Here is a 72,089-nt window from a genome sequence, read left to right on the forward strand (position 1 = left end):
TTGACCAAAAAGCCGCGACAGATCACAAATCATTTTCTTAATTGTGATGTATCAATCACCAGACATATGATCCGAAATTTGGGACCCATAGTGGATAGAGTTTAGCATGAAAAGTATTCATGCCATGGCAACGGACTGGACAATCAAAGATAAAATGTTCACTTGTCCAAATTCCACTGGTGAAATGAAATGGTTAAAACAGTTCAATGTGTGTGAATTTCACGATATGCTCCATCCGCAACGGTCCGGAATTTGGAGTTTGAACCATTTGGATTTCCTTATGTGCATGCCACGTGTATTATTTACGTGAATTTTGAAATTTATCGCTATTACCTTAGTTTTGTCCTACCCTATTTCTCACTCTTCTTGGAAATCTAATTGAAAAGAACACGTCCTTTGACTAAGTGACAGACATAGCATGATGAAGATTTTTAAGATACTTTGAGTACTTTTTAATAAATCATAAGTGGCATGATAGTGATGATAAGCTAAGAAGTAATTAAAAAATATTCTATAGGAAATTAAGTGGTCGAGAGCATTCAAAAGTCCAATTGTGCTGTTCAAAAGTAAACCGGACAGTTTTTAGGCATCCATAAATAAAAAGAGCAACGAAGAAATGTATAAAAGAGTAAAACTTGATTAAAAAAAGAGGAATAATTAGAGAGAAAAAACATAATAAAAAGACGAAGAAAATGTATAAAAGAGTAAAGTTGATTAAGAAAAGAAGAATGAGAGAAAAAACATAATAAAAAGAAACATTTAGAAAAAAGGCTTTTCAACAACTGTAACAGCTGGGGCAATAGAATAAGCATATGAAAGAACAAATTGAAAGAGAAATATATAAATAGGAGAGGAAATCTAGAGTGCAAATACTCAACAATTATCTACAACTCACACCAATCAAACCAAACAAATTTATCAATTTACTTTATCCTAACTTATCCTATAAGTAGCGGTAATCAAGTAACAGTAATTCTTAACTTAGTCTTCAGTTGTAATCCAAATCTATGATCATATGTTTAGATTTGTTCTCTATCCAATATCAAGCGGTTCTTTCAAGAGATGTATTCTTATCGTCAGTATTATTGACTGATTATATGTTTTTTCCTTTTGTTTGATTGCATTAGTATTTTTAAAAGTCATTTCTTATGGAAGGCAAAAAGCAATCCATCTTCAAAAAAGAACTCCATCCTTATTACCTGATTATTATAAAATTATGCAAGTGGTTGAGTTAGCGACCGATCTTATCAGAATATGGTAATATACATTCACATTGGACGTATTTACTTATTTAAATGCTTGGGGTCGAAGTTGATCCGTTTGGATCGAGCCTCTTTATCAATTTTATCAAGCCCACGCACATTACATGTGAAAGAAAACAAATTGGATAGCCTATATTTTTTGCACACCTAGTAGGACTCTAATTACAAGCATACTTACCGGTGCATTCAATCATGAGCAAAAATAAGGTTCATCAAGTACCTAAGCAGTTAGGTTTGCTACCAAATCTAGTACCATTTCCATAAAACTCGGATAGGGCATCCTCATCTCAGGTTGAGCCTCTTGAGGTTTTGTTGGTTGAAGTGTTTGGTATGAAAAGAGAAATTCAGCATTTCGTTGAACAGTCACGAGTTTAGGCTGAAACTTTAAGCAAATGAATCACCAATATTGTTGAAGACATTAATTGAATGATGACCCTCTTTATTGAAAGAACATATGCGGTGCCTCAACAACAGGTTGGTACTAGTTCTGTTGGAAATTTGGCACCAACACCACAACCAGCACTATAGGTACCTCTTCTGCAATGGAATGAGCCTCTTCCGATATAGGAAGTGTGGAATCTTCCACCACATGCTAAGTTTAAGCAATTGGAACAGGAGGTCAAGAATGGTGTTCCTGAAGAAAGAAAGCATAGTATACTTAGGGGAACCCTTTTTGGAATTGCACCATATCATATAAGACAAAACCATGTATGCCTTGAATCACCTCCAGTGGTCGAATTTCATCATTTGAATCGTGACCAAATTATTCAAATGGTTTAGGAGGTAGTAAGCTAAGTTCCTAATCATATTAATACCTCAGTTAATTATAAACCCTATTCGGAATGGATTGACGAACAGTCTTTGTTGTCATGGCCGAATTTATTATATCTCAATCAAGACGGCCAGATTTGGTGTTTCTCAATTAAGATGACCGAGTTCGACCAAGACGACTGAATTTGTTATCTCTCGATCAAGACGACTGAATTTATTATTTCTCGATCAAGATGGTCGAGTTCAACTAAGATGACCAAATTTGTCATTTTTCGATCAAGATTGCCGAATTCAACCTAGATGATCAAATTTTTTATTTTTCGACTAAGATGATCGAGTTTAATTAAGGTAGCCGAATTTGAACAATATGGTTGAATTTATCTTTTTTCGATCAAAATGTCCGAGTTTGATCAATATGACCGAATTTGATGTTTTTCAACCAAGATGGCCGAATTCAACTAATGTAGTTGAATTTATTGTTTTCTGATCAAAATAACCGAGTTTGACCTATATGATCGAATTTTATATTTTTCAACAAAGATTGTTGAATTCAGCTAAAATGGTTGAGTTTACTATCTTTCAACTAAGATGGTCGAGTTTGACCAAGACAGTTGACATTGATATTTTTACACGACCAAGCAGTCACATTTATTATATTAAACAACGAATCAACATCGCATTAACTTTTACCAAAGGTGAAACGACCTGGGGGTAATGTTGTACCATATTTTTGACCGTTCATGACAAACCAAATTGAAAAAGATACGTGCTATAACAAAAGAAAAATATAACATGCTAAAGATTTTCAAGAATACTTTGGTGCTTTTTACGGAATCACAATTGATATGATGATAAAACAGTGAGCAACCGGGAGGTACTCAAAATCTAATTGAGTGGTCAAGAGGAATTCAGATGGCTTTCGAGAGGTGTCCAAAAGCATACTATATCCAAAAGTAGATTGAGCAGTCGAGAGGCGTATAGAAATGGAACGAGTGGCAGAGAGGCGTTTAGAAATGGAATGACCAGCTAAGAGGCGTATGGAAGCGGAACGAGAGACCAAGAAATGGAACAAATCTTGATTAAGAGAAGAGAGGAATAGTAAGGAAGAAGAAACATAATAGAAAAAAGGATATAAATAAAGGCCCTTCAACTACTGTAACCGTTAGAATGATGAAAGAAGTATATTGAAGAATAAGCTACAACAAAACTTTACAAATAGCGGAGGTTTCCAACAACTAATAATCTCATACCAATCAAACTAAACAAATCTATCAATTTTCTTTATCACAGCTTATCATAGGAGTAATGGTAATCAATTAGTCGTGATTCTTAGTATAATCTTTAGTTGTAATTCAAATTTATGCTCATACATTGGATTTATTTTCTTTACAACATCACACATGTAGTTATTTCAAGAGACTTTTTTGCATTTCCTCTTAACGACTGATTGTAAGTTTTTTCTTTTTATTTGATTGCACTAATATTATGAAAAGACTTTTCTTGTGGAATGCACAAAACAATCTATCTTCAGAAGAAGAACATGACCTTTTGATGATTATCATCTAATCATTATAAATTTTTCTAAGTGGTTGAGTAAGTAATTAATATTCTTAGAAGTTAATTTTATATATTTATATTGGACATATTTGACTATTGTTTACCTTTGAAGTTGAAGTTGATCAATTTGAATTGCTTTATCAATTTTGGCATGCCCACGCACATCAGGTCTGGGTTAGTATCCGGTTCCTCTCGGGTATCCATGGGGTTTCACAACCATGATACTTGATTTTGAGATGGGCCATCCATATGATGCCCCCATTAGTTGAACTGTTAGGATTGTCTGCCTCAGATTTTTCAACCTCTGCAATAATTTGGGGAACTACCGGAAGAGTATGACACTTGATATGCAGGCACTAAGAGAATGTGCACATGACATATACTAACTGGAATCTAAACCAACTAAATTTTAGAACCCACCATTGCTCAGTAATAGTTCCAAAATCAGACTAGTTGAGCAATTCGAATATCTGATTCATGGGCCCCACACAAAACTAATGGTGAACTTTGCAATTTCAACTATTCCCCATCGTGTACAACACTTGAAGAGTATTTTGAATGAAATGGTGTGGCATCTGAAGGGACAGGTGGTTCCATCCGTGTTAGCAAAAGTCATGCCCTGAGTCGCTATGCAAGTCACTCAGCCATTTTCCAATCTCCCTTGTCAATAGCCTCACTGCCAACCTAATGAATTTTGTAAAGTCGTTTGGACCAATAAATATGTGATGATTGTCCAACACGTAAATCTCATAGATAACTTTCCAACTGTATGTTATACGTACGCACACGTTAGATATTAATCGGCCACAAATTTATGTTCATTGGAAGTCATAATAGTTGTAGATATTGCAAAGAGATGACAGAGCATGCATGAATGGAGAAGAGAGGCAAATAATATAGAGAAGGATCGATGCAAGAACTCTCCTTGATAGAAGAGTAGTATTCAGAATCTAACTTTGGCTCTAAACCTCTGAATTTTCAAGGGGAGGCATTTAATTATTTAGCCAGCGGAATAGGTTTTATAAATGTTAATTTCAGTTGATAATTCTAAAGTTTGAAATGAATAAAAGAAAATCATAAGAGTCGCAATCGTAATTGGAGTGCTTGCTTGGAACTTTTGGTGCCACTTTAAAAAATGAGTTCATCTAGTTTTAGTTAATCGTAATTAGGTATCAGAGATCATAGTTAACATATAATTAGAATTGACTAAAATGAAATACATAATTTGGATTAACTAAAATGAGATGGCCTCATTTCTAACTGGCACCCAAACATGCCCTAACCTGCATGAAGCAAGCATAAAATTGTAGACATCATATATAAGAGCTAAAATTGATATGGTTAAATTTTATTTTATTTTTAAATAACTAAATTAACATTGTATTGGAACTAAGGTTGATAAAGACCATTTAAATTACTCAAGTAATAAATCTAAGTAGATATTTAATTAAGGGCTAATATTTAAAAATGAGACATGATATGTGAAGGGCATTAGAGATCCCTTTTTATAAGCAAGCATGAACGATAAGAACTTGGTAGACGTTTTCAAAGGTGTGGATGTGGACTGACCCAATCAAAGATTAAGAGAAACCCTAAACAAATCCTAAAATGTGAAACCTAAATAGTCAGTCAACAAAATAATCTCAAAATTTTCCTCCCCAAGTAAAGTTAATTTCCATCAAATAATTTTGTTTTTCCCTTCGCTTCCACAGTCGCCTTCCCGGTGACTACACCGACTTTGAAATGTTTAAAAAAAAAAAAAAAGACAGTTCTCTAACATATTTTGCCGATTACATCACCCACAGGGAAGTGAACCAAGATACCGCCAAGTGGAGGATGACTAAGGGCTTGTTTGTTAGATGCCTAAAAATAAGTTGTTCTTATTTTAGTTTATTATAAATATGTATTATTAATTATGATCGTTGGTTATCAAGATTATTTTTAGTCCTTGTACAAAAAAATAAAAAATAAAAAATAAAAAAAGAAAAAGAAAAGAGAGAGAGAGAGAGAGAGAGAGAGAGAGAGAGAGAGAGAGAGAGAGAGAGAGAGAGAGAAGATCTTTAATACATAATTATGATTAACTTAAATGAAATGAACTTATTTTCAGCATCAAGTAAACATGCCCTAATATTTTCTCCCTCTTTTCTTCTACTATCTACTAGGGGCGCCTGCATGGCAATGTGCAATGCATGTGGAAAGAGGAACGAAGAGAGTAATTCTCTAGAGAAAATTGGTACTACAAATTGGGGAGAGAGGAAGTTGGTAGCACGCTAGGCTTTATCTGGGTACACTATAAGCCGTTTGTGGACTTCTGCAGGTGAAAGCTAAGCCGTCCAAGCCGTCCAATGAATACCAACAAAAATTTCAAGTTCTTAAAATATCCTTTACATATACTTCAAATGTCTTAACAATATGTCCTTAAAATAGTCAAGGTTTTCTATCTAGGAAAAACTAATTGTGGGGGCAGAAAATGTCCAAGACCAGTTGGTGCTACATACAGTAGAGATTTTGTCCTTTCTAAGATTAATGTGACCATATCAACCATTGTTATAAGTTCATCCTAATTATCTAGTTCACCAATTGAAGTGTCCCATAAAGCACTTTGGGAAGATTTTTGTTTCAATGGCTTTCCATAGCGGGCACATAGGTGCGACAGTTTGGATCAGTGAACCATGGGACCCACTGGTTCAAAATGAAAATATGAGGGTACAGTACAAACTCTTGGCAAATCATTGACTAATACCTCCCAATTCAATTGTCACCCCTGGAAGTGGGCTGGAACCCGACTTTGGGCTCGTGGGCTTGTGTGGAATTCAGGTTCAACTTTTGACCAGGTATAGGCACAGTGCTAATAAAATATTACTCATGGTATGAAATGAAATGGATTCCATCGGACCTCTTCACCTGGTGGGCTCCGCTTGAATGGTCTATGGTTTGAAAATTTCACTAATAGGACAATTCTAGCCATCTCGATCTTTCCCTCACCTCTTTCTCCCCTAATTGTCAACTAGACACTATTTATGCGTTTTACTGTCTATTTGAAGGCCTAGTGATTGAATGACTATAATCGAACCATCCATTTGATTTTTTAGCATGGTCCATTCCAACCCAACATTTATACTAGGATGGTGGAAGGAAGGTACGTACTCTATCGTCTCATGTCCAGCTAACAAATTGGCTAAATGTTTTCGAGGCATAGTTCCTTGGTTGGACTTCCTTGTTGGTACCAAATCTGTACATGTGGGGCCCATGACATTATCTAATCTCCACCATCATTAACCATGGCCAAAAAATGTCTTCAACCTTTCCACTGTCCAGTTTCAATGGAATAAGGACAAAAGATTCAAAGGTTAGGATCTTCTGTGCTTGGGTATTTTTTATGATTGTGGTCCATCCATGATGGTGTCCATCGGATTAATGGCTTGAATAAACCAACTATGGTCCTCTATGTACAAATTCGGTGCACAGCAGAGAACGGGAAACTCGGCCTCAATGTTCTATCATCATTGTCTGATCTCATCCTTGTCATCATTAGAGGGTAAGTAAGCCAGTTTCCAACACAGCTAAAATTTTGTTTTACTAGGCAGAAAGATTAATTTCTATGATTTCTTCGGTCAACTAGGCATTTTTACCCCCCTATTTCCATGGTCTACTTGTTCATATTTAGTCTTCTTCCATGGATGGGCCCTACCTGGTAGGTTCAGGGGACAGGGACAAGACCTTTTCAACCCAACTAGGGCAAGGGCCAATGCTTTTGGGGACCGGGGCCTGGGCCCGTTGCCGCCCTTAATGAGCAAAGAGTGAATTCATGCCCAATGACATCCTTTTCATTGTTTTCGTGTAGGCTACAGTATTATATTCAGATAATTTTATTATTATTATCATGCCTGGAATCATTCGCATTTGATGTAGAGCAGGTAGCAGATGATTTCATAGCCAAGATAAATCGGAAAAGGCCCGATCAGAGATGGAGATGATCTGGACCATCAAAATTTAAAATAGATGTATCTTGCAAATTGGAATGAGTTATCGAACGTAAAATATATAATTTTCGAGTAGGACTAGCTACCTTAGCCACCCAACCCCAATATGCCGGGTTGTGCAAGCTGGATTTGCGAAATACGTTCATTTTAAGTTCTGACGGTCCGGATCATCTCCGTCTCCGATCGGGCCTTTTCTGGTCCATCTTGGCCATGAAATTATCCACGACCCGCTCAACATCAGCTTTCCCACGCATTCATCCATTGTTGTCCTTATTATTATTATTATTATTATTTTCCTTTCATAGTCGTCATTGATGGCTCAGGCTCAATTTTTATACAAGTGTGCAAAATCTGACTTTAGAAATCAAATACTTTTGATGGTAGTATTACACACGAGGTACATCTTAATCTAGATGGTAAATGGATCCGATTATCCCCATTAGGTCCTGCTGAGTTCAGTTTCCAGCATGAGTTAGGATTTAGAATGAGGTTTGGATCAGGATTCAGTTTCTGGATGAAAATTACCACTGTAAATCCTACCTTTTATCCAGCGTCTTTTATAAAAGGATCCAAAACTTACCTTTCCAACTTAGACCTTACATGTACGGACAGAGCATTTGAGGACGAACATACCCCTGCTTACGATACCTTAATCCGTAGCCACTAGGTCTATGGAATCGAAAAATCACTTTGAAAAGCAGGAGTATTTTCATCCTTAAATGCTGTCCGTACATGCAAGGTCTAAGTTGGGAAAGTAAGTTTTGGATTCTTCGTAAAAGACACTGGATAAAAGGTGGGGTTTACAGTGATAATTTTCTCTAATCAAAAGGATTTGGATCCGTACTCAAAACCTTCCTTACACTGTCTTCAATAGTAACTAAAATTAGATGAAAGATAAAACTAGAAAATCAGATGTTTGACTACTCCATCGAAATCATTTGGTTGCCATCCCAATCGGCTCTGTTCAGAATACAGAGGAATCAAATGAAAGTGGACAGAGGTAAGAAAAGTTCGCCTTTCGGTCACTGGTTTGTTGGGCCAACTAGTGATGAACGAACGACGCCCCAAAATTTTTTACCAATGGGAGATTTTCGGGGCATGGTCCATCTACAGAAGGTCTCAACAGATTAATGGTCTGGATGATCGAACTATGTGCCCCACTTGCACAAACTGAAACCCTGACCATACTACGCTACCCTCGGGTTAGCGAGGGTAGCAGTGCATCTTTATTATTCATTAAAAGTCGACTTCTGCAGTTTTCAATTGCTTTCAACAAATTAAATAAACCTGAAGGGATGGAAAGTCTTGGTTTGGGTTGCTTAGGATATTTTGTAAGAGTAAACATGCAAAAAGTGGGGCCAACGCGGCCAATTTTCTTCCAGTTTTTAAATTACGGATTGGGTGGATAGGTGGTCCAAACATATTATAAAAAAAAAGAACAAAAAGCTATGAGTAAAAAGGTTTAGAGAAATTTGCGAAAGGTCTCCAATGCATACATGCAGGGACAACCTAGTGACCACATTGGCATGATTTTTCACATGACATCTGCACTGTGGAGATAGCCTGATGAACAGCTATGATCATGTACACTTGTTCATTAATTTTACTTGTGAGGCGAGTGAACTTTTAAAGTGCATTCAGTTAACTGTACTTAGCATTTACAAAAACCAGAGGATTCTGGGTCGTCGAGCAACCAACCGTCTTGATTTGTTTCCACACCAATTTAATCATAGATAGGTGGTCCTCCATCTTGTTCTCATACATTGGATCACCAATAGCAAGTACTGCTAATTGAGGAATTGTAGACACCCAATTAAAGAAACCACTCATGAAATGTGAACCACTGACTCCTTGCAGTAATCTCCATCAATTTGACAGCAAGGGTTGCATTTTTAGTCGTCCAACAATAATATAGGTCACACAAGATGGACCTGTCTGCCGCACAGTCATCAAGTAGGAAAAGATCCGGATTGGTTTGTGGCTCAACCCTAATGGATGAATTATTTATTTATTTATTTTACACACACCCTCACCCACACACACAGCACGATGGGTACTCGAAATGATTTATTCAATGTTGAAACTCTTGCGATTCTACCACTAAGACATGAGTAGGGACACCCCAATGGATGGATTAGGATCATTTTGCTGCAATATATTGGTGCCTTTTTTCTTCTCTTTCAAGTAAAAGACCTAATGTGTATTTAAAAGATAAAATGAAGAAAGGGATTTTTTTTTTCAAAAAAAAAAGAGCTAATTAATATGAAATATGCATTCTAATTCCCTTTTTATTTTATTTTATTTTTTTCAAATAACTACCTCATTAATTGATATATTTAGGCTACTCCGTGGAAGGCTGCTTGCCCTACTAGTAAATGGATAGGTGGTTCAGGTGAGCCCCATTGTATTTTTAAAGGACAATGTTTGCCCTCCAAATTATTTCCATTAGTGTGGCCCACATGAATAATGAATGAGTATAGTTTTTGGTACAGGCCTAAACTTTAGTGTGGAATCTAATGGTTGGTGTGCATTTTGTATAATTATTATGGTAGGTCCCATAAAGTCAAAGGTGGACATCTTCCTTCCAACAATTTCCTTTGGTTTGTCCCGGGTTAGCCTCACTTTCATCCTTGGGCTTAATATGTCACTAAATAACTAATGGTCAGAGTATATCTTATATAAACAACACGTTGGGCCCGGCTTATGAAAATCAATTGGGGTCACATAATGTTGTTATTATTATTATTATTATTTTAAAATAATCTCTCTAGACAGCTGGAGTGTGCAATGACTTGATATATGGTGGACAATTGTGATGTGGATGCCAAATCCACTCTGATCGTTAGATGTTTAATTTCGTTTTAGGCCTAAAAGAAAAAAATAATCAGGTTGAAATGTGATCTAGGTAGGTCACACCACAGAAAACAGTTACGTTCACCCTTGAATTTTATAGGACCCATCATGATAGTTATATAAAATCCACTCCAACCATTAGATGTCGCACTAAAATTTACGCTTAAGACCTAAAAATCAGGACCACCCATCATTTAGCTGGGCCATACCAAGGAAAACATTTTGAAGGATAATTGTTGCCTTTTACACTATTTCCAATCACATGGTCCACCTAAATCAAGGATAGAGGTGTGTTTTGGGCCCTTAATTTAACATGTGGTAATGCATATGGTGATAAGGTCAATTTTATATAAACATCACGGTGAGGCCCACCCGAGTAGCTGACCCATATGCTCCCACGATAACCCAACCCACAGTGAAGTGGTAATTATATCGAGAGGTAGTTTTTTGAAATCTATTTTTAAAAAGCACTGAAATGTAAATTGTATAATGTTTATTAGGTGGATTTTCTATTTTCCTTTTAAAATTCCTACGAGGAAAATACCTCCAGATGCTTGCCTCATCTTGATATCATTAATATGTCATAAAGTTTAAATAAAATTAAATTTTAGGACCCTCATTTACAGTTAATGTTGCTTATTCCGAAGCCAATTATAGAGGTGCACTGGGCTACATTAGATGAGTGTGTGCGCACGCCCTGAGGTTGACCTCAAGAGAAGCTTCCCATGAGGTCGAGCTATGTGGGTCCCAACGACAATGTGTGAAGGACATCTGCCCTATCAGTCAGATGCACCCATCACCCTTCTGAGGCAGGCCATGGGCATAAAAATCAAGCTAATTCATGACTTAGGGAGGCCACATCACAGACACTAGTGGAGAGTAGATATCTACACATTTAAATTTTCATGATTGTTTATAGCCCCCGCTAATATGTGGTTTTAACATTTAGACCCATACAAAGTTTCAGTTGTACTCAACTTGGTGTTGGGGACCTTGCACAAAACCTTAGGATCTAGCCTTCCAAAACAAACCAGAATTATGGGATAATAAAGTTGTAAGACCTGTATCTTACTTCATACTACTCTGTCGACTCTCGCAATCCTTCCCGACAAAGTTCCACAATCCTATACCTATAATTGATATTTGCGCACGACCCTAAGTCGTATCATGTAGATTTGAGTCAGCTTAATCCGAGACTTGTACCATTGCGACCGCACCGTGCCGCGGTTCCAACGCCGCGACTTACATACCAATCCGATACCCTGGCAGGGAGATGTGGGCCGGCGTTCAGTTCGAAGAAAACGTCGCGTGTTTGCAATCCCAAGAGAATCTCTTCAACATGTTCCATCAATCAATCACTCAAATCAATCAATCAATCACCTCATGTCAAGTACAAGAGCAACCCATGCTTCCTTTCTCCACAAGTCAAGCAAACCACAAAGTCAACCAATCTCTCACATCACCCATCACTCACCTCACATCCATCACTCCATCACCCATCACTCTCTCTCCTTACATCTCATTCTCTCTCTTTCTCTACACCATTTTCCAAGCTACAAATGAGAGAGTATGGACGTCCATGGTTTTTCAAGTGAGAGAAAAGTGAGTTTGTGTGGCCCACTTCCTCTCTCAAAATCTTTCACCCTAGTCATTCATTTCTCATCTCCCACCATCAAAGTGAGACACAAGGAGACCGGCGTTCTAACGGACCAAGAAGATCGAACGGTGGGTGCTTATTAGGCTAGATCTTTCTATGTTTTGATGATGGGATAAGTGAGGCCTACCGATTGATGGTATGGATCTCACTTGGGACCCTAGATGTGGCCGAAGGCCCACCTTGATTTTATTATCATTCCATGATGGAGTCATTCTCCATGGACCCCATTATGATGTTTACTTTCTAGTCTAAAAAGGGGTCATCTAGACCTTACATCTTGGTGGAGAAGGGATTTCCACCGTTGATCTTTGATTTGGTGGGCCCACATGCAATAGGACCTACTTGATGTATGATTGGATGCTTGAAACGGAGGACCCATAGTGCCGGGGTCCCTCCATCACGCGTGTCCATCTATCTTTCTCTCTCTCTCTCCCTCTCTTTTTATTTTATTTTTTTTGTCTGTGTGATGAGGTGGCCTTGTGGCCCACTTGGATGGACCCCACCATGAAGCATGTATTTGATCCAAGCCATTAGTAGGTAGGGCACACTTTATATATGTGTTGTTCCTACACTATCCACCATTTGATGGCCCACCTGAGAAGGCCCAAACAGTCCAACGTCCAGGGACGCTGGACGTCAACTGAGAACACAAATATTAGCTTGGTGTGAGGATTTTGGGTGGGTTGCTCATGAAGCCCCACCATGATGTATTGATTAAATCCACACCGTCCATTCCATTTTCCGAATCATTTTAGGCATTGAGCCAAAAAAAGAAGAAGTCAATCCGGTTTTCTGGCGGGCCATAGCATAGGAAATAGTGGTTTTCACCGTTGAAATACACCTTGATGTTTTTGTACCTCAAAATAGAATATTGGGCTTGTTTGGCTTGTCTTGAGCTATAGAGACCAATGGCTGGAGTGGATTCCATTAATGCGGGCCCCACCTGTGAACAACCATTAAAAAACACATTTTTACAAAAAAAATAAAAAATAAAATAGGTAGCAGCCACCTACTGCCGCTGACGTCTAGAGCAGCAGCAGGCGTTGTTACGCTGTGGACGGACTGGCCAGGGACGTGGTCCTAGCCGTGGGCCCCACGTGATGTGTGTTGAACATCAACACCATGCATTTGATAGCCCCTTAGGACAGTGGGCCTCACCCCAAAAATCAGCCGTTTTAGGAACCCAGGTGGCCCACGTCATAGGAAATAGTGGGATTGAATGGCTACCATTGAAACCTTTTTTCTGTGGTTACAGAAGTCTTGGATCATATGAAATTTATTTTTCCTATTCAATTAGGGTCCGTGCGACCTTACCAATAGATTGGATGACATATAAATGTTATGGTGAGCCCCACATGGGACCCACGATGATGTATGTGTTTTATTCGCACTGTCCACGGTAGTGGACGGTGGACACCACATGTATGTGTTTGATCAATACCATCCAGGGAGTCACTGGACGGCCAGTAGGCCCCACCATGTCTGTGTTATATCCAACTGTCCTTCTATCTGGTGGGCCACACATGTGGACCCTACCATGAGGTATGTGACCCACCATGATGCATGTGTTGCATCCCAACCCTCCACCATTTGGCAAGCTGTCTTATAGGCTTGAGACTAAAAATAAGACAGACCTATAGTTCAAGTGGACCCCACCTTAGTATATGTATGAGGCCCATTTTGATTTATTTATGGCCGTCCATTGAGGCCCACCTTGGTATATGTATGAGGCCCATTTTGATTTATTTGTGGCCGTCCATTGAGGCCCACCTTGGTATATGTATGAGGCACATTTTGATTTATTTGTGGCCGTCCATTGAGGCCCACCTTAATATATGTATGAGGCCCATTTTGATTTATTTGTGGCCGTCCATTGAGGCCCACCTTGGTATATGTATGAAGCCCATTTTGGATTTATTTGTGGTCATCCATTGAGGCTCACCGTGGTATATATAAGGCCCAAGTGATTAGGCCCACCTTGTCATATTTATGACCCATTGTTGAGGCTCACCTTGATGTGTATGAGGCCGTTGTTGAGGCCCACTTTGATGTGAATGTAAGGCCCATGTTATGAGGCCCATTCGATGTATTTATGGCCCATTTTTGAGGCCCACTTTGATATATATATATATATATATATATATATATATATATATATATATATATGAGGCCCATGTTACGAGGCCCATTGTGATGTTTTCAAAGGCCCATGGGATATGACCCATTACAATGTACATAAGGCCCATTGATGCGACCCACTTGATTTATATAAGGCCCATATAAGGTGGCCCGTTTAATGTATCTGAGGCTTATGGGTTGAGGCCCAATGAGATATATATAGGTCCATTGCAATGTGTGATTTCCCATGGTTTGTGTAATGATGTTTTATGGTGGGCCATACCTTGAGAGCAATGTTGGTTTAACGTCCACATTGTAATAATAATGTTGGTTAAATGTCCGCATTATAACTCTCCCTAGGGCCCATTGATAGGCCCATACTTATTGTGTGTAGGCCATCAAAGCCCATCTTTGTTGTGAGGATAGTTCATCACCATATAAAATGCTTAGTATAATTCTATGATTCATGCTCATACGCATCATATGTATGCCTGATATGAGGAATGTTTGATCATAGCATACGCCGTTGGGCAGACTATTTACGGGACTCCTTATGAGACGGAGTGCCTACCTTATCGCGCCGTACACGTAGAATTGTTACATGACTGGATAGTGTGACTCATGCATCTCGCATATATGTGACTTGATCATTGTACGCCCTAACGACATCAGGTCCGTGGTCTCCACAGACACATTATGGATGGTCAAATGGGACACCGAAAATGCTTGGTTCTAGCACTGTGGGCACGTAAGCTGTCCTTGGGTGAAAATTCCAGAACCTCCTTGGTACCAGGAGATGCTCCAACGTCTAGATTGAGTGGAATATGAGCGTCGGTGCCTATACCATGAGGTCGTGTCTCCCACTGTGTCGTGGTCGGTTGGAAGGGGGTGTGGCCTTATCCGCCCGAGTGAGGGGGCTATAAGCTAGGCTGAGTATGACCAACTCATAAATGGATCCGCTATCAATGAGCCGAGCCTGATATTGGCAGGCGGATAGTGAGGTCTTTTTCACTTGCTTGGCTGTGTAGCTAGGGAGGAGGCAATTAGTGTGGAGTGTAATAGACCCCGGTGATTTTCTCAGAGAGCAACCGTACTGATATGTGGACTTATTGAGTAGGAATTGCATATCCATTCATTCATTCATTCACTATCCACTCGGGCTGGTGGTGCGTAACTATTTGTTACGTATACCTTCACATGGCCAAGATTTCGGTTGGGCGCGCGACTAACCTGAGATCAGGAGTTCACCACATTGAGTCGGACTATCCAAATTTAGGTATGGGACTGGTTTGGATAGAAGTCCCTTATGGTGGACCCCGTAGCCGGCGATACTACGTACTATCATCCCGACTTCACATTCCAGCATGGTCATTTCATTCGCACTGCATATTACATTGCATCTATAGTACTTAGCATTTTTGGTTACTATGTTTTTGCACTTATATAGCCTAGATAAGGTTGATGGTATTGATGGCTCGTCAGGATTTGCATATTGCATTACATCCTCAGCATCTGTTATTGTCTTTTTATGTTTCGCATCGCATGGCCTTGGTATCATGCCTTGCATCACATAGCTTTGGTACAGTTGATAACATTAATGGACTTACCGCATATTTCTGCATTACTCTGATATTGTATGATTCATGATTTTATCAGTATTTCCGCTTATTTTGATGGTGTATGATTTATGGGCTTTTTTATATACTTGGTAATTACCTTACACACACTTTCACCACCCTCTAAGCTTTCTATAAGCTTATGCACGATAAATGCGTGTAGGTGGCGTTAGGTTGTAGTAGCGTTGAGCTTGGAGTATGCAGCGATCTTCTGGAGTTTTGATTTTCGACATATGTATTTCTCTTTCAGCATTGTATTCAAATATTTATATTAGTGGATATGTGATGATAATGTTGCCTTTGTGATTTGGGTAAACTTGTGGTTATGTTTCGTACAAAAAAAAATCATACTGAAAATTCTCCTTGTAGGATCCAAGGATCGGAATCTGGCGCATGAGCACTAGGAGCCGAGAATGGGGTACTACGGAGGCTGTCAGCACCGGATTCGACGATCAAAAATTTTGTGAGCCCGGTTTTCGAGTTTGGAGCGTGATAAAAGCAATGAAATAAATCAAAGCACAAACCACATGACACAAGAGATTTTTACATGAAAAACCCTCAAAGATATAAAAACCACGGGACCTCGTCCAGATCAACAATCCACTATGAAGTAGAACGTTACAACCTTCTTCACTCACACATGAGTAAATAAACAGTAAGAGAATAAAAGAAAAACAGAGAGATCTTACCAATCATGAGGACATAGAAGCGCTGAGATGTCTAGTGCACAGTAAATCACCTCTACGAGTATAACCTCCCTTGCACAGGCTTCCTCTCTCTCTCTCTCAACTTTGATAGCCCTAAACCATTTAGCAAACCTTTGCAAAGTTTTACGAAACCCTCTTGCATTACCTAGAAAGGCCCTAGGCACCCCTATTTATAGTTCAGGAAACTCCCTTTCGCACCCCTTGCGAAATCGCCTCAGATTTCCACAGTCTGCATATGATCCGGACTCAAATTTACATAAGCTCGACTGGTCGTGCAGAGTCTTCGCCCAGTCGAGCGGCACCTTCGACCAGTCCAGCACATCCCATGACTGGTCGAGCACTTCGAAAATAAAAAAACTATAACTCGCTGGAAAACGAGTCGAGTTAGTCCATGACTGTTCGTGCACCAGCCCTCGACCGGTGGAGCCTAGGGAAAAAACCCCATCAAATCTCTCCCTTTTTAACACAGGAGAAATTCACTGTCTTCAAGCCAGCCCGATTTCTACAAACCTCAAACTTGCTCTTGAGCAATGCTTTGGTCATCATGTCTGACCCATTATCGTTCGTGTGGACCTTCTTAAGTTGTAGCACCTTCTGTTCCAAAGTATTCCTAATCCAGTGATACTGAATCTCTATGTGCTTCAACTTGGAATGCTGACTTGGATTGTTGCTCAAGTGTATAACACTCTAACTATCGCAATAGACCAAGTGTTGCTCCTGCTTCAGGCCAAGTTCCTGTAGGAACCTCTTCATCTAAAGTATCTCTTTACATACCTCTGTGACTGCAATGTACTTGGCCTCTGTCGTCTACAATGCTACGACCTTCTGTAGCTTTCTCAGCCAAGAAATCGCTCCCCCTACAAACGTGAATATGAACCCCAATGTAGACTTCTTGGAGTCTATGTTGCCTGCCATATCTGCATCTGTGTCGCCCTCTAACACAGGTTTATCGTCACCATAGTATAGACTCAACTTGGATGAACCTCTTAGATACTGCAGTATCCATTTCACCGTTGTCCAATGCTCTTTGCTAGAATTGGCAAGATATCTGCTGACAACACTAACCGCATATGTTATGTTTGGGCGTGTACACACCATAATATATATCAAACTTTATACAGCTGACGCGTAGAGTATCTTCTGCATTTCTTCCACCTTTGCCTTCGTCTTGGGACACTGTCTGTCGCTCAATATGAAGTGACCATCCAGTGGAATATTGACCGGTTTCGCTGCATTCATATTGAACCGCTTTAAGACTTTCTCAATATACCGTCCTTATGACAGTCAAAGCTTCCTGCTGCTTTTGTCACGAGTTATCTCTATTCCTATAATCTGTTTAGCCGGGCCCAAGTCTTTCATCACAAACGACTTGCCCAATTCCTTTTTCAGCCTGTCGATCTTCTTGATGTCTTTTCCCATGATGAGCATCTCAGCAACGTATAATAGCAGAACTAAGAAATTACCATCTGAGAACTTGCGCGTGAACACAGTGGTTCGAATCCGTTCTGTCATACCCATGCTTGAACATAAACGAGTCGAACTTTACTATTGCCGTGGGGGTTGTTTCAGCCCATACAAACTCTTCCTCAGCCTACACACCATATGCTCTTTGCCTTTGATTTCGAACCCCTCTAGTTGGTGCATGTCAATCTCTTCTTCCAGGTCACAATGGAGGAAGACAGTTTTGACATCTAACTGCTCTATCTCCAGATCCATGCTACCCAAGCAACACCCGTATGGATGTCATCTTCACCATTGGTGAGAATATTTCCTCGAAGCCTATGCCTTTCCTCTAACCAAACCCTTTCACCACAAGTTTGGCCTTGAACCTCGTCTGTGAATTCTTCTGCTCAACCTTATTTCTAAACACCCACTTGTTGCTCAAAGTTTTCTTGCCTTTAGGCAATTTCACCATATCATAAGTGTGATTCTTATGCAAGGATTTCATCTCCTCTTGCATAGCTTTCAACCACTCCCCCTTATGCTTGTCGGCTAGGGCCTCAGAATAATCTTCTGGCTCTCCTCTATCAGTCAGCATAATGTACTCATACCGCGAGTACCTCTTGGATGGCTGTCTATCCCTAGATGACCTTCTTACCTGTGGCTCAATAGGTGGATCAAGTGAGGGCTGCTCCCTCGATCCATCTTCTGAAGGAACTCACTCGTCCTCTGCACCTTGCTATACTCCCCCATATTCAGGCACCACAGGAGGAATAACAAGATCCATGTCCTCTAGCTCACCTGAACTAGGCTGATTCTTCTCTGGCTTACCAATGTCTTCTATATACTGATCTTTAAAGAAAACCACATCTCTGCTCCTAACGAGCTTCTTCTCGGTCTAATCCCACAATCTGTAACCAAACTTTTCATCACCCTATCCTAAGAACACACACACTTCCTGATCTTCATATCAAGCTTGGACTTTTCGTCCTTTGGTACGTGAACGGATGCCCTGCATCCAAACACACCCAGAGATGACTGTACGATGAATCTTGTCCAGTCCACGCCTTCTCAGGTACTTCTCTATTCAAAGGGACTGATGGAGACCTGTTTATCAGATATACTGTCGTATGCATTGCTTCTCCCCAAAACGTCTTGGGCAACTTTGCATGGGATAACATGCATTTGATTCTCTCTACAGTGGTGCGATTCATTTGTTTAGCCACACCATTATGCTAGGGGGGTCTTGGGAACCATCTGTTCATGCCGTATACCTAGGGACTTATAATACTCATGACAGTCGTCAATATATTCACCACCATTATCAGTACGAATGCACTTCAATGATTTACCTGTCTCTCTCTCGACTATAACATGAAACAATTTAAACATACCAAAGACCTCGTTCTTCGATTTCAAAGCATAAACTCAAACCCTCCTAGATGCATCATCTATAAAAGTGACAAAATACAATGCCCCACCCAAGGTTTTAGTCCTTATAAAACCATAAACATCAGAATAAACTAAATCTAATGCATACACTTTATTAACATGAGAAACAGATTTAATGAATGAAACTCTATGTTGTTTCCCTGATAAACAATCAATACATGTTTTGAGAGGTATATCTGTCACATCTGGAAGGAGTCGCTTTCACGCTAGTACCTGAAGCCCCTTTTCACTCATATGGCCTAGACGCCTGTGCCACATGTCAATAGTTGAATCTTCCGCTGTATTCAACTCACCCTTGCACATACTGACACTTGCCTTGTAAAGGGTGCAACACTTCTTTCCTCTAGTTGTGATCAATGAACCTTTGATGAGCTTGCAGCGCCCACCAACAAACTGGCTTTCATAGCCATCATCATCCAACCTTCCCATCGACATCAAGTTGAGGCGAAGGTTTAGGATATGTCTCACATCCCTGAGAACCAATGTGCAGCTCACATCAATCTTCACACAAATATGATCGACCCCTACGATCTTCGATATGCCAGAATTTTTCATCTTTATGGTCCCATAGTCACCTGACTTATAGCTTAAAAAGAAGTCCCTGCGTGGAGTCACATAAAAAGAAGCTCCTAAGTTAATCACCTAGTCAGTGTTCTGACTTGTAGCCGTGAGATAATTATCATGATCTGCTGAAAGAATAACTACAATGTTGCCATCTGAAGCGACCGCAGTAAAATCTGATTCATCTTTCTTCTCATTTTCTTTTCCTTTCTTGTCGTTCTTATTTTCATAACATTCATATTTATAGTGGCCTTTCTTGCCAAAATTCCAGCATTTAAAATCCTTCCTGGTACTCGACTTGCCTCTTGGTTTATCTCGGGCCTTCCCACCCTTCCTGTTCTTTCCTCTCCTCCATTCCTGTGTCACAAGGGCCTCTTGTTAAGTAAACCCCTAAGACTTCCTCCTTGTCTCCTCATTGAAGAGATAACTGGTTACCTGTTCCATGAATACATTTCCATCTGGCGCGGAGTTACTTAAAGATACCATCAATGTCTCTCAACTGTCAGGAAATGAACTAAGCAATAAAAAAGCCTACAATTCATCATCCAGGACCATCTTCATAGCGGAGAGCTGGTTCACTATATTGCTGACCTCATTCATGTGCTCAGCTAAAGAACCAGCATCTTTGAACTTGAGATTCATAAGTCGTCTTATTAGAAAAATTTTATTACCGGCTATCTTCCTCTCATACAGCCCTTCTAATTTCAACCATATGCTAGCGGCTGAGGTCTCCGTAAACACATGGTGGAACAAAAAATCATCCAGTCATTGTCTAATAAACTTCACCGCCTTCTGTTCCAACTTCTTCCAATCATCATCAGACATATCCATGGATTTTATTGATATGCATAAAATTGGAGAATATAGGTCTTTGCAATAAAGAAAGTCTTCCATCTTAACCTTACATATGGTCCAGTTAGAACTATTAAGATTGATCATCCTTGATGAGCCACCTTCCATAATTCAGAACCGATCCCAATCCGTTTAATGAACTTAGCTCTGATATCACTTTGTTGAGGGCCTTGCACAAAACTTTAGGATCTAGCCTCCCAAAACAAACTGGAATTATGGGATAATAAAACAATGAAATAAATTAAAGCACAAACCACACGACACAAGAGATTTTTATGTGAAAAACCCTCAAACAAGTAAAAACCACGGGACCTCGTCCATATCAACAATCCACTATGAAGTAGAATGTTACAACCTTCTTCACTTACGCAGGAGTGAATAAACAGTCAGAGAATAAAAGAAAAATGGAGAGATCTCACTGATTACGAGGACGTAGCAGTACTGACATGTCAAGTGCACAGTAGATCACCGCTACGAGAATAACCTCCTTTCCACAAACTTCCTCTCTCTCTTTCTCTCGCTCTCTCTCACATACACACACACACACACTCACACACCTTTGATAGCCCTAAACCCTTTAGCAAACCCTTGTAAAGCTTTAGGAAACTCTCTTGCATTATCTCTTACATTACCTAGAAAGGCATTAGGCACCCCTATTTATAGTTTAGGAAACTTCCTTTCGCACTCTTTGCGAAACCGCCTCAGATTTCCACAATCCGCATAAGATCTGGACTCAAATTTGTGTAAGCTCGACTGGTCGTGTAGATTCCTCGACTAGTCGAGCGGCACTTTCGACCGGTCAAGCACATCCCACGACTGGTCGAGAACCTCAGAAATCAAAAAACCACAATTCACTGGAAAAAGAGTCAAGCCAGTTCACGACTAGTCGTGCACCAGCCCTCGACTAGTCGAGTGAAGCTCACGACCAGTCGAGCCTGGGGAAAAATTCCCATCACTTGGATCCCACCGAGTGCTTTTAGATACTGTAGACCATCTTTCCAATGACCTGGCTGACTTGTGTTCCGGTTACGGCTGATTTTTGGATATCCCATGACCTACGCACACACACTCTAGACAGGGCCGGCCCCACCTTTGCCAATTCATGATCCATCAGAATCCTAGTTGCCTATAATCTCCCCTTGAAGCTCCTACAATAGTCTGGAAGAGCCGAGATATGAGACTCTCCGGGAAATTAGCTGCTGGATTTGGTTCTGTTTCAATGATCCAAGATGTTATGTGATGGCCTTGCGGGGCAGGGAAATACAGCATAGAAAATAAAATAAAATAAAAATCTACCGTTACAATATTTCAGCCCTTGGATCATTTAACTCCTTTGCTGTGAACATAAACACGTGTTAACCTTTGTTTCGTGGGACAAAGATGGGATCATCGAATTCTTTAGATTTTTAAGGTAGCCCACCATTTTCTGTATTAGGTCAGATGAACAACTTCGATCTTTGAAACATAACCCGTAATCCACGACTATTGTCCCTGCTTATCGTGTGGCAATACATCTTCACCCTGTAAACTCAGTCAACCAACCCAATATATAGTATTAAAAAAAAAAAATAAAGCGCTGGTGATCGAGGAGCACGTCAACGATAGGAAGTATTAAAGAAAAGAACATTTAATTTGGTACTCCAAACAAAGGCAGAAGAAGGAAAGAAAGCAAGAAAGAAAGGAGAGATGGCATTGCATCTGTTGCTTCATCTCATATGGCTAACAGCATCAGCTTCAGCAGCATCACAGGCGCTGCCCGGTTGCCCAGACAAATGTGGGAACATCAGTATTCCATATCCATTCGGCATCGGCGATGGCTGTTACAGAGAAGAAAATGAATGGTTTCGAATCAATTGTAGTCACTCTTTCTCACCTCCCCAACCCTTGATAGCAGGTAACCTTGAAGTCATCGAAGCATCGCTACAAGTGGTGCGCATAAAGAACTGGATAGCTTACAAATGCTACAATGAGTCGGGCGGGCTAGTCTCTCATTCTATTCCCTGGATCGGCCTGCGTGGGACCCCATACACGTTCTCTGACACTCTTAACAAATTCACGGTCCTTGGGTGTGACACCTTAGCGGTGATCCAAGCGCCTGACGTGAACTTCACAGGCGGTTGCATATCGCTCTGTGCTAGCCAAGAGGGAATGATCAATGGATCTTGCGCTGGCATCGGTTGTTGCCAGACCGCCATTCCAAAGGGTCTCAAGTTTTTCCAGGTAGAGCCCGCGAGCTTAAAGAACCACACTGATATCTGGGCATTCAACCCATGCAGCTACGCTTTCCTGGCCGAACAAGACCAGTTCCAGTTCTCTGTGACGGATCTCAATTATGATCCGAATTTTGTTAATAGGACCAGCAATCTTGTTCCAGTGGCGCTTGACTGGGCGGTGGGGAATGAGACGTGTGAAGTAGCTCGTAATAGAAACTCAACCAGTTTTGCATGTCGTAACAATAGCAACTGCACTGATTCAGCCAACGGTCCTGGTTACCACTGTAATTGCCTTGATGGGTATGAAGGGAATCCTTATCTCCCTGGAGGATGCCAAGGTAAGCGAGATTACTCCTCCAAACATTCATCTTTATACTATATCATCACCCGTTCATCAAGTTAGCCGAGGTGTTTTTGGAATTATCATAATTCGCTGGTAGAGGTGATGCTTTCAGGGGCAACCATCCAACAAGGCTGGGTCCTCTGTTCTAACAGTAATTCACTTGCCTATTCACCTATTCCTACACTTGATTATACGCTATTACGCGTGTTCGGTCCACATAATTGTATATTTCATCCCCTCCCTACGTTGAGCGAGCCCAACAATGATTCTAAGATGCCCCAAAAGTCATAGAAAACAACAGAAAGCCACCCAAAAACCTTCAAATTCACATGGTGGTGATTAGGATGGTTGATTAATCAGCCTGATTTTTGGTGATTTTAAATTTCTTGGTGAGGCAATCCTGCTGGTTGGATGTCATGTGTAGACAAAACATGGTGTGCCCCACTTCCATGACTTGTAGAATAAGCTCACACTACAAGGGCCTGTAGAGAAACCAGCCTCAACCATTGCCCCATATAAGCTTTCTGGATGACTATGGCGGTACAGGATACAGTTTGTGTTTTTCCAATGCTGACATCTTTCAATGGCGTGGACCATCAATGTGCTCTTATAACTAAGCTATGGTCCATTGGAGCCAACATGCTGACATGTTCCTATGGTCTGGACCAATATCAATGTGCTTTTATAACTAAGCTATGGTCCAATAATCACTTGTGATTATACTAACCTTAAGAGTTTTGGAGTCCATGTGAGCCATTAAAAAAATTCTTTTCAATGTGGTAAATCATCACAGTGCTGACCTGAATCATCTAGGAAGCCCAATTTTCTTCAACATGAATAACAGGGCACCAGAACATGGACAGTTTCAATCATCTGTTGTAGTTGGTCAAGGAATGATTTGAGAAAGTCTAAATTTATCAGGTTTTCAATCATTGACGGTAATGTGTTTCTATGTGCTTGCAGATATTAATGAGTGCTTGAATCCAAAGGCCAATTTATGCCAAGAGATTTGCATTAATACACAGGGGAGTTATAATTGTTCTTGCCCTCGTGGCTCCCATGGGGATGGTAGAAAGGACGGAAAGGGTTGCATCAGAAAGGGAAAACCTTTTCCATTAATTATGGTCATTCTAGGTAATTCTCCACTCAATCACAGCCATATGAAATTTCTTCTGATTGAAAATTAACAACATTTTGTTGTCTTGACAAGATCTTTAAAATGTGAGAACTGATCAACAATTCCAAGCATGCTAAGCTAGCACGCAACCCAGTCTTTCCAGTTATGTGCCACGAACGTAGGACTTCCAAGCAGTATGAATGGTAGGCCCAACCATGAAATATCAGTTGGCCCTAAGACCAAGCTAATCCAATCATCAGGTGGAGAAGTATGTTGAGTCGTATGCAGGCCATCCATTGATTTGAATAATGTAGCCCACATGATGAGTGGACTAGCTGACTTTCCATCTAGGTCAGTGTGGCTTTGGATGTCCTAGCTTAGCATGGCTGAGTTTGTAGGTCGAGGTGTGTTCCATATAGTGCCTGTTCCACCATAACTTGTGGTGGTAACGGGTAGCTGTGGGGCCCACCTCAAATAAGCATCCAATCCACCTGGTCCATTAGGTCCTGGAGGAAAAAAATCAGCCCGATCAGAAACTCAGGTGGGCTATAATGATGAGGAACATTTGGGAGGGAATACCAAACCAATAAAACCTTCCCAGTGGAGCCAACCATATTGTGCATACTCCATCTAATCCATCCCCACTTAAATATAAAAAAGGCTATTCCACATCTGGTTAGTCAACAATATGTAAATTTAGAGGTCTTACGCAGGTTTCTACATTGTTCTGCATTGCAGCCCAATTAAGTTTGGATGAGATTTATTTATTATTTATTTATTTATTATTATTATTATTTAAAGTTTTTCAGAAAGGTGGTAGCACACAAAACAAGTTTATGAGTTTGGATCAGACTGATTTGTAGTTTCTCCATAGTTATATTTTTTCAAGTACAGATGAATTCAAGTATTTATTATAAAAAAAACATTTAAAACGTGAATAATACAGGATTTATATGAATCCATGTATAATATGATACTGTTTTTAAAAAAAAAAAAAAAAAAGCCAAGAGAGAATGAAAAAAACCCAGCCTCTGCTCCTTTCTCTTCTTCCTCCTTTTGTTCTTTCCCTGCTCCTTTCTCGTTTGTTAAAAGCAAAAGCGAGCTGTTAGATATTTCATTTTTAACCATCTGATAAATTAATGTCCCCTACTGTAATGGTTATTAATTAATAAGCATGATTTTTATTACATGATACATCTAAATAAATATTCATAACTAGGTCAATTTATTTTTTGTATTGGAAAGCCTCTCTGGGCCCACATGTTGAGCTGTTCGATGATGGAAACCATTCATGATGTTCAATCTTTTCTGTACGGGCCACCTAGAGAAAATTATGCAGAGTGCATTAATTGTTGGGGCTATGACAACCTTTAGATCAATTAGAACAAGTAAAATTGAATTTTCAGTGGAAAATTAAAGGTTAAATCATCGGTGAAGTGTGGTCATAGGAAAAAAAGAAAAAGGATTATTAATTAGTGGTCGTATTGAGAGTATTGAAGCCAAACAAACACTTACTATGGTTTTTTTTTTTTTTTTTTTAAGTCGCTTCCTTTACATGACTGGCGTAGAATGAACTTGTCCTATACATGCTGTGCATGGGGCCCACTTAGCTGTTTGTATGACATTCAACCTGTCCATCATAGTCAGCCCATCATGAAAGTTGGGCTTTGCGGGGTTTTCTGTTGGCTTCTATGGTGTGGCCCACCTACTAATGATTGGATTGACCTAATTTTTTAGTCATTGTATCATCTGTTGGGCTCAGTTCATAGGTTGGATGGTATACACAACATGGTGGGCCCAACATAGGCAATAGTGCATGCATGTGCTGGAAAATGACTTTTACAGTCAGGTGAATAAAGATTTACACGCAGGTAGATGACTTGTATAAGTAAGCCCTTCCACATTGATTCATAGAGGAACCTATCTCTACATCTGGACGGTTAAATTTACACACAGGGTAACATGCATATAAGCATATGTATAACCTAATTTTTATCCAAAACTTTTCAAGAAAACTATATTATACCTGAAAAAATCCATCACCGACCTTTAGCTGCATGTTTCTGTATTTTATGGCTGGATTTTTAACCATATTTTTAAATATCTATGCCGAATAATGCTTGAACTTTTGCCGTATACCAAATTGGACCAGACTGATTTGAATGCACAATTGAGTTCATAGTTTAAAAACTCGAAACTTAACTCAATATCAAATTGGTCGACTAGATTTGAATCGACTCAGTATAAATAAAAAATTTCAAATAAGAGGTAGTTCGAATAGTATGAGCATAAAAATAGTCAAGAGCACCAAAGCAGTGTAGGCCTATTGGTACACGTGGTATCCTCTATTTTTAAGGTTGCCAATTTGATTCGCAACAAGAGCAGACTAGTCATGATGAATCTTGTCGAGTTGACCGAGTAGGTGAGCTGACTCGACAAGTCGTGCCGAGTCTGAACAGAATCGAGCTCGCCAACAAGTTTCATAGAAACTAGGTTGATTTTTAGCTGAGTCGAGTTGACTGAGCCAAGTTTCGAGTCGAATCACCTGTTGTATATGATCATGTCCTTTGAATCACCTGTTGTATAAGATCATGTCTTTTAAAATACCGGCTAATTAATTGAATTGGCAACATACTGATTTATTAGTTGTTGGGATGGTGATATTACAACGCACACAAGAATCTATGATTAATTATTTCAACCAACCTAAAAGTTGACCATTTTATTTCATGGAGGGGATTGGTGACATGTTCCCTCCATGAAACATGAGTTTTGATTAGAAAAATAAAACCTCATTTGCGAGGGTTTACTGCACCAAAAGACCAGATTGCAGGTCGGTCTTTGTTGATTAGAACAAATATTGAAACTCATGAGCTTACTGTGTGCGTGGATGCAGGTATTTGTTTGGGTCTCTTGTTTCTACTTGTTGGTAGCTCTTGGTTATATTGGGGATTAAAGAAAAGAAAGCTCATCCTACTCAAGGAGAAATTCTTCAAGCAAAATGGTGGTTTGCTATTGCAACAGCAAATCTCTCTTCACCAAGGTACTGCTGAGACCAGTAAGATATTCACTGCAGAAGAGCTCGAAAAGGCAACCAACAAATACCACGAGAGTCAAATTCTTGGAAGGGGAGGCTATGGTACAGTTTATAAAGGAATTTTGTCAGACAAGAGAGTAGTCGCGATTAAGAAGTCCAAAGTAATTGATGAAAGCCAAATCGATCAGTTCATTAATGAGGTTGCCATTCTTTCGCAAATCAACCACAGAAACGTGGTCAAGATCTTGGGCTGTTGTTTAGAGACTGAAGTTCCTCTGTTGGTTTATGAATACATATCTAATGGGACTCTCTTCCACCACATCCATGATGAGGGCCATGTCTCCTCACTCTCTTGGGAAAGCCGCTTAAGGATTGCCGCTGAAACTGCAGGAGCACTTGCCTACTTGCACTCTGCAGCTTCAATACCCATCTTTCATAGAGATGTTAAGACTACCAACATTCTATTAGATGATAATTATACTGCCAAAGTATCTGACTTTGGAGCGTCGAGATTGGTTCCCGTTGATAAAGCTGAGTTGACTACGTTGGTGCAAGGAACCTTAGGATATCTGGACCCAGAATATCTACTTACAAGCCAATTAACAGACAAAAGTGATGTTTATAGCTTCGGAGTAGTTCTTGTGGAGCTCTTAACTGGGAAGACCCCGCTTTCATTTGAGAGATCTGAAGAAGAGAGAAACTTATCAATGTACTTCATTTCGTCAATGAAAGAAAATCGTCTCTTTGAGATTCTAGAGGCTCGAGTTGTGGACGAGGGGGGCATACAACAGCTCGTAGCAGTCGCAGATCTTGCAAAGAGATGCTTAAGAGTGAAGGGGGATGAAAGGCCTAAAATGAAGGAAGTAGCATCGGAGCTAGAGGGATTGAGAAGGTTCGAGCAACATCCATGGGTTCAACAGAATGTAGAAGAGACCGAGAGCTTGCTAGGCGAACCGTCACATTATTCTGCTGGTGATACAATCGGGTATGATAGTTTGAAGAACCAGGTGATGTTGGCGTTAGACATGCCACGGTAATATAGAGTTTAATGTCATTTGTACTTCCTTTGGGTCTTGATTTGTTAGTCCAAATATACCAAAATTGGAGAAAAACACAAATAATGGCTTGACGCATGTCACACAACCATTGTATTTAAAGTAATATTTATGCTCTACCGATTGTTATAGCAATTTGCATCAGAACTGACAGCAAGTTCACTTTCAGGTTCAGTTCAGGTCTTCGTCTCTAACAGAACAGAGTTTTGTAGAACAAAGCTTTTAGGTCTTTTAAAGGTCATTTTATTTCGTTAAAATTTTATATATATATATATATATATATATAAAATAATTTTTTTTAAAAAAAAAGACAAGAAGAAGAAGAAGAAAGATTGACTGTCCTTATCTTGAATCTCTGAACACAAATCAAAGAGTCATCTTACAAGAGGGAATCTTTGGATTCTCTCCCCTAGCGATTCTATAGGATCTAGCCAACTATAAAAATGAGTCAATCGGTTAGTGACGACTCTAGTCAAGCATAACACTATTTCAAACATACAAACACAAGAAGACTTCGAAAAAGACTTGTGTAAGTCATGAGTCAATTCCGTTAAGAATCCAATTTCCAGAAAGACATACTTTAATTCTAAATTCTTCCATTTTCTATAGCATGTTATTTCTTTACATAATATAGATTGTATGTTAGTTTTCTTCTTTTCATAACAAGATTCATAATATAGATCGTAAGTTGCATATCTTTATAAATAAATTCTATTAAAGCTAAATTAATAAATAAATTAAAAAAAAAAACATTGGGAAATTCTCCACATTATCTTGTGTTGTCATGGTGTAAGAGCAGTTTACTTGGGCCATCATTCTTTGAGTCCATCGCTCACCATCAGCATTCTACTCGCCGTCATTCGTCACCCCTGTTTGTGGCACTCACAGATATCCAAAATCCTGATCTCAGACTCACTGTCATCGCAGTCGGCTTTGTCGTGGCAGCCTCCTAAACTTCAATGTAGTCGGCTTTGTGGTGGCAGCCCCCCAAACCTCAACATCTGCACAACAATATGGTTCCAAAGGCATGCATCATAAAGACTCTTAAATGCAATTGGACTGGAAATCATAAGCTGAATACCAAGGCTTGGGACGGTTTCATGGCTGGATTCCCATCTTGATTTGTGCTATTAGAAAGTGCATCACCAAGTTTGGATCGGCACAAGTTTTGGTCTCCAAAGATGAGGGAACCTGATGGGCAGACTAGATATCATTCTCACATTGTTGGCCCCACACGCCCTGTTATAGATTAAGCATGTTCTACAAATGTTGCAGAGAGCCAGCCTCATTGAACCTAACTAATTTGTAAACCAACTACAACTCTTGCTTTTAAACAAAATCAAGAAACCATTTGGGCTTTGGAACTCCAACGTTGCTAGCTATCTTGTCGAGTACATGCATGTTCAGGAGGTACGCATCCAAGAAATTAAATTAGGAACTCAAATGGCATAAAAAGACAAATGAAAGCTACTTTCAGATGCATCTGGTGCTAAACAGAAACTTACTATATGTGACAACGTGGGCATGTCCACGGATCTGTGACATTTATCAGATGGCCACCTCTAATGCATGTGTTCAATCCTAGAACGTTGCATACCTCTGTATCTAACTTTCTATATCTATATGCATGTGCGGTCCATCTAATAAATGGATCAGACAAATGTTTGGGCTTAGGATCATCACTGTGGGGACAACTCTATTAACGTACGTCTTAGATCCCACCCACTAATGTAACACTTGGTAAGTGTGGTTTTTGTTTGGTGCTTGAAGACTGCGAGTTGTTTGGAATCAGCATTCATCAAAGTGTCTAGGATTAGCATTTCTCAGAAGAGACGGTGTGAGGAATATTAAGTGCATTCATGTGCAGTATGAAAATAAACCTCATCCAGACGTGTAAACTGGAATACACGTGTGAAATCAGAGCGGCTCATCAGGTGGTACACATTGGCCAGGTTTCATGATGTGTCAAAAATGAGGCTGGTTCGATCATTAGGTGGTTCATATGAAAATTAAATACAGGTTTTGAGAAATTGGCCAATCGTCTAAAATCTATATCATATCTGGCTGACCTGATGTTCCCATCGGCCTGACCTGCGGGTATCACTCGACTCGATCGACTTTAAACCCAGTCGAGTCGACTCAATTAGACTCGACAACTCTGGTAAACTACAATAGCCGAAGAATCTTATCCATCCAATAAAAGAATTGCATCTGGCACGTGGATCACTGATCCCTTTTAGTATTTTCCATAAAAATATCAGGTAGAGTTGAAGATTCTCGCAAAATGTTTACTGTTTACTGATAGACCACCTCGACGATCAGGAGTATAAAAGACAGCGCTTGGTCGAAGACAGTCCAAGCGTCTTCACAGATTCTATCCAAAACCAAACGTTTATGCGTTGGGAGCTGTGGGGTCCACCATGATGTATGTGTTTTATATCTCACTGATCATCTGTGTGCCAGCTCATTTTAGGACATGAACTTAAAACCTGAAACAGATCAAGAGCTCAAGTGAACCACACCACATGAAACAGTGTTAATTGAATGCCCACCATTAAAAACTTCTTGGGGCCACACAAGTGTTGGATCAAGATGATATTTTTGTGTTTTTCCTTCATCCAGGTCTGTGTGACCTTATCAACAGATTGGGTGGGAAATAAGTATTACGGTGGGCCCTTGGAATTGGTTTCAACATTAGGTGTCATTATCCATGTTGTTTTTTGTGGTGTGGTCCACTTAAACTTTCAATCTTTTTCATTTATGGGCCTTAAGCCCTAAAATTAGGGCTTAATGGGCCAGGACTAAGGTTGTTTTTTCGCCTGGATTTTAAACTGTTTTGAGCTGGCCGTCAGGCCGGGTCTATTCCAAATTCTGATTTTGGCATGCCTGAGCCTGGCCATTGACCCCCCTGCCTAAAATGAGTTGGCAAAATGGATGGACAACATGCATATAAAACACATACATCAAGGTGAATTATTCATTATGTTGAGCTCACCTTGGTCATTTATCTTCAATGTAAAGCATCTTGTGGGGCCTACCTTCAATGTGAATCATCCACCTTGTGGGGTCCACCTTGGACGTGGGTCGTTCATCATGTCGGGCATTGGATGTGGACCATCCATCAGGTGGGGCCCACCTTTAACATGGATTGTCCATCAGACGGCCCGCGTTGGATGTTGGCCATTCATCATTAAGAACCAAGCTTTGATGTGGATTGTCCTAATGTAGGTCCCACCTTGATACACCTCATCCATCTTGTGAGGCCCATCTTCAATATCCACTGCTCATCATGTGGATCCCACCTTTGATGTGGACCATCCATCATGTTGGCCTCACCATTGATATGGGTCATCCATCATGCAAGGCCCACCTTGAAAGTGAGCCATTCCTTATTAGGGGTTGACCCTTGATGTGGAGAGTACTATTATGTTATGCCCACCTTGTTGTGGGCCATTCATCATATGGGGCCTACTTTTAATGTCCACTGCCCATCTTGTGGAGCCCACGTTGATGTGGACATTGTGTGGGCCCCACCTTCTCTGTGGGTCATCCATCAAGGGACCATTGCGTCAATCTGACATCCCCATCATCAGCCATGCCCAAAAATTGTTTTGAACTAATATATCTTGGGCGTATTTGATTTCCATGAGCTTGGGTAAATACTCAGGAAATGGGTAATTATTATCATTTCCTCGGTTTGAAAATCGAGGGAAACTTCTACATTAGGAAACGGTTCAAATAGCTATTTAAACTTTTTGAACCTCAAGGTAATGTATATGATATATTAATTCTGTTCATATGTTTTACCAAGATATTTTGAGGTATGAGCCAAAAAATGAGGATGATCCAATACTCAGGTGGCCCACACCAAAAGAAACAGTGGCCTCACAGAGTTTTTAACAGTAAGTATTCTATTCCTGTTTTCGTATGGTGTGGTCCACTTAAGTTTTGGATATATCTCATTTTTTTGCTCATACTATAAATTCAAAATGCATAATGGATGAACAGTGTTGATAAGAGAAATGCATCACAGTGGAACCCATATATATTTTCCAATGCTTTCGGTTACCATGTCAAAAAGTAAGTTGTCAAATCAGGTGCCTTGGCAAATAGTCCATTTATGATGGTCTATTTCAGAGTAAAGACAAAAGATTCCACCATTAGGAGACTGATTGAAGAATTTTTGAGGCATGGTCCATTTATGATGGTGTCCAATGGCTTGGCTAAACCAACCATGATAGCTTATGAACAGATTGGGTACACAACAAGAAATGGGAAACTTTGCCTTTTCAACAGGGGAGGGTAAGGGCATGATCTCAGGGACCTGAGCTTGCCCTCAGTCATGCTCACCTGGCACCTTCTTACTTGAGCACCGATGCCCACCTTTTTATACATGTATCATTGGCACAAAACCTAAACAAAATCCAAATGGCCCATGTGATGTGGCACCCCATGAAACCTCGTACGGCCCAACAGTCAGCTTGATCCAAAACTCTGATGGGCCATAGCAAAGAGAGAGATATCGAGGGAGCCAACTGTTTTCTTTTTCCATGGCCCACCAGAGTTTTGGATCAGGCTGAAAGTTGGGCCTTAAAAGTTTATGGGATGCTGCATCATGTGGATAGTTCAGATTTTACGCTTACATTATATATCAAAAAGTGATTATGAGTTCTGACAAGAACTAGTGGGCAGCTTAGCATTTCAACCCAGGGGGGGCAACGGCAAGAGTTCAGGGTTACATTTGTGCACATTGACAGCCTCTTTATTTTATTTATTTTTCATAGCCGTCATATTATTATATTTAGATAATTTTATTGTTATTATGCTCATCATGGACTCTTTCACCTTCCTACACATTCTTCCATTGCAAGTGACTTTTATTTTTATTTCTTAATCATCTTCACCGGATCAGGCTTAATTTGGATACATGCATGAAGAATCCTCTGTTGGGATCAAATCTTCCTGGCGTCGGCACTACACATGAGCTATAATCTAAATTGCAAATCATTCTGATATCTCACTAGGTTAGGTCTTGCTGTGTCCAGTTTCAAGGCCTAGACGAGTGAATCGATCTGGTATCTCATTAGGTGAGGCCTAGATGAGCCGCTCCTTATATCACGGTTTTGACTAACACAAATTACTTAAGAGAAGAAGGTTGGTGGGGGTGATGTTTGTGAAATGTCATAAGACAAGGTGTAAACTAGCTAATGCGTGAAATTGAAAGGACCGTGCACAGGAACAAAATTCATACATGGCAGAGACACCATCTCTCTAAACGAGGCCTGGTGACTCAAATCTTCATCCATACCATTCATAAGGGCATTCTTAGTGAATGAACTGAAAACGCAAACAGGTTTGCCTCATCCAAAACCTTTGTTGCTACGAATGTTTCAACACTAGAATTTCAATAATCACTGTTTCTTTTGGTATGGTTTACTTAAGTTTTAGATTTGGCTTATTTAGTCCATGTCCTAACATATCTCAAAATAGGGCTGGACAGAGTAAATTTCTCAAAAACATCACGTTAACCCCTCCTAGTTTCCCATCACAGGATCTTCATGCCAAATGCTCAATCCTTCTCCCGTTTTGACTACGGTCTTCAAGGGTAACAGAATTAGAAAAAATAAAAATAAAAAAAGATAAAACAAAAAATAAAAAATAAAAAAAAAATCATATGTTTGTCCACACTATTGATGAACGAGTCCACACTATTGATGAACGAACAAGACCCTGAAAATTTCCTTAATAGTAGATTTTTGGGGCATGGTCCATCTACAGCAGGTGTTGACAGATCAATGGTCTGGATGACTGAACCGTATGCCCCGCTTGCACAAACTAAAACCCTGAGTGTACTATGTTCCTTGGGGTTGGTGAGGGTAACAGTTGGTCTTCGGACTCCATTAAAAGTTGACGGCTCCAATTTTGAATTGGTTTAAACAAGTTCAATAAACCTCAAGGGATCGAAAGTCTTAGGTGAGGACATTTTGTAAGAGTGAACATCGAAAAAGTCAGGCCAACTTGGTCAAAGTTTCTTCGAGTTTTTCTATTGCAGACAGGGTAATCGAGCAACCTTCTTGATTTGTTCCCACCTAATATCATAGATGGGAAGTCCAGTACCCATCTTGATTTCGTACATTGGATCGTCCATTATTCCTCATCAAGCTATACACAAACGGGAAAGAAGATCATACATGCACAACGCAATCATAAACCAAACCACAGTACCTTCTTATAAATAGATGTTTCCCAATTCCTTACCCATCCAGAACCAAGTTCCTCTAATATCCCCCGGAATTCTTTGGAACATTAGCTGCTGGATCAGGGCCATGTTTCAGTGATCCAGACTGTTATATGATGGGCATTACGGTGCATGGGGGTAGAGGATACAAAAAATAAAAATAAAATAAATGTCCCGTAAGAATATTTCAAACCTTGAATTATTTAAATATTTAATTTCCTTTTAATATAAACTCGTTTTAACCATTATTTCCTCTGAGAAGGATCGGTTGGACGAATTCTTTAGATTTTTTTTAGGTATCTACCGTTATCTAACTTGTGTAAGGTCAGATCTACAGGTTTGATCTTAGAAACATGACCCCTGATCTACGGCTATGGTCCCCAATTATGGTATAACAATAGGTACATATCCACCGAATACGGATCCTCTGTTTGCGTCAAGCAGCAAAACTGGTTGTTGCAATCTAATTGGACCGTGTCATTGTGTAATGCATTTAATGATGCATCGCTTACCGAGATAGGACCAATAACTATACAGCAAAGTAGGAAAAAAGCAGGAAAGTCGTGGTTTTGGCAAACAGAGGATCCGGACTCATATTCGCCTCGTAAACTCAGTCAACCAAGTGAATAGTGAAAAACACTGTTGATGCGAGGAGCACGTCAACGATGGGAAGTATAACAGAAACAACATTTGATGTGGGATTCCAAAAAAGGGCAGAGGAGAGGAGGGATGGCATTGCATCTGTTGCTTCATCTCATATGGCTAATAACAGCAGCAGCAGCTTCAGCTTCAGCAGCTTCACAAGCGCTGCCCGGCTGCCCAGACAAATGTGGGAACATCAGCATTCCCTATCCATTCGGCATCGGAAATGGCTGTTACAGAGATGAAAGTGAATGGTTTCGGATCATTTGTAGTGACTCTTTCTCACATCCCAAACCGTTCATAGGATCTGGTAACCTTGAAGTTATCGAAGCATCGCTAGAAGTGATACGCTTGCAGAACTGGATAGCTAGCAGCTGCTACAATAAGTTGGGGCAGCAAGTCTCTGAAGCTTCCTTTATCGTCCTGCGTGAGACCCCATACACATTCTCCGACACTCCAAACAAATTGATGGTTCTTGGGTGCGACACGTTTGCACTGACCGGTGGGTCTGAGGACATGAACTTGAACTTCACGAGCGGCTGCACGCCAGTTTGTGATAGCCAAGATAGCATGATCAGTGGATCTTGCACTGGCATCGGTTGTTGCCAGACCAACATTCCAAAGGGTATCAAGTGGTTCCATATATTGCCTACGAGAATAAACAACCAATCTAATACTAGGGCTTTCAACCATTGCAGCTTCGCTTTCCTGGCTGAGCAAGACCATTTCCAGTTCTCTGTGACGGATCTCACTGACCCCGATTTCGTCAATAGGACAAGAGATCTTGTTCCAGTAGTGCTTGACTGGCGAGTAGGGAATGAGACGTGTGAAAAATCTCGTCGTAGAAACTCGACAAGTTATGCATGTCGTGACAATAGCAACTGCACTGATTCAACCACCGGTCTTGGATACCACTGCAATTGTCTTGATGGGTATGAAGGGAATCCATATCTCCCCAAAGGATGTCAAGGTAAAGCGAGATTGCTCCTCCAAACATTCATCTTTATATTCTACATCACCGCTTCATCAGCTTAGACAAGGTATTTAATTATGAAATTATCTTTATTCTCTGGCGGAGGCAGTGATTTTAGGGAATGGTTAACCATCCACTATGGCCGTTCCTGTGATCCAAAAGTTATATTCACCCCCCCTATTCATGCGCCTAAGTATACACTTTCTTGGCAGCCGAATAGCAGAGCAATAAACTAAAACATGGTCAATTTGAATCATATGTTGTTACTAGGTCAAGGAAATGATTTGAGAAATTTGAAATTTCTCAGGTTTTCAATCCACAAGTGTCTTGATTCCAAATAATGAGTTTCCATGTGCTTGCAGATATTAATGAATGCGAGAAGGCCAATCCTTGTACACATGATTGCATTAATACAAACGGAAGTTATGAATGTACTTGTCCAGGCAGCACCTATGGCGATGGTAGGAAGGACGGACAAGGTTGCATTCCAAAGAATGAAGCATTCCCAGTAATTAAGGTCATTCTAGGTAAGTCACCTCTCAGTCACAGCCAAAATAAATTCCTACTGATTTCAAAGTAACAACAATTTGCCATCTTGACAAGATCTTTAAAATATGAGAAATGATCAAATGCATCTGCAGGTACCATACTTGTATGTTATATTTTAATTCCTATTGAGCCGGCCAGGTGACTTGTGGAAATCATTATTTCCAAGTCACATTCCTAAAATTAAATTAATAGAGAAATTCTAGCCATTGATTCAAAGGCACTTGTGTTTTTTTCTTCTTCTTTTTTTTTTTGAAATAAGAACATTGGATTTTTGTTTTTAAATGTCCAATATTAAATATCCCCCAATCCTTTGTTAGATAGTCAAATAAGCATAGATTTTGGTACATGATACATTTCAACATGTGAACCACTATTCGAAGAGCTTAATTTCAATAATTTGTAAATGACTCGTTCAATTTATCTGTGCATTTGCATCACCCATCACACCCCTGTCAATGATTTTTCTTAAAAGGCAAAACATGAATGATTCTGATCATTGGAACACTCAACTTGTGGGTCCCACTGGGCAGCAACGACATGAATGATTCTGATCATTGGAACGTACTCAGCTTGTGGGCCCCATTAGGCGACAACAGCACGGATGATTCCAATCATTGGAACACATCTTGTGGGTCCCACTGGGCAGCGACGGAGGCAAAATACTCCTAATTTATCAAATGGTATCAGAGCTATTCTGGCCATTGTTGCACACTCCTGATCTCGATCTGGACACCACTACTGTTTAGCCACATCGCCAACCAATCTCAGCTTCTGATCAGTGCCTCGCAGACCTTCTAAACCAATGAATTAGTCACCAACCACTGTCTATGCTCTGCCATTTCCTCCATCTGAACACCCTTATCGCCACCGCTGTTACTGTAACCACTGGTGATGCCACGGCCCAATCGCAACTGCTCATCGTCCATCGCTGCTGATCATCATCATCAGCATCATTTTTGTCTCATTTTACGACTAAGGATTCAGAGTGTTGATGCGAAAAACTGGTGCACCCTCCTCAGTCCTTCCACCTGCGCAAGGATGAAACAAAGGAGACCCTGGCTAGAGCTGGGAACCCTCCGATGCCATAGTCAATGGAATGGACATATATATGAGCTTTTGAGTATGGTTTTCTGCGTACCTTTTTAGCTTGGAGTTCTCTACATTCATAGGTATAGGAGGGTCCCATTGTATGAGGATTCTTCTCTTGATATCTTGGAGATTTGATTTCTAATCTGTTTTTGGTCTCTACCCGATTCTAAGATCTTCGAGATCGGGGATCCTTTTACGAGATTTTTTGGGACAGCATTTTAGTTCACACCATCTTTTCCTTGCTCGGCTCCGTTCTGACTGACTCTAATAATGAATTAGTCTGGGCCGGCTTTAAGGATAAAGTTGTTTGCCATCTGTCGGGCCAAATGAAGTCGATCTGTAATCGAATTCTCTCTTACTTCGATAGCTGACCTTATAACCGACCTAATAGGGTCAGTTTTATGGTCGGTCAGGCGGCTTCTGAACTTAAGGTTTTAATCGGCCTTTTAGATGTTGCTGCCTCGTCGTCCAAGTCAACTTCATGCATCTATGTAATTTGCCTTTCCCTCATGACTTTATAAGTCTCCGTAGGAGTTTTTATTACTTATAAACCGAGCTAAGTCTCTCCTTAAGGCATTTAGCTCTCTTGCCTCGAACTCCTAGGCAAAGTCAATAGAGTTGGTCCATTCCATAACCGGGTCTCCGGACTTGTCATATTTTTCCCCAATACAGAGTATATCATAGCCTACTGAACCCACATGTTTGTGAGTCAAGTTGACTGGGCGGAGTTTTGAGCTGAGTCACCTCTCATGGCTGATCATGTCTCTTAAAATACTGCAACATGGAAGCAGGTTAGCAAAGTACCGATTTATATTATATGTTGGGATGTTGATATCACAACGACACAAAAAGAATCTATGATTATTTCCAGCCGAACCTAAAAGTTGACTAATTTATTTTATGGAGGCGATTGATGACATGGAAACATGAGCTCTGATTAACTCGCAAACATTTCCGCCTGTGAGGAACATCACCACCGGTTGTACACAGCCAAAAGCACACCACAGCTTCAGGGATCCATAATGTTGTGTGTAACATCCACTCTCTCATCAGGGAAGCTCCTCAATTGTAGGCCCTCTGGCCAAAAATCAGCCCCATCTGCAAGTCTGGTGGGCCACACCATAAGGAACAACCAAAAGGGGAAGCCAATCACAGGTTTCTAGGCAGAGCCAACCATGGTGTGTATACCTCATTTAACACTTTCAGCATCTGCCAATGAACTGGCGCTCTAAATAAAAATAAAAACAATCAGAATGATCCAACACTCAGGTGGGCCACACCAAGTGTAAGTTGGGGGTTTTAGTGGAGATTTTATATTGTTACCCGTGGTGTGGCGTACATGAGTTTTGGATTGGGCTGAAGTTTGGGCCTCACGGCTAAGTGTGTGATCATGAGAAGATGAACATGATGTTTGAAGTGGATGTTACCCGCAAAATATAGTGGGCCCCATGTATCTGTGCGTTCGACCCGATGCCGGCTACAACTGTTTTAGAGGCTTCCAGTCCAACATCCTATCGGGGCATCGCGGGGACCCTGCAGCATAGATTACTTTAAAGGAAAATCAGGCTGGTCAGCCATCACATGGGCAGCACATGCACATAGGACATGGACCTTGTTGGGTGCCTTTTATGATTTCATGGGCCTTTTGTGTACTGTTTAATGTAAGCCTCAAGGCTATCATTAATTATTAACGAATAAAGCTAGGTTAGAGAACTAACTACTCTCTATTTCTAATCTCTCCTCTTTCTTCCAAGACTTTGGTAAGCTTTTCCAACAATCGGTACCTTACAACGTGCATGGCCCAACTAATAAGCTGATAAGAAGCTACTGATAAGCTTATTTTTGGTGCTAGGTTGTGACCGTTGGTTGCTGTCTCCCCAGCAATCCATACTTTTAAGATCAACAGTTTTCACTGACAAAACCAAAAAATAAAAAATAATAACAGAGAGTTAAAAAAGAAAAAGAAAAAGAAAAAGAGTAATTAACATTCAGGCGCTTATTTTATTGTAAAACATCGTCAGCTTTTAAAATCTTTTCCAAAACAAATTAGAAGTAAAGGTATCTTGTCTGGCCTTGACTAATAAATGGCAAACGATTTCATCAGTTATCTTTGTAAAAAGATATTTTAACCCCTGTTTTTCAACGAATTCAACGTCTATATCCTAGTCTCGACTGATGTCTATTCCATTGGGATAGTGGATTTTCTACGCCTATGATGATGATGCGTGCATTTGATCTCATTTTTAGGTCCTCATGATCTTCACGGTAGAGGCCTCATTTTTAGGTTGGAAAGAGGGTTGATAGAGAGAGGTGTGAGGTTTTTAAGTCAAAAAAAAAAAAAAAAAGGTTTTAAAACAACTAATGGATTACTTTTTAATAAAAACCAAAAGAATAGGTTGCCATACGTCAGTTACTCAGAAAACTTTGCTTATCAGGGTTTACTGCAACCAATATACCAGATTGCCGCTGGCTCTTTGTTTGTTACATTTCTCTTTGTTACTCATGAGCTTTCTGTTTGTGTGGATGCAGGTGTCGGTTTGGGTCTCTTGTTTCTACTTGTTGGTGGCTCTTGGTTATACTGGGGATTAAAGAAAAGAAAGCTGATGCAACTCAAGGAGAAATTCTTCAAGCAAAATGGTGGTCTGCTATTACAACAGCAAATCTCTCATCACCAAGGTTCTGCTGAGACAAGTAAGATATTCACCGCAGAGGAGCTGGAAAAGGCAACCAACAAATACCATGAGAGTCGAATACTCGGAAAGGGAGGCTACGGTACAGTTTATAAAGGAATTTTATCAGACAACAGAGTAGTTGCAATTAAGAAGTCCAAAATAATTGATGAAAGCCAAATCGAGCAGTTCATTAATGAGGTTGCCATTCTTTCCCAAATCAACCATAGGAACGTGGTGAAGCTCTTGGGCTGTTGTTTAGAGACTCAAGTTCCTTTGTTAGTTTATGAATACATACCTAATGGGACTCTCTTCTACCACATCCATGATGAGGGCCATTTCGCGTCGCTTTCTTGGGAAAACCGCTTAAGAATTGCGGCAGAAACTGCAGGAGCACTTGCCTACTTGCACTCTGCAGCTTCAATACCCATCTTTCATAGAGATGTTAAGTCTACTAACATCCTATTGGATGATAATTATATTGCTAAAGTGTCTGACTTTGGAGCGTCAAGGTTGGTTCCCGTCGATAAAGCTGAGTTGACAACGTTAGTGCAAGGAACCTTAGGATATCTAGACCCAGAATACCTGCTTACAAGCCAATTAACAGATAAAAGCGATGTTTATAGCTTTGGAGTCGTTCTTATGGAACTCTTAACTGGGAAGACGCCGCTTTCATTCGAGAGATCTGAAGAAGAGAGAAACTTATCGATGTATTTCATTTCTTCAATGAAAGAAAATCGTCTCTTTGAGATTCTAGAGGCTCGAGTTGTGGATGAGGGGGGCATACAACAGCTCTTATCGGTCGCAGAACTTGCAAAGAGATGCTTAAGAGTGAAGGGGGATGAAAGGCCTACAATGAAGGAAATAGCATCGGAGCTAGAGGGATTGAGAAGGTTGAAGCAACATCCATGGGTTCAACAGAATGTAGAAGAGATGGAATTCTTATTAGGTGAACCGTCACATCATTCTGCTGGTGATACAGCTGGGGATGATAGTTTGAAGAGTCATGTGATCTTGGCATTAGACATGCCGCGTTAATAGTTTGATGTAATGTGTACTTCTCCGCCTTGATTGTTAGTTGAAATATCCCAAAATTGAAGGAAAGAACAAATAAATGCTTGAGGCATGTTACACAACCATTGTCTTTATAGCCGTATTTACCCTTCACCGATTGTTAAATCGGTTTGCAACAGAACTGACTGCAAATTCATTTCCCAGTTTAGTTCCCATCTTCCTTTGTAACAGAACAGAGTTTTGTAGAACAATGCTTTTAGAAGGCCTTTTTAAACTCTGAGAGAGAGGTTGGTTAGAGGAGAGGGGTTAGAGAGTGTAAATTGAAGATGATTTTTGAAAAAAAAAATAAGGCCGTTCAAAATTCAGGTGGGCCACATCACCTGATTTCAGAGGCTTTAGGTACAATTTAACATGGTGTGAAAAGACCCAAGTTTGGATTGGTGTGACTTTTGGTCTCCGATGATAACATTAACAGGGCATTAATGGACAGATTAGATATCAGTCTCACATCACTATTGGCCGGAAACACAACGTTTTAGAACAAGCTTGTCTTACTGACGTTGCAGTGGACCCGGTCTCTTTGGACCAGACGCCAATTGCCTGTTCACCTAGCCACAAGTTCCTGTGGTTGGAAGCTATGTAGGCACACAAAGATGCTTCTGACAAATCCACTCCGTCCATCAGTTTCTCAATGTCACAATAGGACAGAAATCCGAAAATCGGGAAGATCGAAACACAAGTAGGACACACCACATGAAACAATAAGAATGAAAACATCCACCATTGAAACCAGGAAACTTGGTGGAGGCTACGGATGTCTTTTATAGGGATGATATTTATGCCTACATTTTATTTGAGTGGTATTAACCATATAAACTGTTTGGATGGCATATAAACATTATGTTCAGTCCTGGGAAGACATTTTCATTCTCACTCATGTCCCCCACAGAGTTTTGAATCTGCGACATGTTAGGAGTACTGTCCTGTTGTAATCTTGAGAATCTGGAGGGAGTGGATCTGTCACAGGCATTTCTGTGAGCCTCACATAGCTTCCGACCAGAGGAAGTTCATGCCACTGGAGGGTAATTCACGTCCCTCTAGAGCTAACTAATTTGTAAACGTAATGCAACTGCTTTTAAACAAAATCGAGAACCCATTTGGGCCTGAAAGTCCTCTGTTATTATCTTGCCCCTTATATTTTTGGAAAGTGAAATGGTGCAGGCTGTAAATGGATTCTTAGCACAATTGGACCAAAATAGCCAAACAAAAATAGTAGTAATCAGTCAAAATTGAACCTAGTCCTATACGGAGTATGATGTAATTGGATCCCAAGCATGTTTGGTTCGAAGAAATCCATTCGAGATATGAAAAATTTTGTCGTTTAAAAGAGTCGTAATTTTTAATTTGGGAATCATCACAAAACGCACAACCTATCAATCTTTATTTAGTGGTGTGATCTTTATGTAGTAGTGCATATGAGTCAACTGACCTGCTATGCTATACTGGTCGAAAACATCGTCCTTTGAGAAAATGCAAGTCTTCATTAATAATATCAAGATTTTAAAAAAATTACTATTTTTGGTCATTTTTGTATTATTGTTGTAAGACAGTTTTATCTCCCTATTTTGGGAGTTATGATTTTGTCTTGTTCATAAATTTAGCCTTTTGTCATTTTTATTTTTGATAAATGTAGCCTTTTAAGAGATTTTTCCATTTTGAATAAATTTAATTTGAAGTATGATTTTTTAGTTATCGATATAAGTTATGTAATTGAGCAATCATAAAATTATTATTCAGAAAAATATTTGAATTTATCTTTCTTACTTTTTGTGACGTCAAGAACTCAATTTGTGAATTCAAGGTCTTTATTTGTAACACCCCGTACTTTTTAATACTCGGGTGTTACCATAAGAACATGATTTCAATATAAACGCAAGCCTAATTTAAGTGAACATTCACAGACTGTTACCTAAACTCAACTGTCAGGGTTAACCTGCACCCATAGATTAAGCCATTCATCCATCATCCTTCCAAATGGACCATCACACCACAAGACAGATTTATTTTTAGAGTTATAACATCTTTAATAAGCAGACCAAGACATCCATTATCAACATTAAACTCTGGATCATAAGATCCACCGTTCATCGTATTTTTAATGACCCGACGATCAAACCACGCCTAAAACATACGAGCTGGCTAATCAACACTTACACCGTCATTAAAACTAACAAGAAATCCATGTGAAACCTGGATGTCCAATCTAGAGACCTGGATCAACAAATGCATCGCTCATTTGGATCTCGAAACTCCATCAGACAATACAAGACTTAACCACTACAATTGTGTCATTGATCACTACATTTATTGATGTTTCTCACCTAAATAGGGCTAGGAACCTGATGTAGCGCGGGTCGCAGACAGTTACATGGCCAAGATGAATCAGAAAAGGCCCGGTCGACGACAGAAGTGATCCAGACCATCGAACCTTAAATCAGGCGTATCTTGCAATCCGAAATGAGTTATCTGACATAAAATATATGATTTTGGGGTAGAACGAGCTACTGAAGCCAACCAACCCAGCTATGCAGGTTGTGCAGCCCGGAATTGCGAAAAGCCCTTGGATCAACGGTTGTTTCCCTGTTTTAATTTCGTTTTTACTATAAATAGTAAGTTTTAATTTGATTATAAATCTTCATCCGTCGGGTTTTAGGAGTTGCGCCCAACGTGAAAAGAGCTTAGAATAATTAGGAGAACGGTTTGGTAAAGCCAAATAGGACACTTACTATTTTTGGCCAAAAACCTTGTGCACTAGTAGACATCACGACCGTCTATAAATAATAAGTTTACTATTTATAGTAAGTTGCGGATTCTAGGAGTTTGAGTTGTAGTTTGATTCTAATTTCTTTCCCATTGCTTGGTACCCCTATTTAAAGGGTTGTGAACTCATTTTTATTCATCAATTAATCAATTTCGAATTTCTTAGAATTTATTTCTATTTTCTACGTTCTTTCCTCGTGGATTCGAGAAGTCTCTGTGAGGAGTCCAGAGAAGCTCCGTGGATTCGGAGTAGTTATCCTCATCACGTTCATCCCTGCGTCAGAACCCTATAGATCACCAATGACCAGGTTTAGAATCGATCTAACCAGTAGAACTTCATAGATCGTAAGACAACCACATGTTTAGGAAGCATGGCCCACCTGAGCATTGGGCCCACCTCATCTTTGGCCAAATCTTCCATTTGAACCCACAGAACATCCTGGACCACGTGGGCCTAAGATAAGCATCATTTGTAGGGTTTGAATCACCAAATACATTGTCTATTAACTTCAAAACCAAGCTATGAATGACACACAAGCAAAAATCATAAGACCTTACTACGTGGGACTTAAATCCCACAACTCATCGCTAAATGGGTAGCCTCTGGACCCCAAGACCTTTCGGATAAGTATGGCCTTACGTATAATCAGAATCAGCAAATGGGTCACGACAATCGGGATTAATTGATAATCAGAGTTGGCAAATCGGTCACGACAATCGGCCTCGATCGATAATCGGTCAATCGGCTATAACAATTAGAATCGGCAATCAACCTCGATCGATAATCGGAATCGGAATCGATAATCGCCCTCGATGAGAATGGGCCAAACAAAGCCTAAGGGAAGGTCACGACGTGACATTAAACCATCATTGCCCATCAATGTGGCCATTTAACCAACATTGCTCCCAAGGAGTGGCCCACATAGGGCGAAACATATAGTGGGCTCATGGCCTTACGTATAATCATGATGGGCCTCATTTACATCACATAGGCCTCGTCATATGGGCCAACATACATCTCATCGAGCCTCGAATACACAACAGGTGGGCCTCGCACCAGGGCCTCGAATACATCTCAATGGGCCTCTTATGTCAAGCAGGCCACATCACATGGGCTGCACCAACGGGATTCATGTACATCGAATAGGCCGCACCGATGAGCTCATATATATCAAATCGGCCCACCCTTATGTACATTTGAGATCCGACCTATTCATAAGTTAACATAGAGATAAATGAAGTGAAAACAATCTCAGCCTAATTGGAACTACCATGGCCCTCAGAAGTTTGAACAATGGATGTCACGGTCCACTTTTAAATGGTGGGGTCCACTTGAACTTTAGATCTAACCCATCCTTATGTTCATGCCATGAAAGAAGAATAAAACCTTATTTGCCAGCGTTTACTGCAGCCAAAAGACCCGATTGCTGGTGGCTCTTTCCTGATTAGAACATATAACGAAACTCATGAGGTTACTGTTTGAGTGGATGCAGGTGTCGGTTTGGGTCTCTTGTTTCTACTTGTTGGTAGCTCTTGTTTATAGTGGGGATTAAGAAAACAAAGCTGATGCAACTCAAGGAGAAATTCTTCAAGCAAAATGGTGGTTTGCTATTACAACAGCAAATCTCTCATCACCAAGGTTCTGCTGAGACAAGTTAGATATTCACCGCAGAAGAGCTCAAAATGGCCACCAACAAATACCACGATAGTCAAATTCTTGGCAAGGGAGGCTACGGTACAGTTTATAAAGGAATTTTATCAAATAACAGAGTAGTCGTGATCAAGAACTCCAAAATAGTGGATGAAAGCCAAATCGGGCAATTCATTAATGAGGTTGCCATTATTTCTCAGATCAACCATAGAAACGTGGTGAAGCTCTTGGGTTGTTGTTTAGAGACGGAAATTCATCTGTTGGTTTATGAATACATATCTAATGGGACTCTTCCACCACATCCATGATGAGGGCCATGTCACCTCGCTCTCCTGGGAAAACCGCTCAAGGATTGCTGCAGAAACTGCAGGAGCACTTGCATACTTGCACTCTGCAGCTTCAATACCCATCTTTCATAGAGATGTTAAATCTACTAACATCCTATTGGATGATAATTATATTGCTGAAGTGTCTGACTTTGGAGTGTCAAGGTTGATAAAGCTGAGTTGACAACGTTAGTGCAAGGAACCTTAGGATATCTAGATCCAGAATACCTGCTTATAAGATTAACAGATAAAAGCGATGTTTATAGCTTTGGAGTAGTTCATATGGAACTCTTAACTGGGAAGATGCTTCTTTCATTCAAGAGATCTGAAGAAGAGAGAAACTTATCAATGTATTTCATTTCGTAAATGAAAGAGAATAGTCTCTTTGAGATTTTAGAGGTTCGAGTTGTGGATGAGGGGGGCATACAAGATCTCTTAGCAGGAGTGAAACTTGCGGAGAGATGTTTAAGAGTGAATGGGGATGAAAGGCCTACAATGAAGGAAGTAGCCTCAGAGGTAGAGGGATCGAGAAGGTCCGAGCCGTTGGGATTTATGCTGCGGAATCACATAGATATAGATCTAGGATGACAATTCAAGAGCACCAAGCAAACACAAGAGAACACAACGATTTTACATGAAAAACCTTTGCGAGAAAAAGCCACGGCACAAAGCGACAAAAATTTACTATAAAAGCACAGATTACAAAGAGAGATGACTTACCCGATTTGAACAACCTCGAATTTCACCATTGTTACACCCTTTGTAAACCCTAAAACCCTTTTAGAAACTCTTGGAATGCCTTTAAAAAGGCTTAGCATTCATTTAGAAAGGCCTAGGGACTCCTATTTATAATTAGGAAACACTCGTTTTGCACTGACTTGGAATAACCTGGAAACTGCCTTAAATTTACGTAGTCCGCGCACAGTCTGCGTAACCTTTGACTAGTCGAGCTAGATCTTCGACTGGTCGAGCGTCCTGGAAATCCCAAATACATTGTTGTTGGACTTCGAGTCAAACAGGCTTGGACCAGTCAAATGGACCTTCGACTAGTCGAGCCAGTCCCTCGACTGGTCGAACACCTTAGACCAGACAGATTTAAGACATCTATTTTATCAACAATCTTCACTATGTCTTCAATATTTAACCATGTAGCTTCTTGACCTATCTCTTATCTCTGCCTTGCATCATAGTTTCGTCAATGCTTCTCGTGTACACTCCGTCTTCCTTTTACGTCATTGTCAAGCCTAGAGAAGTTGCACAGAACTTGAACTTCTCTGTAAGAATGACCATGGTGAGCATGTCTGCCGGATTCACGCTGGTGTGAATCGTCTCCAGTGTTACGCCTCATTCCTCAAGTACCTATCGGATAAAGTGGTGACGAACATCATGTGTCTAATATGTGAGTGATAAACAGAATTTTTAGCTAAATTGATGGCGCTCTCGCTATCATATTTAACTGGCACGGCCTCCTGCTAAAGTTTCAACTGATTTATCATACCTCTGATCTAAACACTTTCTTTAAACGCTTCCGTCAGTGCCATATATTCTGCTTCGGTTGTGGAAAGAGCCACCATAGACTAAAGTTTTAATATCCAACTGATTGCTCCACTTACTAGTACAAAAGAGAATCTTGAAGTAGACTTTCTGAAATCTACACTGCCTGCGTAGTCCGAATCCATATACCCTACCAATTTTGTTCCTGTCTTCTCAAAAGTTAACGCGAGTCTTTTGTACCTCGAATGTATCGAAGTAGTCATTTCACAGCTTCCCAATGTTGCTTGTCTGGGTTTGACATGTATCTGCTCACAACACCGACTTCTTGTGAAATATCTGGTCTCGTACAGACCATGACATATATTAAACTGCCAACCGCATTTGAATAAGGCACATGAGACATAACTTGTTTTTCCTCATTTGATTTAGAACATTGTTCTGAGGAAAGCTTGAAGTGAGCTGTGTGGGGAACGTTCATCGACTTTACTTGGTCTATCCCATACTTTATCAACATCTTTTAAAGTATTTTGCCTGTGATAACCAAAGCCTACTACTCTTCCTGTCTCTACGAATATCTGTTGAGGGTTAAATATTACATATTAGACCCCAGTTATTACCTGATTTTACGAACATCATAATGCTTAAACGTCCTATTTTAATCGCGTTTTTGTTGCAAGGTGAATTCAAAGAGCTTGGACTGAAAAAGGTATTAGAAGTATAGATGTAATGCTCATAAATCACCAAGGCAAGGGATAGCCCCCAGGGGACTGAGATCGAAGAATTTATAAGTCAGAGATCCGAGAAAATCAAGCAATTCACGTTAAAGAGGCTTGAAAATCATCCAGAATGTAAGATCATAAGGTTTCTACCATCTGTTCGGCTCGAAACTTTATATCTGGCCTAAAGACCATAAATTAACCGAACACGTCAAATTTTAGCCATTGGATCTTTTTGGAAGTAGCCCAACGGATAGATCAGCCCATAAATCATCAATCTGGGGCCCACCTGATATCTGGATATACTTCAAATTTAGTCTTAACCCCCTAAATAGGGTGACAGAATGGATGGACAGAATAGATTTCACGTAAACATCACGATGGATCCCATGTGGGACGTGCATGCACGGTGCACAAGTGCACCGGCCGTGCGCTGCAATCACTGAAATTGGTCAGCGTTATGCTGACCGTTCTGTTGTTTGCTTTGTCTCATGGGCATGGTTTTGTGATGGAATCAATCCTAATTCTCATACCTCTCATCTTTTGAGAACTGAATCAAAGGATGTTCAAATTGGTTTTTAATAAAATATCTTCCAGCTGGATAAAGATGGGACTCTAAGTCCAGTTAAGTTCATGAATCAAGCGTAGATCTCCCTGATCTTTACAAGTGGATCCTTGGCACCCTAGTTTCCCATCTTTGAATTTTATAAGTTTTAGTTTAATAATTCACCATTATTCCCTTAAATTTTTCTAATTTAGATTACATCTTTGCCTAGTTCTAGTTCAAGTTACTTTCAGATTATGTATAAGGTTCAGTATCTGTGGATTCGACCTCAATCTTACCGAGATTATTACTACATCACAACCCTATACTTGTGGTGTGAACAAGTTTTTGGCGCCGTTGCCGGGGACTGACGGTTACGTTTTTCTAAAATTGACTAGTTTTAGAATTAGTTTAAGATTAGAATTTTCTAACTTTAGGTTTAAGTTTTCTATTTTTAAAAATTTTCTAATTTTAGGTTTTCTTTTGTTTTTAGAAACTTACTTTATATTTCTAGGTATAGAAACTTTCCTTTTTCATTTTTAGAAACTAAGTTATATTTCTTTTTCAGAAACTAACTCAGCTTTCTATTTTTGTTTTTAGGATTTTTTCTGTATTTTATTATTATTATTATTATTATTATTATTATTTATTTTTATAAATTAACATTATTTTCTATTTTTGTAGGATCCTAACATAGAACTCTCCAATCCAATAACTTCTTTCTAACAATTCTCATCTACTTACTTTTTATATTACTGTAGGATTTTTCCTTTAAGATTAAATTCAGACTTAGGGTTTCACCATGTATATGCAAGAGTAAGAACGTCAATATATTGAGAAGAACAAGATATATTGGGATGATGATTATGATAGAATCAACTTATATCTCAAAACTTTTCTAAAACCATCATCGAGAACCGACCAGAATATGATGCTCCACCGGTTAAGAATTCCTTATGGAGTCATATGTAGGAGAACAATTACACCCAACAAATTAATAAAACAGTACGTGAGTGTTGGGGTTATCATAATTATGTGAGTGAAGATTGTTATCACCCATCAGATAAAAAGAAAACAATGCGTGATTATATCATGGGTGATAATATGTATTACCAACCATCAAATTCTCCAACGTATGATCCGTATGACTATAATCAATGGAAACATCAAAATTAGAAAGATGAACCAACAACAAAATTAGAAAGATGAAACACACTAGGTACAGTGCGAAATGCAAGCTTTGTGTGCTGGTAAGGATGAAGATATGGAAACATGTGCACCCAGAGCTAATTATAGTTGGGCACCACCTGAAATAGTTTCTTATAAGGATATGTGTTAGCAAAAATGTGGGTGGAAAACCTATTAATAAGAAATACTATAGCACAAAAGGCGTCATCCCAAAACAGACGTGGGACGCTGAAATGAGCTAATAAGGCCAAGTCAATCTCACCAACATGACGATGTTCCATCAGTCTGGTTGAAAAGTACCATTAAAGCAGAGTTCCCTGGTTGTGACGAAGGGAAAATTCCTTATATAGATAGCGAACCGTACATGCATGGGCTGGGCCATAGCATCAGTACGATGTCCCCCATCACCAACCATGCTCAAATTGTTGGCATGTAAATACATGCTTAAGAAGATGGATAAATTAAAATAAAATCTCCCATTGGAATATATCTACCTTTGGATCATTCATCTGTTTTCCTTCTAATATAAACAAGTCTAAACCGTTATTTTGTGGGACAAAAATGGATTGTCCAATTCCTTGAGGCATCAATCGTTATGATCTTTTTGTAAGGTCAGATCAATGGCTTTGATTTTTGAAGACAGCCACGGCTATGGTCCCCGCGTGTCGTGTAACAATACATCTTCAATTTGTCAAAGCAGTCAACGAACGGATCGAACAGTGTAAAACGCGGTTGATGCGAAGAACGCGTCAGCGATGGGGGAGTATTTAAAGAAAAGGGCGTTTGATTTGGGATTCAAAACAAAAGGCAGAAGAAAGAAAGAAAGAAAGAAAGAAAGGAGATATGGCGTTGTATCTGTTGCTTCTTCTGATATGGCTAGCAGCAGCAGCAGAAGATTCAGCAGCATCACAAGCGCTGCTCGACTGCCAAGAAAAATGTGGGGACATCAGCATTTCCTATCCATTCGGCATCCGCGATGGTTGTTACAGAAAAGGGAATGGGTTTCAGTTCAACTGTAATGAATCTTTCTCACCTCCCAAACTTTTCATAGGATCCGGTAATGTTGAAGTCATCGAAGCATCGCTAGAGGTAGTGCGCGTAAAGACCGGTATAATTTACAGCTGCTACAATGAGTCAGGCGGGCGAGTCTCTTCTAATTATAATATCTGGACCGATCTGCGTAAGTCCGTGTACACGTTCTCCGACACTAAAAACAAATTCACGGTCGTTGGATGTGACAAATTCGCATTGATTGGAGGGTCCGAGGACCTGAACTTGAATTTCACGAGCGGTTGCAAACCGAGCTGTGCTAGCCAAGGGAGCATGATCGATGGGTCTTGCGCCGGCATCGGTTGTTGCCAGACCGCCATTCCAAAAGGTGTCAAGAGGTTCCAGCTATTGCGCAAGGGACCAAACAACCCCCCTCATACTTGGGCTTTCAAACATTGCCGCTTCGCTTTCCTGGCTGAGCAGGACCATTTCCCGTTCTCTGTGACGGATCTCACTGACCCGGATTTCGTCAATAGGACCAGAGATCTTATTTCAGTAGCACTTGACTGGCGGGTGGGGAAGGAATCTTGCGAAGAAGCTAGAAATTTGACGAGTTATGCATGTGGTAACAATAGTAACTGCTCTGACTCAACCACCGGTCCTGGATACCGCTGCAAGTGTCTTGATGGGTATGAAGGGAATCCGTATCTCACCAATGGATGCCAAGGTAAGAGAGATTGCTCCCCCAAACATTCATCTTTATACTTTATTTTACCAGTTCAGCAGGTTAGCCCAGGCGTTTTTGGAATTATCATATTTCGCTGGCAGAGGCGATGTTTTCGTGGAATGGGTAACCATCGGCGAGGCCGGTTCCTCTGATCTACAAGTTATTCAGCTGACTATTCACCTATTCATCCACCTAATTGCACACCATTACTCGTGTCCAGTCCACAGAATTGTATATTTCATCGCATCCATGCATTTAAGTGAGCCCGATGATGATGTTGGGATGACCCAAAATTAGTTAGGCCTAGCCAAAAACCTCTAAATTCACATGATGGCCAACATGGTAGTTGAATCGGTCTGATTTTTAGGGTGTCCAAATTTCTTAGTGAGATGACCGTACTATCCGTTCAAAATAAGCATATTAGGATACAGTTTGTGTTTTGCCAATGCTGCTACTAATGATGGGGAGCATCTATGTGGTCGTGTAACTAAGCTATGGTCCAATAATCATATTTATGTGATTATATTGATCCTTGATTTTGGGGGTCCATATGAGCTACTTAAATACTCAGTGTTTTAAATCATCACATTGCTAAGACCTGAATCATTTAGCAAGCCCAACTTTCTTCAGGGTTGAATAGCAGAGCGCTAGAACGTGGACAGTGTCAATCGTCAGTTGTAGTTGGTCAATGAAATGAGTTGAGAAATTGGAAATTTCTCAGGTTTACAATCCACGACTGTGTTCATTCCAGATAATGAGTTTCCATGTGCTTGCAGATATTAACGAGTGCGAGAAGGCCAGTGACTGTACACATGATTGCATTAATAGAGAGGGAAGTTATGAATGTTCTTGCCCAGACGGCACCTATGGGGATGGTAGGAAGGACGGACAAGGTTGCATCAGAAAGGAAAATTCTTTTCCAGTAATGAAGGTCATTCTAGGTCAGTTTCCTCTCAGTCACAGCCCCAAGAAATTTCTTCTGATTTGAAACTAACACAATTTGTGGTCTTGACAAGATCTTTAAAATATGAGAAATGATCGAATTCATCCTAAGTTGTACACATGGTATATTTTAATTCGTATTGAACGGCTAAACTCATGGAAATCACCATTTGTAGGTCACATTTCTAAATTTATCAAGGTTGATAGAGCAATTCTAGCCACTGATTCATGGAAGCTTGTTTCTTGAAATAGGACCATTGGATTTTTGTTTTCACTGTTCAATAAATATCCCCCAATCCTTGGTTAAATGTTCAAATAAGCATAAATTTTGGTACATGATGCGTCTCAATTGGCACCCATGATTTGAAAAGTTTAATTTCAATTATTTATATGTAACACATACAATTTCTATCACATGGGCCTGATGTGCACATTGGGCCTGGACTTTGTCACTGGAGCATATATTGCATGTGTCCTATTTTCTGTGAGCCTCAAGACTATCATTAATAATTAACAAATAAAGCTAGGTTAGAGAACGAATTAGTCCCTGCTTCCAATCCCTTGTCTTTCAATAGACCTTTGGCAAGCTTTTCAAACAATCCCCAATTTACAACATGTATTGCCCACCTAATAAGCTGATAAGCTTTTTTTTGGGGTCACTTCATCTGCGTTGGATGGGGTGCGGCTTCAATGGATCCCCTGATCAACAGAGGTCAGTGGATCCTTGAGTGTGAGGCCAACGGTGATGTATGTAATTACATTAACACCGTCCATCCGTTTTGATAAATCATTTTAGGGCATAATCCTAAAATGAAGCATATCCAAATCTTCGGTGGACCACACCAAAGGAAACATTGATGATTGAATACCCACCATTAAAAACTTCTTGAGCGCTACCGAAATATTTATTTTCCATCCAACCTGTTGATAAGATCACAAAGACATGGATGAAGGGACCACAAAAATATCAGCTTGATCCAAAACTTTTGTGGCCCGTAAGAAGTTTTTAATTTTTCAATCACCATGTTTTCCGTGGCAGGCATGGTCCACCTGAGATTTGGATTTATTTCATTTTTGGGATCATGCCCTAAAATGAGCTGTCAAAACGGATGGACATGGTGGACATAAGGCACATACATCACGGTGGGCCCCACACTTAAGGGATCCACCCACCTCGGCGGATCTGGGGATCCACCAAAGCCGCGACCTGTTGGTTGCTGTGTCCCCAACAATATGTACTTTTATGATTAGCGCTCTTCACGGACTTTTATAAAATAATTTAAAAAAATATATTTTTTAAAAACCCTTATTTGCCAGGGTTTACTGCAACCAAAAGACCAGATTGCGGGTGCCTCTTTGTTGATTGCATTTCTCTTTGTTAGTCATGAACTTAACTGTTTGCCCGGATGCAGGTGTTGGTTTGGGTCTCCTGTTTCTACTTATTGGTATTTCTTGGTTATACTGGGGATTAAAGAAAAGAAAGCTCATGCAACTCAAGGAGAAATTCTTCAGGCAAAATGGGGGTTTGCTATTACAACAGCAAATCTCTCATCACCAAGGTTCTGCTGAGACAAGTAAGATATTCACCGCAGAAGAGCTGGAAAAGGCAACCAACAAATACCATGAGAGTCGAATACTCGGAAAGGGAGGCTACGGCACAGTTTATAAAGGAATTTTATCAGACAACAGAGTAGTTGCGATCAAGAAGTCCAAAATAGTTGATGAAAGCCAAATCGGGCAGTTCATTAATGAGGTTGCCATTCTTTCCCAGATCAACCATAGAAACGTGGTGAAGCTCTTGGGCTGTTGTTTAGAGACGGAAGTTCCTCTGTTGGTTTATGAATACATATCTAATGGGACTCTCTTCCACCACATCCATGATCAGGGCCATGTCTCCTCACTCTCTTGGGAGAACCGCTTAAGAATTGCTGCGGAAACTGCAGGAGCACTTGCCTACTTGCACTCTGCAGCTTCAATACCCATCTTTCATAGAGACGTTAAGTCTACCAACATACTATTAGATGATAATTATACTGCCAAAGTGTCTGACTTTGGAGCATCGAGGTTGGTTCCTGTGGATAAAGCTGAATTCACTACATTAGTGCAAGGAACCTTAGGATATCTGGACCCAGAATACCTGCTTACAAGTCAATTAACAGACAAAAGTGATGTTTATAGCTTCGGAGTAGTTCTTGTGGAGCTCTTAACTGGGAAGACTCCCCTTTCATTCGATAGATCTGAAAAAGAGAGAAACTTAACAATGTATTTCATTTCGTCAATGAAGGAAAAACGTCTCTTCGAGATTCTAGAGGCTCGAGTTGTGGATGAGGGAGGCATACAACAGCTCTTAGCAGTTGCAGAACTAGCAAAGAGATGTTTAAGAGTGAAGGGTGATGAAAGGCCTGAAATGAAGGAAATAGCATCAGAGCTGGAGGGACTGAGAAGGTTCGAGCAACATCCGTGGGTTCAACAGAATGTAGAAGAGAGAGAGAGCTTGCTAGGTGAAGTGTCACATTATTCTGCTGGTGATACGACGGGGTATGATAGTTTGAAGAGCTATGCAATCTTGGAGTTAGACATGCCACGGTAATAGTCTAAGACTAATGTCATCTGTACTCGTTATTGATCTTGAATGTTAGTTGAAAAATACCAAAATTGGATGAAAGAAGAAATAAAGACTTGACGCATGTTACACAACCATTGTTTTTATAGCAATATTTTACCCTCTACTGAATATGAAATCAGTTTGCAACAGAACTGACAGAAAATTCAGTTCCTGATATACTTGAGTCTTTCTCTCTAATAATAATAATAATAATAATAATAAAACTTCTTCAACTTGTCATACTGAAGCAAAAACACACCAAGCGCTGACAATCAACAAATTTGCCCGTACTAAGAAAATCTAGATTTGTAATATAAAACACAGTTTTGTTTAGAGAGTAATTTGAAGATGAATTTGGAATTGCTCCCATATGAATTCCTTTAATAAAACCTTGAATGTGCAAAGGCAAATAGCCCTTTCAAGTGACTCTCATTCATTCAGTGTGTTTGAGCCTGAGCTCTTGTTCTCGCGATGAGCAAAACTTAAAAGGCAAACCCTTGTCTCCTCACCTCCGGTTTCTCTGTCCTTTCGTTTTATTAAAAAATAAAATAAAATCTATTAAAAAAATGAAACAAAATGATGATCAAAGGTACTTTTATGCCAACATGAAACATGAATGGTCTGATTCCACTGATGTTGAAGTCCAATTGCACAATTTGAATGATATTGAAGTTCAACGGTTTAATTGGGCCAAAGTTGAAGATAAATGGTCCATATTGACCATGTTAAAGATCAATGGTCTGATTGGACCAAAATAAGAGATGAATAGTCTTATTTAGTTGAAATTCAAGATCAACGGTCTGATTGGGTTAATGTTGAAGATCAATGACTAGAATGGACCAATATAAAAGATGCACAGTGTAATTGTGCCAAAATTGGAGATAAATTGTCCAAATTTAACAGGCAGGTTAGGCCACTATTGAAGATGAAGGGGGGCGCGTATTGAGCTGATAATGAAGATTAATAGTTATTAGACCTCAAAACGTGTGCCCATGCCCAGCCCGTGGCTATTGGAAATCTTGCCCAAGGTGGGGTGGACAAGGTCAGGGCCCATGCCAGCCCGCTCACAGATTTAGTCACCTCGTATGCTGCATTTAAATATAAAAAATTGCAACAGTCTGTGTGATCTGGCCCGTTCATTGGGTGAGTTCTACCATGATCTGGCCATAGCAGAAATGTAAGTGATGCAACGATCTTGATCATCAGATCAGTGACCTACAGATCAATGAGTAGAGTGGACCAATATCAAAGGTAAAAGGTTTAATTGGTCCAATATTGGAGATGAATGGTCCAATTTGGCTGATATTCATATCAGTGGACCTATTGGGCCACTATTAGAGATGAACGGATGGATTTGGCAGATAATGAAGATCAACTATTTAATTGGATTGATGTCTAACTTAAATGGACTAATTTGGATGATATTGAAATTTTTTTTTTAAAAAAAAAAGAAGTTTAATAGGGCTAATGAGGCAGGGATGAACGTGATGAAGATAACTACTCCGAATCCACGGAGCTTCTCTGGACTCCTCACAGAGACTTCTTGAATACACGAGGAAAGAAAGTAGAAAATAGAAATAAATTCTAATAAATTCGAAATTGATTAATTGATGAATAAAAATGAGTTCACAACCTAGGGGTACTAAGCAATGGGAAAGAAATCAGAATCAAACTATAACTAAAACTCCTAGAATCCGCGACTTACTATAAATAGTAAACCTACTATTTATAGATGGTCGTGATGTCTACTAGTGCACAAGTTTTTCGGCCAAAAATAGTAAGTGTCCTATTTGGCCTCACCAAACCATTCTCCTAATTATTCTAAGCTCTTTTCACGTTGGGCGCAACTCCTAAAGCCCGATGGATGAAGAGTTATAATCAAACTAAAACTTACTATTTATAGTAAAAATGAAATTAAAATAAGGAAGCGACCGTCGATTTAAGGATTTTTCACAATTCCGGGCTGCATAACCCGGCGTAGCAGGGTTGGTCGGCTAAAGTAGCTCGTTCTACCCCAAAATCATATATTTTACGTCGGGTAACTCATTCCAGATTGCAAGATACGCCCGATCTAAAGTCCGACGGTCCAGATCACTTCTGTCGTCGACCAGGCCTTTTCTGTTCCATCTTGGCCATGAAACTGTCCGCGACCCACTCTACATCAGCTAAAGTTCAAGATCAATCATTGGATTGAACCAATATTCATGATCAACGGTTTGATTGGGCTGAAATTGGATATGAATGGACTAATTTGGCTACTATTTAAATTAATAGTCCTATTGAGTCAATATCAAAGATCAATTGTTAGAATTGACTGATATCAAAGATGAAAAGTTTGATTGAGACAAAATTGGAGATAAATGGTCTAATTGGCAACACTGATAACCAACGATCCAATTGGGTTGAGAATGAAGATTGACGGTCTAATTGGATTGATATCAAAAATTTATTTGTTGGATCTAAAAGATGTTGATGATTGACCATCCAATTAGACCAATATTGAAGACTGATGATTTGAATGGGATAGAAATGGAGACGAATGGTCTGATCGTATAGCTATTAAAATTAATAATCCAATTAGGTGATACTAACAATGTTATTAGAACAATGTCAAAGATGAATGGTCTAATTTGACCAAGGAGTGGTTCAATTGAATTGATATTGAACATCATCAATTTGATTTGGAAAAAGATTGAAAATCAATAATTTGATTGGACCAACATCAAATGTGAACAGTTTGATTGAATTGAAGTTGGAGGTGAATGGTCATGTTGCCTCGGCATGGAGATTAAAATAAAATAAAATAAAAATTGATTTGTCTAACGTTGAAGATCAACAGTATAATTAAGTTGATATCAAAGGTTAATAATATGATTGAGCCAATTAGAGTGTTTATCATTGATATCGATTCCATACGACCATTAATCTTCAAATTTGAACTAATTAGACCATCGAATTTCAATATAATTCGAATCAAATCACACAATTTATCTTCAATATAGCCCAATCGGACCATTGATTGTTAATATCAGCCCAATTAAACCATTCATCGTCAATTTTCTCCTGATCTGACCATTCATCTTTGATATTGGTCCAATCATACCATTGGCATATATACGCCCAATCAGACCATTGATCTTCAATGTCAAATTAATTGCACCATTAACCTCCAAATTTGGAGGATTCTGGCCATATAACTTTAACATCAATCTAATCATACTTGATCTTCAATATCTGCCCAATTGAACCTTTGATCCTCAATAATGTCTCAATTGGCCTAATCAGACCGTTCACTTTTGATATCATTCTGATGGGACGATTCGACTCTGACATCTATTAGCTTATTATTCTTCAAAATCTACCCAATCCAACATTAATTGATCTTCAATATTAGCCAAATCAAAACATCTATTTGCAATTTCAGTCCAATCAGATTGTTCATCTTCATTATCGGCTAGATCTCACCATTCATCTTCAACATTGGCCTAATTGGACTATTGAACCTCAAGAACGGTCCAATTGGACCATTCATCTCCAATTTTAAACAAAATATATTTTTCTTGCTCAGTATCATTTGAATCAAACTATTCAACTTCAACATTGGAACAATGAGACCGTTGATCTTTAATATTAACCCAATTGGACATTTTTCTTTAATTTTAGCCTAATCAAACTATTCATCCTCAATATTGGTTTGATTTAATCCCACGTTTAATTTTCAATCTCTTCAAAGGCAATAGAGTTGATTATCCTAACCATCCGATCATGGATAGGAAAACGAATGGTGCATATAAATTATAATAGAGTGATTGTTCCAATCACTAATTTGGACAATAGATGATGTGGGTCCATTAGGAAGAGAGTGAGAGAGGCATGGGAGATAAAAAAAAAAGAAAAAAAGAAAACTCAGGTAGCTGGATTATGTTAGGCTAAAATGACTTCAGCTTGACCCAGAAATTGATCCTGCCATGAATTCGAGGCCCAAGCCTAGCCTATCGGCCAAGCACTAGGTCCCAACCCACCTCATCAGTCGTCAGGGGCGAATGGGCTACTTGACCCATTGCCAGCCTTACCAAACATAGGGCTGTCAACAGGCCGGGCAATGGGGTTGGGATGGGCCTGGATTTTGAACTGTTTGGGACATGCGTGGCTGGACGAGCCTATTAACAATTTTGATTTTGCTGGCCTGAGCCCAGCCCATTGACAGCCCTAACAAAACATCATCATCTTGTTATGCCTTATCTCTACAATAAAGCCATTTTCTATTCACTTAGCACAAGATTCCTAATGTGAAACTCATTTTGTAAATTTTTGTTGGTCTATCTGAGCCATTCATCTGAGGTTCTGACACAGGGATGAACGTGATGAGGATAACTACTCCAAATCCATGGAGCTTCTTTGGACTCCTCACAGAGACCTCTCGTATCCACGAGAATAAAGCAGAAAATAGAAATGAATTTTAATAAATTCAAAATTAATTAATTGATGAATAAAAACGAGTTCACAATCCTTTAAATAGGGATACCAAGCAAGGGGAAAGAAATCAAAATCAAACTACAACTCAAACTCCTATAATCCGCGACTTACTATAAATAGTAAACTTACCATTTATAGACGGCCGTGATGTCTGCTAGTGCACAAGGTTTTCGGCCAAAAATAGTAAGTGTCCTATTTGGCTTCATCAAACCGTTCTCCTAATTATTCTAACATCTTTTCACGTTGGGCGCAACTCTTAAAGCCCGGCGGATGAAGAGTTATAATCAAACTAAAACTTACTATTTATTATAAAAACGAAATTAAAACATGAAAACGACCATCGATCCAGGGATTTTTTGTAATTCCGAGCTGCGCAACCTAGCGTAGCAGGGTTGGTTGGTTAAAGTAGCTCGTTCTACTCCAAAATCATATATTTTACGTTAGATAACTCATTCCGGATTGCGAGATACGCCTGATCTAAGGTCCGACGGTCCGGATCACTTCTGTCGTCGACCGGACCTTTTCTGATCCATCTTGGGCATGAAACTGTCCCCGACCCACTCTACATTAGGATCCTAGCAATCTAATCTTTGGCCTTTCCACCATTAAATGTGTTTTATTCGTGCATTTCTTTTTAATCAAGTATTTGCATGCCATTAATGGAAGGTTGGAGTTGACGGTTTTGAGGGTTTATTATTATTATTATTATTATTATTATTCTTTTTTAAAGTGGATGGTCAATCCACGACGAGTGCCATGATATCAGTGGTTTGGATAGACCAATCATGTGCCCCAAATCTACAAATTGGGTTTGGCACGAGTAGGAAACTCAGCCTCTAATAGAGTGCACTAATTATTCATGCATCGTTGGCTACACGATTCTGAAAGGCGTTGGTGTTGAAGATATATTATTTTGGAGGGCCCAACGGAGAGAAAACGTTTGGAGGGTGAGAGTTACCCTCTGCAAGGTTTCCAATAGTGTTGTCCATATTAAATTCGGCAGGGGTTAATTTTTGGGCACTGGGCCTAAGAGGGGTGACACACTTGATGGCCGGGTGAATTTCACATACACACCATGGTGGGGCCCCCCCAAGTGAAAAACATTTTCCGCTCGGCCTGTGTGCTGAAGTCAAAACCAATTGAAACTGAAACTGTTTTTAAAAATCAATTGGGCCAACGGGCCTTCTGGCTTTTGGACGTCTTAGACCAAACCCGCCTGACTTAGAAGGGGCCTTAAATTTAGGCCCAAGCCCATCCTACTTTAGCCCATCGGCCAGGCCTTAAGCCAGATGGGCCAACCCGTCTCATTGACACCCGTGGCCGGCCCTGACAAAACAAATATATTCAATGGCCCTACCCACCGACTAGCACGATTGGTTTGATGTCCAGGTATGAACAACCAGGGGCCGCCCGTTGCCAGCCCTATTGCCAGTCGGAGTAGTTAATTTAATACTCTGATCAATGTGATGGTTCATACGCATGCATTCAGATATAGTAAATACTGAGGCCCGCCAAGTGTAAATAGAAAAATGGTTTTACTATATTCCGGATTTAAACTTTCATCTCCATTTATAAACGGGCTTGAAGGGCTAGAAAGGGGCAAAAAAAAAAAAAAAAAACGGGATTTACAAATAGGATGCTGGGAATGCGCTGACAGGATTTCGGATTTCCGTAGGCATAAACAAGGGCATGGTTTTTGCTGAGCGCTATGTGGAAGGAACGTACATTAGATCCACCCCACCCATCAGGTGTCCCGCCACATTTTCACCGTAGATCATAAGTATCATTCCAATACAAAGAATTAGGTGGGGGCATATCATAGTGAATAGTGCAAAATAATGCCTAAAACCTCTAAATTCATGTGGTGTGGCCCGTGTGACTCTTGGAATGTGCTGATTTATGGACAGTCCATCCTGATGGCAAGTTTCAGACCCAAAATAATTTGGACGATTTTAACAATGGGCATCCATTATCAAATGTTTCTTTCGTTCAGCCCTGAGTTTTTCAATCAGGCTTTTGGCCGTGTAGGGAACAAAGGTTGGTGGACTTGATGAACGATGTGGATCTCTTCCCAATGAAATTGTTCCATCCACGTCAACAAAAATATTCACATACAAGTTTTCTTTTTGCCAGGTTGAGATAAATGCATGGTTAAACGAGCCGGCGACTCGGATAGACTGGGGCTGAATCAATTTGACTTCCCCAAATTGGAATGAATTTGGGGACGCGACTGAGTTGGTACCTCGCAGGGGAAGTGGATTGCGTAATCCACTCCGTCCATCCATTTTATCAGGTAATTCATAGACACTTGTATGTTGAAATAGGACGATTTTACCATCTGATGAGCATCTATGAACCCGTTAGTTGGGTATCAATTAAGTGTTTTATTTGGTGCCTACAACCCCTCTTAAAGTGAAACCGTATAATGAAAACCTATTGAGGGCTCATTTTTATGCCTATATTATATCCATTCCCTACATCTGTTGCGTTAGCCGGTTAGCTCAAAAATTAGGTAGAATTAAAACTCTTAAGTAGGCTATACCATAAGAAATGATGGGAATTGAAAGCCCAACATTGCAAACCTTTTAGAGCCCATGCACAGAAGTTTTGGATCAGGATGATATTTATGTTTTTACTTTCTCCTAATAAAAATCACAATATGAATGAGTCAGATAGCATGCAAACACCTTGTTGGTCACCAGGAAGGTTTTTTCTATCCCTACTGCTTCCTATGGTATTGGCCACTTTAGTTTTGGAACTTCCTATTTTTCGGTCTCTCGTCTTAACAGGAGACGCCAAAACTGATGGAGGGAGTCACACGGCCATTGTAGTTCCCCCGTAAAGCTTTTGGCTATGGGAAGCACATTGCGTAATGAGTAACTCTGTGGGGTTCGCTGTGATTTTATAGATTTTATCCATCCGTCCATCCATTTTTTCAGATATTTTTAAGGCTTGAGCCCAAAAATGAATCATATTAAAAAAGATAAAGTTGACCAGGCCACTGGAAGTAACATTAATTGAATCTTTATAGTTGAAAAATTCTCAAGGGTCACAGAAGTTTTGGATCAACCTATTATTTGTGTTTTCCCTTCATCCATGTCCGTGTTATTTTATGAACAGGTTGGATGACAGATAAGTATCACTGTGGGCCCTAAGAAAGTTTGAATGGTTGAAATCATTATTCTCACTATTTCCTGTGGTGCGGTCCACTCGACCTTTAGATTTGCTTTTTTTTTGTTAGCTTGTTAGTACACCCCACCGGCAGTTCCCACTTAACTGTTAGCCACCCCCACTTGGGAATCGTTACCATGACCTTAGCGTTGAAACTAGGTATCTTTCACTCCGTCTACCACTTGAGCTATGGATCAGGGTGTCAAGCTTTAGATTTGCTTTAATTTTTGGGCACAACCCCTAAAATGAGCAGGAAAAAACGGATGGACGACATGGATAAACCACATGCAGTCACAGTGGGCCCAACAGAGTTTACTCAGTACGCATAGAGCATCCTCAGTAACTCGGTACGCAATCCGATTCCTTGGCAGAACTCCCTCACTTATCGGAAACTCACATCTTCAACGTGGGATTTCCAACCGTTCATCGCAAAAGGTAACCATGGTTAATTTGTTGTGAGCTAACATTAAATAATAATAATAATAATAATAATAATAATAATAATGATGGTGGTGGAAAAAGGGGTTGGGGTTGGGTTTCTACAAAATACGTTTATGTTAGGAGGTTTTCTGCAGTATAGTAAAAAAGGGGAGAGTGAATCTCATGGAGGAAAAAAAAAAAAAAAAATCTTTTTTAATAATATAATTAAGTGAATCTCTTACGGCAGAAAGGTTGAGTTTGACAGGAAACCATCACCCCAACATGGACATACGCTTCTACAAACAAACATCTCAGACGGTTACAATGAGAGATGGGATTTCACAGAGTCCACGGGGATTACAGTTTACCCAAGGTGTCTACACAGTTACACAGTTCTGCAGAGTTACTATACTTACTCGGAGCGAAGCAGAACACCTACTTTGTGAACTCTAGTAATGGCAATTTTTAACTGGAAAAATCTCTCATCTCTTCTAACTTATATATTTACGTAATTACCTCTGAGCTATCTTATTATCGGCTTTCTATTTTGAATTTGAGTATTGATCAGCTGCTTCCTGAAGCACCAAAGCTTACCATACTGCACCTTCCTTTTTCTAAGAACATGTCCTACTTATGTGACATCAGATCCGTGAAAAGAGTTACATTGATCAACAAGATCATCCAGAGAAAAAAGCAAAATTGATCCACTCCACATATGTATGTTTAGTCAGATCGTAAGGTTGTGAATTGATTTTGATTTCTTGACCCATGTAATGAGTGGATCAGCATGGTTTCTCATGTGTTGCACTTGTCTCATGCAAATCGCTACAGAGTTTCTCAATTTTAAGTTTGTCGGGATGCTGCAACAAACACCATGGATTTTCCAGAGTGGGACGCAATTGATCAATGGTCTGGATTTGTGTTTGATGAACCATGGGACCCACTTGTCACTGCTATAAAACCTGAGTATGCTGTGCAAATCCTCGCGTCGTAGATGTGCAATTCCATGCCTGAAATAATCACCTACAGCCCACTACATTCAAAATTAGCATGCATCTCCAATCTTTCCCCTAATGTGATACTTTTGTAGGACATCCAAGCCATGAAAATATTGAACCCATCACGAACACTAGTCATAGAAATTATATCATTCAAATATTTAGTTGGGTTATACCATTGTAATTAATGATCCGCTGACTGTCTGATCCACAGTCGAGATGTGGCTGATCAAATAATCAATTCATTTGTATTATTTTCAAAATTGATTAATCTTCATGGTTGGAACCAAGGTTTTCACGATTCCGATTTCCCACATGTAGGATGCATTGGCAGGAAAATGAGGGCTTAATGTTAAGTTAGCATACAGCCGACTGTAGGTGATCTCCTTCCTTTTGGTATGCAACCGGAATCCTCTACTACCATATTGTGGAAACAGCGTGCAACACCGGAGCTCTGTGGACCATCCTTTATATTTCGTGTCAAATCCACTCGGTCCATCTGTTATTAAACGTGAGATTAGGATTCGAACAGAATAATCATTTTGATTGAACTCTTAAGTGGAACACGTTAAAGGGAACAGTAGAGATGCGGACAGCCACCACAGAAACCTTCCTGTAGCCCATCCGGTCTTGTTTATATGCTATCCAACCCGTTCATCAGGTGTGCCCCACCATCATGAAATGGCACCCCAAAATTCATCACGATCTAAAAACACGGGTGTTCCAAACCACAAGTATTTAGAAGTTTGAGCTGTGATTTAATTGTGTTACCGTGGTGCGGACGACTTCAGTTTTAGATCGGGAAATTTGCGACTGTACGACCCATTTATGGCCCTATTTACGAGACTAAGCCCACCTTATTTTTCCTTGCGAGAATACGCCCCAGCTGTACGGATGGCTTGCCAAAGGTCGAAAATGCCCCTGCTTGTTCCTTCAAGCGGATAAGTGGTGCTCAAAGACGAGCGCTGACACTCCTCGAACTCCAAGTTGTACGAACGGTTCAAAAGATGTCAAAGTTACATGGGCCCACAGTTACGTATTTATTACATCCACAACGTTCATCCATATTTCGAGATCATTCCGGGGCATTATCCAAGCAAAAAAAATCATATCCAACTGGACCAGCAGAAAATTGATTTTCAAAACTTCTGGGACCCCTAAAAGGGTTTCAATGGTAGACGTTCAATCTTCCACTGCCTTTTACAGTATGGTCCACTTGATAGCTAAATCTATCCTATTTTTCTTCCCAAGCGTTAGTACGAGTTCGGCAAATAGATGGACAGTTTGGATATAACACATACCTCATAAAAGGACCCACAAAGGCAGTGGGGATTACAACAGGGAAAAAAAAAAGTCTGCCATCTATGGCTACGGATTATAACAGTAGAGATAACCGCAGCTAATGCTTTTTCAATACGTCCTCTACTATACATCGAAGGTCTTTCGATATGTCTTTCGATTAATCGAAAAAGGTCCAAAACTGTCCAGCAACTTTGCATGAAAAATCTTGCAATTTTCGATTAATCGAAGTGTATTCGATATGTATCGAAGATATAGCTATAGATTTTAGCCATAGCCATAACTGCAGTCCGTAAAAGTCTATGCAAATTTTTTTATTTTTTTATTTTTTATTTTTTACATGGAGAACTTTATTCTACCTACAATTTTCTCTATTACATATTTATATAAATATCTATATATAAGCATATAAAAAAAAAATTCTCTCTTTTTTTCATTTATTTCTCTATTCAATTAACAAGAATATCTTCTAAACCAAAATTAGTTACTTGATGTACCCTATATGATTTTGGGGTAGGAGAAGCTACTTTAGCCAACTAACCTAGTTATTTTCCAAGATTCCATCAGGTTGATGGTTGAAAATCCATTTCATTCACTTTGCGGTCAATTTCAATCAGTTCGTGGTCATTTCCATGCATTTCACCGTCAATTCCCTCCACTTCACGGACAATTCCATGCATTTCACGGTCATCCCAAACTAGTTGATTCACGGCATGTGAAGTGCAAGGAATTGCCTTAAGGATTGCCTACAATATCGATTCAGTGAATCAATCACGGAATTAGTTTGGGACGACCGTGAAGTGCATGAGAATGATCATGGTCTGAAGTGAATTGACCGCAGTGAAGAATTGCATCTCAAACGCCAGTGAATCAACACGGAATTGTTTGGGACGACCGTGAAATGCATGGGAATGATCATGGTTTGAAGCGAATTGACCGCGAAATGCATGCAAATGACGGTGAAGTGAAGGGAATTGACCGTGAAATGCGTCGAAACGACCGTGAATCAACACAGAATTGTTTGGGACGCCGTGAAATGCATGGGAATGATCATGGTTTGAAGCGATTTGACCGAAAAAATGCAAATGATGTGAAGTGAAGGGAATTGGCCTGAAATGCCTCAAAACGACCGTGAATCAACACGGAATTGTTTGGGACGACCAGTGAAATGCATGGGAATGATCATGGTTTGAAGCGATTTGATGGCGAAATGCGCGAAATGATTGTGAAGTGAAGGGAATTGCGCGAAATGCCTCGAAACGACAAGTGAATCAACACGGAATTGTTTGGGACGCGTGAAATGCATGGGAATGATCATGGTTTGAAGCGAATTGACGCGAAATGCATGCAATGATTGTGAAGTGAAGCGAATTGGCCATGAAATGTCGAAACGAGAGTGAATCAACACGGAATTGTTTGGGACGCCGTGAAGTGCATGGGAATGATCATGGTTTGAAGCGAATTGACGCGAAATGAATGCAAATGACCGTGAAGTGAAGCGAATTGGCCATGAAATGCCGAAATGAGAGTGAATCAACACGGAATTGTTTGGGACGCACGTGAAATGCATGGGAATGATCATGGTTTGAAGCGAATTTGACCGCTGCATGCATGCAAATGAACCAGTGAGTGATACTCACCTTCCTGTCAAGAATATTAGACACAACACGGAATTGTTTGGGACGACGTGAAATGCATGGGAATGATCATGGTTTGAAGCGATTTGACCGAAAAATGAAATGCCGTGAAGTGAAGGGAATTGACCGAAATGCACCGAAACGACGTGAATCAACACGGAATTGTTTGGGAGACCAGTGAAATGCATGGGAATGATCATGGTTTGAAGCGATTTGACGCGAAATGCATGCAATGACGTGAAGTGAAGGGAATTGACCGAAATGCACATGAGAGTGAATCAACACGGAATTGTTTGGGATGACCGTGAAATGCATGGGAATGATCATGGTTTGAAGCGATTTGACGCGAAATGCATGCAAATGACCGTGAAGTGAAGGGAATTGACCGAAATGCACCGAAACGACGTGAATCAACACGGAATTGTTTGGGATGACCAGTGAAATGCATGGGAATGATCATGGTTTGAAGCGATTTGACCGGAAATGCATGCAAATGACCGTGAAGTGAAGGGAATTGCCGAAATGCCTCGAAACGACCGTGAATCAACACGGAATTGTTTGGGATGACCTGAAATGCATGGGAATGATCATGGTTTGAAGCGATTTGATCGCGAAATGCATGCAACTGACCGTGAAGTGAAGGGAATTGACCGCGAAATGCCTCAAAACGAACGTGAATCAACACGGAATTGTTTGGGATGACCGTGAAATGCATGGGAATGATCATGGTTTGAAGCGATTTGACCGCGAAATGCATGCAATTGACCGTGAAGTGAAGGGAATTGACCGCGAAATGCCTCGAAACGACCGTGAATCAACACGGAATTGTTTGGGATGACCGTGAAATGCATGGGAATGATCATGGTTTGAAGCGATTTGACCGAAATGCATGCAAATGGACGTGAAGTGAAGGGAATTGGACCGAAATGCCTCGAAACGACCGTGAATCAACACGAATTGTTTGGGATGACCTGAAATGCATGGGAATGATCATGGTTTGAAGCGATTTGACGCGAAATGCATGCAAATGGCCGTGAAGTGAAGGGAATTGACCGCGAAATGCCTCAAACGACCGTGAATCCACACTGAATTGTTTGGTATGACCTCGAAATGCATGAGAATGATCATGGTTTGAAGAGATTTGACTGCGAAATGCATGCAAATGACCGTGAAGTGAAGGGAATTGACCGCGAAATGCCTCGAAACGACCGTGAATCAACACGGAATTGTTTGGGATGACCATGAAATGCATGGGAATGATCATGGTTTGAAGCGATTTGACCGCGAAATGCATGCAATGACCGTGAAGTGAAGGGAATTGACCGCGAAATGCCTCAAACGACCTGAATCAACACGGAATTGTTTGGGATGACCTGAAATGCATGGGAATGATCATGGTTTGAAGCGATTTGACCGGTTAATGCATGAAATTGACCGTGAAGTGAAGGGAATTGACCGCGAAATGCCTCGAAACGACCGTGAATCAACACGGAATTGTTTGGGATGACCATGAAATGCATGGGAATGATCATGGTTTGAAGCGATTTGACCGTGAAATGCATGCAAATGGCCGTGAAGTGAAGGGAATTACCCGAAATGCCTCAAACGACCGTGAATCAACACGAATTGTTTGGGATGACCTGAAATGCATGGGAATGATCATGGTATTAGAAGCGAATTGACTATAAAATGCATGAAATGGACCGTGAAGTGAAGGGAATTTAACCACGAAATGCCTCAAACGACCATGAATCAACACGAATTGTTTGGGATGACCATGAAATGCATGGGAATGATCATGGTTTAAAGCGATTTGCGGAAATGCATGCAAACCTAATCGAAGTTAATGGTAGTAGTAAAGTTGCTCGAACATTTGGATATCGAAATCATGTAATATATGGTAGTAAGCGATCTTACAAATGCATGCCGAATGATCGATGAATTAAGATTGAATCGAAACATGGACACAACACTGGATTGTCAATGGGTGACTAAAATGCTTTTAAATGCATTATCGATATATATCAGTAGATGATGAAATTACGGTATCGATATATCGAATAGATTTCGATATATCGAAAATTTGAAAAATGTCACATCGATTAATGGTTAGGAATTATCGATTATATCATCCTGATATTTGATAATATCGTAAGAAGATATATCGACTAAATATCGATATGATCGAAAATGGTACACAACTGGTCCTTGACAAAATCTTATTAGAATGGTATTACAAATGGAGGAGGTGGGGCCATTACACGTATCGATATATCGACTGATTTGAAATCGAAAAGGGCGAGGAATGGTATGGAATCGAGGTATGTTTTGTATGGGTCAATTGAATGCGATTATCATCGTAAAGATATTTCATATATCGAAGTCTCAAAGAATATATCGATAATGATCGGATATGTCGAAAATGCACCTCGGTCTAACAGAAATCTTATTGGTGAAGGATTTAAGTGGAGAGTGGCCACCATCCACCGATCGAAAGTGATTTAATATGAAAAGGGTGAGAGATGTGAGCAAATCGAGGTATTTTTGTATGAGTCAATTGAGAAGGTGTCCATTTCATCATCCGGTAAGGATCCAATGATCGAGGTGGGCCACAATTTATGATAATTGAGGATGTCTATTTGCATGAAGGGGAGAAGATGATGGTAAGGATTTAAGTGGAAGTGGCCCATCACGTCGAAAGGATTAATCCATGAAAAGGGATAGAGATGATGACAAACCAGTATCATTGATTTAATAGAGAGTCATATTGAAGCGAAGTGAAGCCATATCCACCAATCAAAGAGGATCTCTATTTGCATGAAGGGCGAGGAGACGATAGTAATGATTTAGAGGGTGTGTTATTCCATGGTCGATGATAGAGGCCACATCATCTTAGGTGAAGGATTTGAAGTGAAGGGAGGCCATCATCCACCATCAAGAAGGAACCCGTTTACATGAAGGGGGTTAAGAGATGTAACACTGGGAGAGTATGATCATTGATATCATAATGGAAAGGGCCCAATCTTGCCTAGAAGGAATGCAAGTTGGGAGGTAGCCATCATCGATCGAAGGAACTTGGGTTCATACATGGGGGTTAAGAGATGCAAGCGATGAGGTGATCACTTCAAAAGGAAAGATCCCAATCGATCCTAACAAAGTGATTGGTGACAAGGGTAGCCATCATCGAGACAATTTCGATTTCTTTGCAAGTGTGGGAAGATGTTGGACACACAAGTGGACGGAAATTGTTCGAATTGGACCAGAAATGGCATGGAATTGTCCATGAAGTGAAGGGAATTGACCATGAAATGCATGGAATTGTCCATGAAGTGGAGGGAATTGATGGTGAAATGCATGGAAATGACCAGTGAAGTGAAGGGAATTGAGGTGAAATGCATGGAAATGACCAGTGAAGTGAAGGGAATTGACGTGTGAAATGCATGGAAATGACGCGTGAAGTGAAGGGAATTGATCGGTGAAATGCATGGAAATGACCGAAGTGAAGTGAAGGGAATGACTGAATGCAGGAAATGACCGTGAAGTGAAGGGAATTGACTGAAATGCAGGAATTGCCGTGAAGTGAAGGGAATTGACCATGAAATGCATGGAATTGTCCCTGAAGTGAAGGGAATTGACCGTGAAATGCATGGAAATGAACGTGAACTGAAGCGAATTGACCTTGAAATTCATGGAAATGACCGTGAAGTGAAGGGAAATGACCGTGAAATGCATCGAATTGAAAATCACAGTGAAGTGAAGGGAATTTGATCGTGAAACGAATGGAAATGATCGTGAAGTGAAGCGAATCGCCTTCATTGACCGTTCCATGCATGAAAATGACCTTGAAGTGAAGGGAATTGATTGTGAAATGCATCGAATTGACCGTAAAATGCATGCAAATGATCGTGAAGTGAAGGGAATTGACCGTGAAATGCCTCGAAATGACCTGAATCAACACGGAATAGTTTGGGATGACCGTGAAATGCATGGGAATGATCATGAATTGAAGTGAATTGACCGTGAAATGCCTCAAAATGACCGTGAATCAACACGGAATAGTTTGGGATGACTGTGAAATGCATGAGAATGATCATGAATTGAAGCGAATTGACCGTAAAATGCATGCAAATGACCATGAAGTGAAGGGAATTGACCGTGAAATGCCTCGAAATGACTATGAATCAACACGGAATAGTTTGGGATGACCGTGAAATGCATGGAAATGATCATGAATTGAAGCGAATTAACTGTGAAATGCATGCAAATGATCGTGAAGTGAAGGGGCATGACCGTGAAATGCCTCGAAATGACCGTGAA

General features: G+C 40.0%; 1 protein-coding gene and 1 pseudogene across 1 annotated transcript; both read left to right on the plus strand.

The window, feature by feature from the left end:
* Nucleotides 1-22,393: 22,393 nt before the first annotated feature.
* LOC131223944 (uncharacterized) lies at nucleotides 22,394-42,117 on the plus strand. The gene is made up of 7 exons (XM_058219543.1): nucleotides 22,394-23,380; nucleotides 24,349-24,519; nucleotides 27,399-28,572; nucleotides 34,647-34,651; nucleotides 35,545-36,444; nucleotides 36,810-36,974; nucleotides 40,615-42,117. The coding sequence occupies exons 1-7, from the start codon at nucleotides 22,516-22,518 to the stop codon at nucleotides 41,790-41,792; spliced, it is 4,458 nt and encodes a 1,485-aa protein (XP_058075526.1). The 5' UTR covers nucleotides 22,394-22,515; the 3' UTR covers nucleotides 41,793-42,117.
* A 3,743-nt stretch (nucleotides 42,118-45,860) lies between these two features.
* On the plus strand, nucleotides 45,861-55,756 carry LOC131223945 (wall-associated receptor kinase 5-like; annotated as a pseudogene).
* Nucleotides 55,757-72,089: the final 16,333 nt, after the last annotated feature.

The sequence above is a fragment of the Magnolia sinica genome, chromosome 13 (genome assembly GCF_029962835.1).
Source record: "Magnolia sinica isolate HGM2019 chromosome 13, MsV1, whole genome shotgun sequence".
NCBI classification, from domain to species: Eukaryota; Viridiplantae; Streptophyta; class Magnoliopsida; order Magnoliales; family Magnoliaceae; genus Magnolia; species Magnolia sinica.

Coding starts and splice junctions, on each gene's coding strand:
- LOC131223944 (XM_058219543.1), top strand. CDS start 22,516: ATGGCATTGCATCTGTTGCTTCATCTCATATGGCTAACAGCATCAGCT. Junction 24,520..27,398: donor ATTAATTATGGTCATTCTAG/GTAATTCTCCAC, acceptor GCGTGGATGCAG/GTATTTGTTTGGGTCTCTTG. Junction 36,975..40,614: donor AGTAATTAAGGTCATTCTAG/GTAAGTCACCTC, acceptor GTGTGGATGCAG/GTGTCGGTTTGGGTCTCTTG.